At 37.1% G+C, this 72,089-nt stretch overlaps 3 protein-coding genes across 5 annotated transcripts; all 3 read left to right on the top strand.

Moving 5' to 3' along the window:
- The first annotated feature begins 14,934 nt into the window (after positions 1–14,934).
- On the top strand, positions 14,935–31,396 carry LOC149835592 (uncharacterized). 2 transcript variants are annotated; one of them, XM_090008611.1, is made up of 3 exons: positions 14,935–15,047; positions 27,971–28,909; positions 30,969–31,396. In XM_090008611.1, exons 2-3 carry the CDS (start codon positions 28,020–28,022, stop codon positions 31,006–31,008), a joined length of 930 nt encoding a protein of 309 aa, XP_089864737.1. In that variant the 5' UTR covers positions 14,935–15,047; positions 27,971–28,019; the 3' UTR covers positions 31,009–31,396. The 2 variants fall into 2 exon arrangements, with proteins under 2 accessions (XP_089864737.1, XP_089864738.1); XM_090008612.1 differs by lacking the exon at positions 14,935–15,047 and having other exon boundaries at positions 28,119–28,248; positions 28,358–28,909.
- A 1,705-nt stretch (positions 31,397–33,101) lies between these two features.
- LOC149835591 (replication protein A 32 kDa subunit A-like) lies at positions 33,102–46,723 on the top strand. Its single transcript, XM_090008613.1, has 10 exons — positions 33,102–33,284; positions 33,423–33,536; positions 37,177–37,274; positions 37,392–37,433; positions 37,736–37,813; positions 45,822–45,900; positions 45,987–46,064; positions 46,158–46,240; positions 46,321–46,389; positions 46,470–46,723. The coding sequence occupies exons 1-10, from the start codon at positions 33,180–33,182 to the stop codon at positions 46,552–46,554; spliced, it is 831 nt and encodes a 276-aa protein (XP_089864739.1). The 5' UTR covers positions 33,102–33,179; the 3' UTR covers positions 46,555–46,723.
- A 12,734-nt stretch (positions 46,724–59,457) lies between these two features.
- Positions 59,458–64,914, top strand: LOC149835590 (putative receptor-like serine/threonine-protein kinase At5g57670). 2 transcript variants are annotated; one of them, XM_090008609.1, is made up of 7 exons: positions 59,458–59,991; positions 60,165–60,422; positions 60,522–60,679; positions 61,513–61,592; positions 61,701–61,836; positions 62,481–62,630; positions 64,560–64,914. In XM_090008609.1, the coding sequence occupies exons 1-7, from the start codon at positions 59,775–59,777 to the stop codon at positions 64,707–64,709; spliced, it is 1,149 nt and encodes a 382-aa protein (XP_089864735.1). In that variant the 5' UTR covers positions 59,458–59,774; the 3' UTR covers positions 64,710–64,914. The 2 variants fall into 2 exon arrangements, with proteins under 2 accessions (XP_089864735.1, XP_089864736.1); XM_090008610.1 differs by having other exon boundaries at positions 59,647–59,991; positions 60,165–60,419.
- The last annotated feature ends 7,175 nt before the right edge of the window (positions 64,915–72,089 follow it).

Below are 72,089 nucleotides of genomic sequence, written 5' to 3'. Positions count from 1 at the left end.
GAGAACAAGGTCTTTGTCTTCATTCGGTTGATGTGAGAGGAAAGATAAAGGATTTTTTTGACATAGATGTTTCGAAAAGGAAATTGCAGCTGGTCATGTGGTTTGGTATATATATATATATATGAGCCATATTTTTCTGAGTTATTTATAGGAACAAATGTCTTTTTTATTTATTGGTTGTTTTTCATAAAACTAACCTTACATATGTGATGTGCATGTTTTACTAAATGAGAATCAACTCTTAGATTGTCTAATTATGACATATAGGCAAGTTCCCAAATGGTTTAAAAAATCAACTGCCTACAATGTGAAGTAGTTTTATAGGTCATAAAATCATGCTTTTTCATTGAAAAACATTATTAAAAAGCCAACCCCTACTATTTTGGACATTTTGAATCCGTCTATGAGATCTGATTATATCAAACAATCTATGACATGGTAACCTAGAGGGGCTTGTACACAAACTTTTATAGCAAATATTTTTCCCACATCAACTTGTTTATCCAAAAAAAAAACATACAAAAAAATTCAGCACCATTAAATAGTAGAAATCTTCAGATCAAAATAAGTATTCTTCTGGAAATGAATGCCAAATGGAAATATTTTAGACAAACTCAGTAAAACAATATAATATTTGTTATGTAAAAGTATACAAGCCAAAAACTTAACAAACATGATAGAACAAATCACACAATAGAAGCTTTAGCAAAAGGATAAAATCTCTAGCACTCATGGTGCAACATACCTTTGGGTTTCCCTGTTCAACCTAGGATAGAAAAAAGGAAGTTAAGGTATTGATAAGATGTGGTGCAAAATCTTTTAAAAGATTACCATGTCTTATACTCAATCATATAACCTTAAGATATGTCGGGAAGAAAACTAGGCAAGTTAGACATTGAAAGTGTAACCTTTTTAAAGTAATGATAGATGAGTTTGCTAGTTAGATGGCATATGCACTCAAAATGCATGCAAAGCATTCAAAATGAGGATACTAAATTCATTGACAAATTCTATCAAACAAAATTTTGCAATCTTCAGGTTCAATTTGATTGAAGAAAACAAAATTGCAATTTATTACAGGACACAACAGAGTTGGGATATTAGTGTCACACTTAAGTTCTATATGGAAATACAAAGTTGGAGTAGAGGGGGTTCATATCAGTAAGCATTTAGGCATGCGCTTGGATGACCCTGGCCATAAGCCAAACACACACACAGTAGTACCGGATACATCCTAAAAATATCCAAGTTGTATCCATTGTATGTGTAATCTAACTGAAAAATTATAGGTACAAGATGTATTCATTCAATCTGACCTCCTAGATGTGTTCATCATAGATTGTTTGCTAGAGATCACATTTTGATTCATCTTTTTTTTATATGAAATTATGTTTTTTTTGAATCATGAAGTTTTGATACATGTAGGCCATTGATTTTTTAAGCCCTTGGAAAATCAACTTGCATGTTGCAAAAACATGATCGAATGCATGTTTTCTACTAAAAAAAACTATGTAAATCACCTATATATGGTTAGATTTATAAAATTACAAAAAAATAAAAATAATGTGAGAAAATAGTGTGCAAGTTATAACAACTCAATGTTACTGCATAGATTCATTCAACATGGTTTGTTTGCTAAGGATCAGGCCTTGGGTTATGTTTTTAGTGGTACTTTTATTATAAACTTGTAATTCTGACCCACCATAACTTATAATATATGCACTTGATTTATGTAGATTTAATATCCAAAGCAAAAACTAACTTTTTAAGATTTAGCATGTTCTATTTACAATTTTGTGTGCTAAAGTATATGATATTTTAGATCATTTTTTAGTGATTTTCATCTTCACGAGTAGTAAGCCATCAATTTGTCACCATCTCAAAAAATATAGCAAAAAAAAAGTTCAATTTCTGGATTGGTATCCAAACAAACTCTAGCATTCATGATTTACCAATAGTAGTGTGTTTAATATATAGATTTTTCTATGACATGGTGATGTGTCCTATAGTTGTTTGGATCTATCCGAGCATTCTAAACCTAATGTGTGGTTTAATTTGACCCATGTATAAGATAAGACTGTAAAATGTATTTAATAAAAGATATAGTTGATGGCATGTCAATCATCATAATCTATTTGTGTTTTTTTTTTTATTTTTACCGTATAGATTTTGCCAAAAAGTCATAATTGGTTAGACTCATGGCTAGACCTAGAAATTGATGTAAGTGCAATTGAACATCTATCTATTGAAGAGTTGACAACATACCTAGGGTCACAAAGAAAGTATAATATAAGTGCCTTTGTGTTCTTTTTTTTCTTTAAAACAAGTTGAGAAATATATATGGCGCTTGTTTATATTTCATAATCGTGTGCTATCTTAACTCCATGATCTTGTCGTTGTCGTTCATTTGATTTAATGTTGTTCTTGTATAATAGTGAATATTCTTGTCTGATTCAATTCTATATAGTGTAGTTTGAGCTAATATTGTTTGCATGAAATTAACAGATGTCGATGTATCGTTCACGACAAGGAGGTGGCCATTCTTCCTCGCAGTGGATTAGTTCACTACCCGCAAGCCAAGGTAAACACCTAGACAGAATCAACTTCATATCACATGTGAGTGATACTTCAATGGAGGAAGAGGAGATCCCCTACACACCACATACCACTACAGCTTTAGAACCGTCCACGACGACTTTAGGTAAATATTAATTCAGTATTTCTTTAGTACACTTAAAAATTTATTACTGTCATTCCCATTAATATTTATTTCTTACAATAAATTAGCAACTACAAAATCTTCTCAGTGCAAACATGGGAATGACAAATGTATAGTTCACCAAAGGCAAATCAAGCAACAAAATGCTTCAGTAACTATCAAGCCTGAGATGCAAGGAATCGTGGGTGAGGGCACTTACGTATTCTCTAGGAGGCTTTCTTGCATCGTCAAGGAGTGGGCCAACATCATTCACAAGTCATAGATAAAGGTGCCAAAGGACGAGAAGATGGTGTTGTGTGAGACAGTTTATGTAAGTAGATTAAAATTTTTAATTTATAAAAAAATATTACTAACTATATTTTGATAATTTGATGCATGTCGAGTTTAATTTAGACAAGGATATAGTTGAACATCATGTTGTCGTAGATAAACTGCTTCAGCTATCATACTCAAGTATGTGAGAAGGTTTTTATAAGCATTATAAGATGTTTGAAACCCATGACGAAGCAACAAAATATGCACTACTGAAGGAGTCGACTTTGATGTGTGGAAAGGGATTTGCAACTTTTTCACCAGAAACTATTGAATGGTAAATATTGGATATATATTTATAAGTAAATAAATGTTTACTTTTTTAGAGTTTGTGACCTAATTGATCTTCCTTTGATTAACAATGGACGTCGAAGAAAATTCTATGAATAGTGCAAAACAAACATTTTAACATACCAGTGGATCATCTTCGTACATCAAAAAGTTTTATATGAGGGTAAGTTTCTTATTCCCTAAGTTTTTCTTTATATTGCAGTATAATGTTAAATATGTTTAATTTAATAGATTATAAATTTGTTATTTGCAGACTGAAATGAAAGAGCACGAACCAACAATGAGTGTGTTCTATAAAGAGACGTATACACATTCAAATCGTACGACATTCATCTGTAGTAAAGTAGAAGACACCTTTGTAAATAACTCACACTTTATAGGAGTGAATCATAAGTCATATTCATTCTACTTTTGTATATTATCATTAGTTACTGATAATCAAATATTAACATCATGCAGAACAAGTTGCACTCTATGCCGATTAAAAGTGATAAAACATGTTCTTCACAAGGAGGCCTAAAGAAGTCACAACGAGATGTCTTTGCCAAAGCCCTCGGCGAGCAGTCTCGACATGTGAAAGGGATGAATGCATTTGTCATTCCATCCAAAGGCAAAGTATGTGTTTCAAAGCTATCTTCTCAGTGGGAGGCGATACAGTCGAAGCTAAAACAATTAAGAGAAGAATAAATGATAGATCGAGTTTAATGGGAGCGAGAGAGAGAAGAACAAGAGTGACTCCTTTAACAATTGAAGCGAGAGAGAGAAAACCAAAAGTGTAAGAGAGAAGAAACTTGGAAGCTCAGAGAGCAGATGTAGACCTTTATAAATTCCCTTAGACAGAACCCCCAATCCTAGATCTATCTTATTTTCTCATGGATAAGACTGCTAGATGTCCATTTATTGGATGAGCATGTTGTATTTTTTATGTCATGTTATGTTCTAATTTACATCTTTTTTTATTTGACCTGTATAATTTTTTATCATAATAAAATATTATAGTTAGTGTGCAACTAATTATATATATATAAACTAATTTTAAATATATATAGACTGATATATATATAGAATTGAAGTTGATATCCACTTGAATGTGAAAAAATGTTTTGTTAGTGTTATCTATACTTTTTCAGATTCTCATGAAAGTGCAGGAAAAGGCAAAAGCATTATTGAGCCTTCAATCGTAATGTGATTAAAATATTTGTAAGTTATGAAATTAAATTCTCATACTGCTATCATCATCATTAACATTGTCCTAATTATTTATTTTTATATTTTTTTTAAATTGTGAGATTGTACTCATTCTTGAAGTGTATTTGTTCAAGGTTTGGAGAGGATGTAGGGGAGGGAGTTAGAGAGGATATATGTTTGTTTATTGAATTGTGTTTATTTTTGAATTGTATGTTTATATTTGAATATATGTTTGAAGTTTAATATTTGAGGAGGTTAGAGAAATGTATGTTTATATTTAAATATATGTTTCTGGATGTATAAACACTAATGCATTTTTATATTTGAATTGATATTTGAAGTGTATGTTTATATTTGAATTGATGAATGTTTGAGGTGGTCGGAGAGGATGAATGTTTGAGGAGGTTGGAGGAGCATATGTTTATATTTGAATGTATGTTTCAGGATGTATAAACACATGTTTATATTTAAATTAATATTTAAAGTATATGCTTATATTTAAATTGATGTATTTAAGAATGTTTGAAGTGTATATTTGAATTGTATTTGTTATTTTGTTTAATGTAATGTAAAAATAAATAAATAAATAAAAAATAAAAAATAATTTTATAGCTTTAAGGCTTATAACAGTGACATTCCTGTGTCACTATTATAGGTATGTCGTCATCATAGGATGGGTCGTCGTTATTGGTGTTCTCAGTTTTGATGAGATTCTTTGTCGATGTTAAGTCACACATTAATGACTTATAAATGTCATCATTATTACTCAAATGAGGTAAAAATTTAATGATCATTTTTTATCGTTATTATAGACCTATAGTGGCAATAAATATTGCTATTAACCTTAAACCTTGTCATCAAATTGGTTTCACTCATCCCCAAAGTCATTCCTATCCTCTACCCCTTCTTAAGATCTCATTGATGCAAGTTGTTTTGATCAAATCATATTCCTTAGATTTAATCTATATCATTCATTTAGTGAAGATAGATTACTGAAATACGAGTGTACATGATTTTTGTCTTTTCATAGTTAGTGTATTTCAAAAAACTTTACAAAATGTACAATGAATTAATGGGGGGCCCATGTGGTTCGTTGGAGCTGTCAGTGTATGTCAGTGGTATGTTGAATAATAACTCGTAACCCCAGCTTGCCTTTCAAAAAAAAAGTGTCACAAAACAGGAGGATTTCAGTCGGGAGGCTGGCCCTTCCAATGGATATCCTTTTCAGCATGCATCCAAAACTGCAAGGGTTCTAGCAATTCTATTTTAAAGCTTCAAAATGATCAACACCCGAACCTGATCAACTTGAAGCATAATATCTTTTAATTGCTCCAGAGCAGGGGTGGATCCTCTGTGCAGATGTTTTGGCGATTCAAAAATCAATAGTTGACAAAACATAAAATTTTGTGATTTAAAAAACATGTTTTTTTGTCAAAAAAATACAATCCAATGGTCGAATATCATGTTATTGAACATGTTGGATCCATCTATAAAGTCAGATTTGATCAAACAACTTGCATCATATCATTTAAGAAGGGTATGAAGATGGAGGATGAGTGGAACCGAACTGCCCATTCATAGCACAACAATATGTGGGTCTTTTCACATCATTACCATATAGTTACATAATTAATAGGACATGGTTTGGATGCATTGTAGACCATTGAATTTGAAGCCCTTAAATTATCTACTTATATAATTCGACTGGATGATGTATAACTTGCTTTTGACTCAACACATATAACCATTGCCATGCGACTTGATCCAAAAAAAGAGAGAGGAGAAAATGTGAAGAAATGAAATGTTTTGACTAGAGGGTATAGTACAGTCGAGGGTCACCAGTATGTATGTGTATATATATGGGTTAATATTTTCATGAAACATTTTCAAACATGTTTTTTTCCTTTTAGAAAGGAGCAAACATATCCATCGTATTAATGGCCCTTTTTTTAAATAGTTTTCCATTTTTTAAGGTGAAGCGTGAACCATAATATAAAGTATCATTATCATATTGAACAAGAATAAGAGGGTGTTTGTTTGATGCCCTTACTATGAAAGAGGTTCTCTTTCATAATAAATAAGGTTTCTTTTCTACAAAGAGTGAAACAAACATGTCTATGAGAAATATATAGTGGAACCCATACCTTCGAGAGAGGATGAGATCCAAGAAGGCACCTGAATGTTGTTCATCATGAAAATGAATGACATCCCCAACACCGATCAAAAGCACCTTGTTTTGGATGATTCTCAACCGTCCATGTATCTGCCACTTATGTATTCATCCGAAAAGTGAACAACATTAAATTTTGTTGTGAAGCCCATTTATGTAAAAAACTGACCTTTGGATGTGTTTTGGGTGTCATTCAACTCCATGATGGACTACATCAAGGATAGGATGCTCTGGAATGTCCGCGCATGTCCGTGAACAGGACAGGATCATTGTTCTGCCCTATCGATGCACTACAAAAAAAAAGATTTTTTTTGTTCGAGAGTGTCTGCTCTCCACTATTATGTACCCCTACATAACTGTGTGTGGAACACACCAATATTGCATCTGTGCATCCCACGTTTGCATGGGTGTGAGGATGCACATGGGGCCCAACAAACTGGCACGAATGGCGACTCAATGTGCCCTTAGAAAACAAATGGGCTTCTCTCCCTCACTCAATAGGAAACGGAAGGGCTTCTCCCTCCCCTCTCTCTCCTAGAATATGCCCAAAATCCCTCCTCGTTCCTTTCCCATTGCTAGAAAAACAAAAAACTCAAGCAAAAGAAGAAGGAACCATGTCAATGTCCTAGTCCTCCATTGAAGTGGTGGAGGATGTGTCCATCATCATTGGCTTGATCGCTACCCAGCCAATCTATGGATCATTTACAGTGTTCAGGGGTGAGCTTGTGGCCATGGGCCTCAACCTTTGTTCTTTGTCATCTTTGGTAACCTTGTCATTGCTATCTTGCTCTCCCCATTTGCATTCTTCATAGAGGCACACTTTTTTTTCTTTAATTTCTCATTTTCTTTTCCTATTTTGTTTAGTTTAGCATAAACAAATCTGGTTAATTAGTTTGAACCAAACTCTAGAACCAAGTTCAAATGGGTTTTGATTTGAGTCAACAGATAGTCATAATTCTTTAGTTGTCTAGATGAGAGGCTAATTTATGAGTAAATCTACAAGCCTAGATTGGGTCAGGTCCTAACATGAATCAATGACTATTACAGGACTTTGTTGGGTTGACCGACCTAGGTCCAAATGCTACCTAACTCAATTGGGTCCTCAAGTTGATCAGGTCAAACATGAATAAACTTGTTTTCATAACTTGACTGATCAGAACTACGTCCAGGATCACATGAGAGTCACTTCAAATGTGAATTCAAATCATATTCCTTTCCTTATTTGCATGATATTCCAAATCACATGTTTGGTCATTCTCTCATTTGCATGAGATTCCAAATTACATGTTTTTGTTAGTTGTGCAAATGAGATTTATTCTCTCATTTGCATGAGATTTTAAATCACATTTAATTTAATATACTCAAAATAAACAAAAAAAAGTAAGCTACCAGAAACACACACCATATCCTTTTTTAATAGAATTAAAGCATTTGATATTCAAGAAACCTGTTTGAGTTGGATTCATGTCAAAAGTTTTCATCTAATGGTTGATTTTGTTTTTCCTACTATGCTATTGACAAATCTCTTGGTTGCAACTGTTGTTAATGATATGGTTGTTTCCCATGGAGATGACGATCAGTCTGTTTTGCCAGCTCAAGATAATGTGCAAGATTCTGCTACCAACGTTATGTCAGCATCACACAATGAGGAGTGTTTATGCAATAGCATAAATCAAGGGAATCACAACAACAAGTTTACAAACTCAACACCAAATTTGGTTATTGAAGAATCCATCAAATCTGCTTCAAATGAAAAAATTATCTGCAGGCCTATAATTAAGGAACATCCTTCCTTTCCCAACAACCAGATTCCTGTAATCAAGAGACAGTCTCTAGTAACAGATATGAGACCTTCCTTATCTGCTGTAACTTGAAAATCTATTTAAGTTAGTGAAAACTCTCACAAAACATATATGAGAGAACCCTCTCGTGGTTGTAGAAGATTCACCTCCGAACCACATTATATCTTTGCCTCATTCCTGTTTACATGGTATCAGAGCTTTAGACTCTGGGATTTTTCTCTATGGCTACCAATACTCCCATTGCATCCATTAAGTATCCCTATCCTTTTAATCTTAATGTTGCCAACTTTGTTACCCTTAAACTCACCCATTCAAATTTCCTACTATGGAAAACTCAAATCCGGGGACCGATTGAGAGCCAGGATATGGCTGGGTTTCTTGATGGAGAATACTCTGCTCCTTCGACAACAATTGAATCAAACAAAGTTACTGTTACCAATCCAGATTTTACAGCATGGCGCAGATCTGATTGTCTTCTTCAAGGCTAGATAACTAACACTTTATCAGAAGAAATCCTTGGCATCGTAGTAGGTTTGCAAACATCAAAAGAGGTATGACTTGCTCTTTTGAACTCTTTTGCTCATGAATCACAAGAAAGAGAATTTTTGTTGATTCAAAAATTACAACTGCACTGCAAAAAGGATATATTCATTGTTGAATACATTAGAGAGTTTAAGACATATTGTGATGAGTTGGTTGCTATAGGAAAGCCAGTGGAAGACCACAATCATGTTTTCTGGCTTCTCAATGGTCTTGGTAGTGGTTACGAGGCATTTGTAACCACTATGCTAAAACCCCCAACCCCTGCATACACAGAAGTTGTAGCACTTCTGCAAAGCCATGAGATCTTGAGGACTCTAAACCATTATAACAGTATGAACTACAACACTACCTTTTATGAACAGAAACAAGGACCACCACATCAATTCAAGAATTTCAGAATGAATCAGTTTAACTCTAATGGTCGAGGATTCTTACCTGCTGACCAACCTGCCAACAAAAATGTTATGAATTTTGTAGGAACACCAAAACAACCAAATGACTCCAGATTGTCATCAACACGATCTCTGAACAAAGGAGTTATCTGCCAGATCTGCAATAAACCAAACCACTGTGGCATTAATTGTTGGCATCATTTTAATCAGTTCTGTCAGGATGATGATGCTCCACAAGCATTAGCTGCTTTAAGGATTGCTGATTCATAAGACTCAAGCTGGTTCCCTAACATAGGGGCTTCACATCACATCACTTCATCACCAGGTAATCTTGTTAATGTCTTACCTTATTATGGTTCAGAAACTATTATGGTTGGCAATGACAAACATTTTCCTATTACACATATTGGCTCAGGCAAAGTCAAAATCGGATAAACCGCATTGCCTCTTAAGAATGTTCTGGTTGTTCCACAAATCTGTAAAAATCTTGTTCCAGTTAGTCAACTTACCTCAGATTTACCTCTTGTGTTTGAATTTTCTTCATCTGGGTTTGTGATAAAGGACAAGGTGACCAGCAAGAAAATGGCGACGGGCAGTAGAGTTGGGGATCTATATGGCTTCAATAATGAGTCACCACAAGTCATGTTCTCTAATTATAGATCTCAAGGAGCCAATCAGGATATTTGGCATCACCGTCTTGGACATGCTCATTTTCAAATCATTGATTTTCTGCAGAGAAATAATGTCATTTATGTTTTTCCTTCAATAAAAACTTCTTCTATTTATGCGAGCTGCCAAATGGGTAAGATATACAGACTCCCTTTTGTTTCACTTGATGCTCGAAGCAATGAACCTCTAGAACGAATTCATTGTGATTTGTGGGGACCAGCCCCTATAACGTCTAAAAAAAAATTAGATTTTATGCAATATTTATGGATGTCTGTACTCGCTATATTTGGTTTTATCCACTTCAACACAAATCTGATCTTTTTCTCAAATTTGTAGAATTTCATAAGATGGTGCAAACTTAGTTTCAAAAACCTATTAAAGTGTTTCAAACAGACGAAGGGGGTGAATTTAATAGTTTTCATCTACGGGATTACTTATGTAATCATAGCATTCATCATGCCAAAGCTTGTCCCAAGACACCTGCCCAAAATGGTTTTGCTGAACACCATCATCGTCATATAACAGAGTTAGGCCTCACCATGCTTTTTCATGGTCATGTTCCAACAAAATTTTGGGTCAAAGTTTTTTCCTCTGCTACCTGTATTATTAATTGGATCCCGTCACCAAAGTTGAACATGGAAGCTCCCTTCTATCGTCTTACAGGCAAAAAGTCTGACTATTCATGCTTGCGCACATTTGGTTGCCGTTGTTTTTCCTATTTAAAGGATTATACTACACATAAGTTTCAATGAAAGTCATTACCCTACGTGTTTTTGGGTTACAATGATCATCATAAGGGTTATCGATGTCTTTATCCACCTACAAGAAAAGTTTATATATCAAGGAATGTAGTGTTTGATGAATTTCTGCTTCCTTATGCCAAGCCAACTGAACTTTTTTCTCCCCTTCATGAGCAACATGAGCTTTTGGCTTTTTCAGAAGCCAATGACTTGTTCTATTTTCCTCTACCACCTTCTTCTTCTTCTTCTCAATCACAAATCCCTCAATCAGAAGTTGCTCATGATCTGGCTTGTATGACCACGTTAGATGAACCATCCACTCTCATTAAATCATCACCAGTGGAAGCCAGAAACATCACAGAAGAAGAATCATTTGTTGCTCGATCAGAGGCTCACGCATACTGTCCTATTACTACCTCCTCTGCCACACCCTTCTCCCATTCTATGATCATTCGCTCTCAGCATGGCATTGTGAAACCTAACCCAAAGTATTTTCTTGGCCTAGCTATTTCGATGGAACCTCGTACCCTTAAAAGTGCTCTTAAACATTCAAGATGGCTTCAAGCAATGCAAGATGAACTTCAAGCTCTTCGTCAAAATGATACATGGGAGTTGGTACCTCACACCAACCATATGCAAGTCATCGGCACCAAGTGGGTTTATAAAACCAAGTTAAAAAGCGATGGAAGCCTTGAACGATTAAAAGTTCGCTTAGTGGCTAAAGACTTTGCTCAGATTCCTGGGCCAGATTTTCTTGAAACCTTCTCTACAGTTATCAAACCAGCCACTATTTGCATTGTGCTTACGCTTGCAGTTATGGAAAATTGGCAAATTCAAAAACTTGATGTTAAGAATGCTTTCCTCCATGGGCACTTATCTGAGACAATTTTTATTGAGCAACCACCCGGTTTCACTGACCCTTCTAATTCGAACTATGTTTGTCGCCTCAAGCGTGCTCTTTATGGTCTTAAGCAGGCTCCCAGAGCCTGGTATGATCGTTTTGGTGATTTTCTCCTTACACAGGGCTTTACTACTAGCACATCAGACTCTTTCTTGTTTATTTGCCACCGTGACAATCATATTCTCATTTTGTTACTTTATGTAGATGATATCATATTGACAGACAACAGTTCATCTCTCATCCAACAGTTTATTCTCTCAGTTACAAAAGGATTTTCTCTGACAGATCTGGGCACCTTACATTATTTTCTAGGCATCGAGGTCAACTCAATTCATGCATGACTATTGCTGACTAAAAAATGATATGCTTTTGGACTTCTATCTCGCGCTAGCATGACTGACGTTAAACCGGTTGCTACACCCATGCCATCTAATCTTTGCATGACTACCGACGGAGTGGCGACTTTTCATGATCCTACCCTCTATCGCAGTCTTGTCGGGGGTTTGCAATGTTTAACTATCACTCGGCCTGATATCTCTTTTCCTATCAACTATGTCAGTCAATTTATGCAGCGTCCGACTAAATTTCATTTTCAACTTGTGAAGAGGATTCTTTGTTACATTCATGGCACTATTGATTATGGTTTACAGGTTCTTCACCAAACTACATTGCAATTATATGCATTCTCTGATTTCGATTGGGCAGGATGCCCTTTGACTTGCCGATCTACCACAAGATTTGCTACTTTTTTGGGAGCTAATTGCCTCTCATGGAGTGCTAAAAAGCAACATACAGTTGCTCACTCTAGTACCGAGGCTGAATATAAGGCTATGGCATCCGCTACAGCAGAATTAACTTGGATTTTGTTCATCCTTCGAGATCTTGGGGTCTATGTCTCCACTCCTCCGATTTTGTTTTGTGACAATCTCTCGGACTATTAAGCCTATTTTTTCACTCCCGTATGAAACATGAAGAAATTGATTATCACTTTGTCTGAAAAAAGGTGGCTCAAGGGGCGCTCACTACTAAGTATGTTCGCTAAGAACATCAGATTGCAGACATTTTCACCAAACCTCTGCCTAAACAAGCCTTTACTTTTCTCCGAACCAAACTTAGCCTCTGGTTCTCCCCCACGCCCAGATTGCGGGGGCATGTTAATGATATGGCCGTTTCCCATGGAGATGACGATCAGTCTATTTTGCCAGCTCAAGTCTATTTTGCCAGCTCAAGATAATGTGCAAGATTCTGCTACCAACGTTATGACAGCATCACACAATGAGGAATGTTTATGCAATAGCATAAATCAAGGGAATCACAGCAACAAGTTTACAAACTCAGCTCCAAATTCGGTTATTGAAGAACCCATCGAATCTGCTTCAAATGAAAAGATTATATGCAGGCCTATAATTAAGGAACATCATTCCTTTCTCAACAACCAGATTCCTGTAATCAAGGAACAGTCTCTAGTAACAGATACGAAACCTTCCTTATCTGCTGTAACTTGAAAATCTATTTAAGTTAGTGAAAACTCTCACAAAACATATGTGAGAGAACCCTCTCGTGGATGTAGGAGATTCACCTCCCAACCAAGTTATATATTTGCCTCATTCCTGTTTACAACTGCTACTATGTAAGTTGATTTTGTTTATGCAAAATTGGATGCTCAGTAATGGTAAATTATAATTAGCACAGATTTGAAGTCATTTTATTGATTATGTTTTTCTAGACATTCTCATTTCAATGAAGGAGAATAATAAATCTTTATGTCTATATTTTTTTTGACAGCGGAATACTTTATTAGATCTCTTTTGATGAGTAATATTAAGATTGCGAAATGAATGTAATTTGTGTGACTGTTTATTTCAAGATAAATGTTATTTGCATGAGATACTCAATAAAATGCTCTTTTTGTTTATTTATCTTTATTTCATCGACTGTCTCTTGTTATTGTATTTCAATATTAAACTTTTATTTATGTATGTTATATATCTAATTTTCTTATCAATGCCACTAGTACATCCTTAAAGGATAAAGGTGCATCACAGATCCTAGCGTTGGGACTAGATCCTAATGCATATGGGTGCAACTGAGTCGGGTCTGGGTCATATCTTATCAGACCTTAAAACAGTGTAAGGACAGGTTGTGGCTTTGAACTGGTTATAATAGTGGGTTGGGTCTCAACATGTCTAGGTTTGGGTGGGTTCAGGTGCAAAATGAGTTCGGATTCGGGTTCAGGTTGTGTTGAGGTATAGATTTTCTGGAACCATTTGGATCTAGTATAAAAACAGGCCAGATCTAAACGGGTTTGAGTCTATATTCACCATACCCAAGAACCAACTCATATTTTCAAGAGGTCTACATTTTGGACCCTACACGAACCCATAGGTCTACCAAAATCGGGTCAGGTCGGGCATAATCAGTTTAGGATGTCAGGTTGGGTCGGGTATACCTGACCCAGTTACACCCCTACTAATGCCTTCGAGTACTGAGTCTAATTAGAATCTGGATCCACCCAGATTCAGCTTTTTATTAATCTCAATATAAAACGTTTTTTTTTTTCAACTTTTCAATGATCTTTCTCTTTTTTCTTAATTTCAAAAATAAAGAAAAACATACTGCTGGATGTAACAGCTGAATGTTGGGCAAATTTTTGTGGATAATTAGTAAATTAAGTGGCCTTTTATGATTCACTAAAAAATTGTGAAAAACAATGGTGCACAAAAATGGTTGATCTTGATCACAGATTTCTAGAATCAATGGCCAAAAGTAAATCTCAAATTCTGGACCTTTGTTCTTTAATTAATTCCGGACCCTTTGACAAAATTTTAAGCATCCGAGCTTATGCATCTTTTGTGAGTCCCATCTCATCCACTCAACCCGGAAAACGAACAATACAACTTAGCAGTTAACCGACCCATTTCACCATGCGATAAAAATAGCTTTCTGAGATCCGGACCGCAAGATTTTACAGATGGACGGTCAAAGTAATCCCTCATCCGAAAAAAATGGACCCGTATCGTATCCTGTTATCGTTTTTTTTTTGGCTCTTTGAAGCAGAAGGGTATTTTGGTCGTTTCGAAGCTGGGAGAGAGTTGATGGATGGCTATTTTGTAAAATTTAGGCTTATTCAGTCTCAAAAGTTAGTCGTTAAAACAAGAGGAACAATAAGCGTCCCGGGAACTTAGATGTGCTCGTCAAACTATATATAAATAAGGTTCGCTCCGTAACGATCCCCGTCTCTCTCTCTCTCTCTCTCTGAGCAGGTAGAATCGTTTTGGATTCTCCATTTCATAGTTTTGTAGATAGCAAAGATTCGAAGGGTACGATTTAGAACTTCCTCTTTTATTTTTTTGTAATTTTTGATCGATTTATTCTATTATTTTCTTCCATTTCTTTGATGATTTTGTTATTTGGTTCTCTTCTAGAAATTGTGTTTTGTTTGTAGGAATTTTTTATGTTGGTTTCGATGATTTTTTGTGGTAATAACTTGAAGGGTTGATGATAGAATCAGAGATTGGCGATTTCTGTTCTTATCTTCATCGCATGCCAATTTGTGGTATTTCGATTTCTTTTCTGTTGAAAATATTGAGTTTAATCAAGGTTTGTTTTAGAATTTTGGTGGCTTATTTTGTGGTTGTTGGATGTTTGGAATCTTAGTTCTTTAGAATGGAAACTCGACCTCGTTTTGATTTACTCTGATTGTGGTTTTCTCCGTTGTTTCCTGTGACCTCATAATATTGGATTCGTGTTCTATAGAAAGAGCTTTTTGGGTCATTTGTCTGGTTTATGAAATGGGATCATGATTGCTCTTTTCAGTTTTCATTGAGTCGACTTGTTGGGATTCTCATGCAGTAGGATTTTTGTCGACGCCGTTGATCGTGGAATCAATTCGGTTTGTGATTGTTTTGGATATATCTAAATATTTTGAACTTTGCGTTTGGAAGGTGCGCTCTGGTGGCTGATTCAACCTGAAAATTAAAGTCAGCTGGTTGACGTTTTCTTCATTTTCTGCAAATTCTTCCTGTTAGGATGCTTCTGCTCTAAAGGAGCATGAATGCTTGGTTTAATTTCAAATGGAGAAGACGAGATTCACCTTTTGATTGTTTCCTAACCTTGTTTTGTAGAAAAGGAAATTTAGATCAATTGCAGGATTGGACTTAACAGATTGGGTTGTCTTTGGTTCCTTGCTTCTATGATGTTGTAACTTGAGTTATCGTTCTTTTATCCCTTGTGTGACATTTTGTATAATTGATTACATTGAAGAACTGGTTTACCATGATTGACCATATCAAAGAACTGATTTATCATGATTATTTTATCTTATATGCCCATCACGCTGCACTTTCCTTGATCAGATATCTGAGTGAAAGATAAGATTTTATCTTGCAAAATTCTAGGTCATCCATGTTGATAATTTTATGGAAAGTGATGTTAATGAGTATTAGACAATGCTATAACACCATGTTGACATCCACAAAAAAATTATGTCGCTGTGTTGTGGTACAAAGAATCACACTTTTTCACTTGCCACTAAAGAATTGAGGTTCAAAGAGATGATGATTTTTTTGCAAAGACTGGGTGGCACGATATGTAAAGAATAATACAACGATATGAGCCTAATACTGCACTAATCTCAAAGGACACAATTCAACTACATGTTTCCTCTTAGAAATTATACATCTGTTCCTAGAAATTCATGTTTAAAAGTTTGACGCAGCTAAATTAAGGTTCTTAAGGTCCCATATGGTGTTATCATAGGCATTTTAAGTTATTTGGTTTCAAGGCTTTACAATATAGTTTGCTCTTATTCATTAAAGTCCCGCCTAGGTGCAAGTCTACTGCCTAGGAGTGCTTAGGCAGGGGGGCATCAAGGTTGGTATCTTAACTTTATCATTGTATAATGTTTAAAACATTATAATCATGTATTGGTTGTGTATTTTTAAAAAGTTTAAATTTTCTCAGTTTTTTCTTAGTTTTATGATTATTTATATTTTTAATTTAAATACTTATACTTTTGTGGGTCTCTAGGTGATGCCTAGGTGCTCAACTGGGCACTGCCTAGTGTTTAAAGGGGTAAATGCCTAGGTGCCACTTAGCGCTTCATGTAGTTCTTTCCCTCCCTTCTTCTTAGCTTAGGGCACATAGGTTTAATATGTCCCGGTTCATGACACCAATGACAAATGACTTCTTTTGTCATATTCATTTCTTTGTCTCCCAAAGTGAGGTGGTTTATAAGTACGAGAGTAGGTTTCCAGCCTAGAGACAGCCAAAACGGAATCATCTTCATTCTTGGAAATATGTTTCTTAAATTCTTTAGAAGATTTTCTTCCATACTTAATTTCTTAATGATATTTACAATAAAGAGAACCTGTCTCCCAAAGTTTGCTCTTATTCGTTAAAGTCATGCCTAGGTGCAAGTCTACTGCCTCGGAGTGCTTAGGCAGGGGGCATCAAGGTTGGTATCTTAACTTTATTCTTGTATAATGTTTAAAACATTATAATCATGTATTGGTTGTGTATTTTTAAAATATTTAAGTTTGCTTAGTTTTTTTCTTAGTTTTATGATTATTCATATTTTTAATTTAAATAATTATACTTTTGTGGGTCTCTAGGTGATGCCTAGGTGCTCAACTGGGCACCGGCTAGTGTTTAAGGGGGTAAATGCCTAGGTGCCACCTAGCACTTCATGTAGTTCTTGCTCTCTCTTCTTAGCTTAGGGAACATCGGTTTAATATGTTCTGGTTCATGACACCAATGACAAATGACTTCTTTTGTCATATTTATTTCCTTGTCTCCCAAAGTAAGGTGGTCTATAAGTACGAGAGTAGGTTCCCGGCCTAGAGACGAACAAAATGGAATCATCTTCATTCTTGGAGATATGTTTCTTTAGAAGATTTTCTTCCATACTTAATTTCTTAATGGTATCTACAATAGAGAAAACTTTTTCCCTACGAACGAGAGTCGATTTGGTTGATTCAAATTTGGGTCTCAAGCTATTAATAAATTGATAGAAATGCTATGCATCTGTTTGCTTTTGGCGAAGCTCAATATTTTCATGACAATGCTACTTAGGCTCTAGAAGAGCTAACTCTTCCCATAGTTTCGGACAAGTCATTATAATGTTCCCTAATGTTTTTGTCCCCTTGCGTTGATACAAACTTTATCTTGTAAATTGCACACATGTACAATATCTTTAAGGGAATACATATAAATGGTCAACCACAAGATGCAACACTTAAGAGTAGAAGACAAAGTATTTATCCGCGTTGTACGTGGAGTTTAATGGGCATGTCAATGGAACTTAGAATTTTGATGCGGTGTTTGAGCTGCAATTCTTCTTGGTTGTGCTTCTGTGTATAGTTTTCTTGTGGTTGTAGTTCCTAATGCATATCCATGTTTTTATTGCTTTCTACCATTGTTCTCAGTTAAGATCAATGAAAGCTGAAATCTCTGTTTCGTCGTGTTGACATCCCATATTTATTCATATATTTGATCCTTTTGTATGATCAGGTTTGTCTCACCTAGGAGACTGCCTGGTTAGTTTTACTGGAAGCACTGGAATTGCAGGTTGTGGGTCTATTTGTGGGTACTCTAGGATGTGATTATGGTCACTTATCTTGTTTAAAAAAAATGGCCTTATTAACTATAGTTTGCACAGAAATAACTATGAGACATTATATTCTTAATGTGAGGCTTAGTCTCACCAGTTGCCTGATTAAGTAAGTTTGTTTGAGCAGGAAATATAAAACTGTATCCTCACTGATAGCCACTCCAAAGAGATAAAATGTGGAATGACTAGTATCTTGTACATTCACCAAAATGTAGTTATAGAATATACATAAATTCAGCTTAATGTTGGTAAGTTGCCAAGCAACCTTTAATTATATTCAAGGCTATTGCAATAGTATCAAACTAAGAAAACTGAGCAAAGTAAAAGGAGAAATTTGTCATAGATAGGGAAAATTTTCATGATCTTTAAAAGAACCTTAGTATGGCTATACAATGATAATGATCTTGTTTTTGAGATATTCTCTTTGATAATTTCTTTAGTTTTTTGGAGAGGGAACTCGAGATAATTTATGGCTCTTTGACAATTTCTTTAGTTTTTTAGAGAGGGAACTCAAGATAATCTATGGCTTGTCTGGCCATGAAAAAACTTAACTGGATTCTTGGATCCTAAACGTGAAATGTAGCCTTTGATGAGATCTCCATCTGGGGTGAAAACCCAAATATTTTACCTGTTAAGTCCCAGCATCTCACAAGTCTTTCCTTTCCATGTAGAAGATATTATGGGTTGGTTCCTAAGTTGTCTCACCATGTTAATGGGCCATGAAGGTTCCACAATGCATTTTTGGTTGCAGATAGATAGTTGCTTTGCAAGACCCTCCATTGGGAACACGCTCGATAAGCTAAGAGAGGACTAGAGGGCGGTCCCCATCCAATCTGGTGGGGCGTAGTCCTTCCCTTCATCTGCTTTGAACTGGTGTTCCTTTTACTTGGCCTATTAACCACAAATGATGCCTTGTAATCCAGAATTCCTGTGTTTTTTCATAGAAACCTGAAGGCTACTTGTGATGCTTTGACTTGATGACCATCAGCCTAGTCCACCTGATCAATGCCCAACATAAGACTGCCTGATATGTGGGGGGCCCTCCATCTGGATCCTAGCACAGCACATTCTATGTATGAATGCAATATGGAAGCCATTTTGCTTGTACTTGTTTATTGCAAGCTCAGTCAAAAGAACCAATGTGTGTGACTGCAATTCTTGGTTGCAAGCACTACAGGTCATTCTAGATGCCTTGTTCAATTTGGGCCATCAGGCCATTGAAGCAAAAGTCGCTTGTATCGTTCAAGATAATTTCTCGCCACGGGTTTTTCTCAAAGAGATTTTAAAAGTTGGGTTTTTTTCGGAAAATCTCAGGAGTTTAAAAAATTGAAAAAATATAATAATAATAATAAAAATATAAGAAAATAATAAGTCTTGCATTATTTTTCTTGCAAAAATATAAAGAAAAAAAGTTTTAAAAAATAAAATAAACAAATAAAAAATGCAAGCTTAAAGTATAAAAAATGAGTTTTTTTTTCCAAAAATATTGTGCATTATTTTTCTTGCAAAAATATAAAGAACAAAGTTTTAAAAAATAAAATAAACTAATAAAAATGCAAGCTTAAAGTATAAAAGATGAGTTTTTTTCCGCCAAAAATATTGTGATGTTATCGCGATATTTTGAGTTTTGCCGATATTTTGAAAATATTGCGATATATTGCTGGTACTATCCGCTGGCCTTAAACCACCGAGATTATCACAATATTTTCAAAATATCGACGATATCAGCGACCCTGAGTGAAACAGTTCCAAATGTGCTGTTGTAGTTTACAGTTGCTTTCTCTTATAATATTTAGCTATATACAGTTTTAGCCTACATAGATGCATCTGTATTACCTGAATCTTGTAAATGTGACCTAGTATCATCATCTGTGACTTCTACCACGCATGCATGTGTATATACTTGGTGAATCTTAATAGGTGACTTCCACCACGCATGCATGTGTATATACTTGGTGAATCTTAATAGGAAAGGCTGGTATGCTAGGCCTGCAGTTGATTTCATATGCACTATCCAGATCGCAACATGTATTATTTCTGGTAAGTTTATTGCGACCTATATTATTTCCTGAATTTTAGATGATTGAACAAGCTAGGGGGCTCTGATTTTCCCATGTTGAAGCACAAGACAAAGTTCTCTTGTTTATATACATACATATATATATATATATATATATATATATATATATATATATATATATATATATATATTGAAATGAAGATCTTCTCACAAATCACAAACCCAAATATGGGTTCTAACAAAAATAGCCACTAAGGGTCAAGAGAACACACATAAAAATAATGGCTTTATTATGTAAAAAATGCACACAAAATGCCTTAAAGGGCACCATAGCCCCATATTTACACAAAAAACTAGCTGTTGGGGAGCTCCCAACAGCTAGATTTCTATCTATTGGGGAGCTCCCCAATGGTCATATTGTCAAGGACAAAAACGCCTTTGATAATACCAACAAAATGCAAAAATAAGAAAAAAACAGAAATAAGAAAATACAAAAAATAAAGACATAAGGGGAGAGTTCTTCCCCTAATAGGCAGATACTATTACAAGGTCAAATGACCAAAATACCCCTAAAGGGTATTACCTATTACAAACACCTAAAATACCTTATATATATATATATACACAACATTACAATCTTTTAACCCCCCCCCCTCAAACTCACGATGTCACAATCGAGAGTTTGCCAAGAAGGAAGTCGAATCTTGGAGACAAAAGCGCTTTGGTAAAGAAGTATGCCAGTTGATACTTCAATGATACATATGGCAATATAATGACCTTCTTCAAGAATTTTTCTCTAACATAGTGACAATCCATTTCGATATGTTTGGTTCGCTCATGGAATGTGTGATTGCGTACTATCTAGACCATGCTTTTGTTGTCACAAGACAATCTTGAAGATTCCGTTATGTGAACACCTATGTCACATGGGTGCGGGTGCGGGTGCGGGTGCGGGGATTCGGCACTTCCAAAAAACCCGGGTGCGGGGGTGCGGCAGGGGCAAAAATGTCAATATATATATATATATAGGGGGTCGGGGTTCCCCTCGATTTTTTTTTTAAAAAAGCAGTTGTCTGCTGCTTTTTTTTTTTAAAAATAGAGCAGCTGTCAGCCAGCTGACAGAGTTGCTTTTTAAAAAAAAGAATCCAGCTGCTGTCAGCCAGCTGACAAAGCTGCTTTTAAAAAAAAAGAATAGCAACTGACAGCTGCTGTCACAGCTGACAGCTGCTGTCACAGCTGACAGCTGCTGTCACAGCTGACAGACAACAGCTTACAGACAGCTGCTGTCAGCTGCTGTCAACAGTTTCTTTTTAAAAAAAAAAATTGCAGCATAGGTGATAGGGCAAATTTTTAAAAAAAAAAAAATCCAAAAAAAAAATGGACTTAAATGATCCTGGGTGCGGTCAACGCACCCAGGATCATTTGACCGCACCCGGTACCGCACCCGCACTCGCACCCGCGTCGACTCGCGTCGACGCGGGTGCGGCACCCTGCTAGCCGAATCCCTGTGACATAGGTGAACACCAAAGTCTTCTAGCAATTGTCTCAACCACACCAACTTAGAAGTCGTAGTGGTCATGGCACAATATTAAGCTTTTGTAGATGATAAGGATACCTTTTGTTGCTTCTTGTACTTTCAATATATTAAGGAGTCTCCTATAAAAACACAAAATCCGGTGATTGAGCATCATTCGTTTATAACTCCTCCCTAATCAGAATCGGAATATACAAAACTTCTAATGAGGAGAAAAATGATAAAAATAAACTATGATTAATAGTTTTTCTAAATGATCTAACTATCCTCATTACAATACTCATATGTACTATAGTAGAAGCATTCATTACAATACTCATATGTACTGTAGTGGGAGCATGTTTAAATTAACTAGCAGAATGAATACCATGTGCTATATTACGAATAATAAAAAGATAAGTTAAAGTTTCAATCATTTGTCTATATGGAGTTGGATCTCTCTGAGATTACCCATCATCTTTCTTTATTTTTGCATTGATAATCTTTGGCGTGTCAACTCGCTTTTCATCAGTAAGCCCCAATCTTTCGATTATCTCAGTTGCATATTTAGTTTGTGATAAAAAGTACTTACAAAATGAGTATGTAACTTCAATTCCAAGAAAATAACGAAGAAAACCAAGATTTGTCATATCAAAGTTTGCCTTGAGGACATCTTTGATATGATTAACTCTTTGATTATCACCTCTTGTGATAATCATGTCATCCACATAGAGAAGTAAAATGACTATACTTGCATCAACAGACTTGACAAAAAATACAATATCAGTATAACAAGACTTAAAACCCAGTTAAATCATCACACTGCTAAAATGATCATACCTAGCTTTAGGGGCTTCTTTTAGACCATACATGGCTTTGCGTAGACGAAGGACCTTTGCGTATGCCAATCTTAATCCAGGAAGAGGTTTCATATAAACTTCCTCATTAGAATTACCATTAATAAAATATTTTTAACATCAATTTAAAAAGTAATACATTTTCTAATAGATGTTTTAGCAATAAGAGTCCTAACTCTAGTCATTCTATCTACTGGGGCAAAGGTTTTTTCGTAATCTATTTCATATTCTTGACTATAATTCTTAACCACTAACCTAGCTTTGTATCTTTCTAAAGTATCAACACTTTTAGTCTTAATTTAGTAGACCTATCTACATCTTATTATTTTCTTTCCTTAGGTAAAGATTGAATTTTCAATGTTTTTGTTTTTCCTAGGGCTTCTAATTCATTATTCATAGCTTGAATCTATTCTTGATGATTTTTAACCTCGTTGTAGGAGGATAGTTCTACATATGAATGAATGACCATATGACATTCTCTATACTTGGGTTCAAATGATTCATAGGATACAAATCTACTAGGTGCTTTAGAGATCCCAATGGATCTTCTAACACTAGGTTGATCTAGTACTTGATCTTAAGAGTATTTTTCAAAGGCACATGTGGGATGGTTTTCGGTACGACGAGTATAGACTTGCATTTCATTGTGTGGTTCAACTACATCATTTTGACTATCATTCTCATGTGCATCATAAGTGTCATCATTGTTACTTTCATGTACATTTTGAACATTAACATTGTCACTCTCATGAATATCAACATCTTTATTATGTTGACTAACTAAATAAAAAAAAACTCATAATCTTTCTTAGGCTCAATCTTATTAAATTCATTTTCTTTTTCAAAAAAGATGACATTTATTGAAACATAAAGTTTGTATTTTTCAATTTAATATCACTTATACCACTTTTGATTTTCATCATATCCTAAAAAAGCACAAGGAATGGCTTTTGTGGAGAGCTTATTATTTTTGTTGGTAAGAATAAAACATTTATAACAATTTTTTTTTAATCTTTTATAATCAAGAAGAGTTTTAAACAAATTTTCTATAAGAAAAATGTTTTCAAGAATAGTTGAAGGTATTCTATTATTTAAATAAACTGTCGTAAAAGCAGCTTTGACCCAAAAATTTTTAGGAATATTTTTTGAAATGAGTAATGTTCTAGTGGTTTCAACTATGTCACATAGGTGCGGGTGCACAACACTTTAAAAAAACTTGGGTGGGGGGTGCCGGATGGTATATATATATATAATTTTTAAGTTTTTAACAGTTAACAACAGTAACACTAGATTCTTGGCTGATTTAGATAATTTCCATTTTTTAAAATAAAATCTCTCAATCTCTCGCTAATTACTTGCTTATCCATTCCTTCGTTCGGAATATCATGAGGATCAATGCATGGTCATGTCATAATGAGTTTTTTTTCTTGTATTTGTTCGTGTTTATAAAAGTAGAATGCGTATCAAGTCAGAACAAACATCTGACGGGTTATCGTCAGAAGTCCAATGGATGTCGTTCATCCATGTGATGAACGACATCCAAAACACCATGGTTGGCTCAATGGTTTCAACGGTTCATTTTGGAAGCCTTTGATGCCATGCATCTAAGGCATCAACGACCCTGAAAAAAAAAAGTGCGATCCATCACGAGCGACTGATGCCATCCATCGCATGGATGAATGGCATCCAGATCCAGGTGACTTCTAACGGGAACATAATATTTATAGGAGCTGTTTTGCAATTTCGAAGAGGCATGGAAAAATATAAAAAAAATACAAACAAAAGAAAAAGAGGTACTAGAGAGGGTTTAGTCGAGATTAAGAGAGAGAGAGAGGTACATAGAGGGGAAAGGGATTGAGAAAGAGAGGTACACAAAGGGCTTAGCCGAGAAGAGCCAGAGAGACGAGGGGAGAAAGATTGAGAGAGAGAGAATGGAGATATACCTGCCGGAATCGTCACAACGGAATCTGGGTTGGAGACGGAGAAGAGGCGTTGCCGCGTTAGGGTGTTGGAGACGGAGAAGAGGCATCTCCGCGTCGGGGTCAGGAGGAGAGGGCAAAAAGTTTTTGCCCTAATCTCTCTCCCAACCCATTTCATCAGGATTTTTTTAAGTCCAAAAATTGGATATTTATGACCCCAGGTGTCGGTTTGACCGCATCGGGTGCCGCACCCACATGTGCACCTGTGTCGCGTCATGTCGACGCAAGTGCGACACCTGGCTGGCCGAATCCCTGTGACATAGGGTTTCAATAATGTGTCTATGTTTTCTTTCTGCTAAACCATTTTTTTTTGAAGTGTTGGGGCATGATCTTTGATGTAGAATTTCATGATGATTAAGATTGTTTTTTAAAACATTTGACAAGAATTCTCTTCTGGAATTGGGTCTAAAAATCTTAATGGTTGATTTAAATTGATTTTTGAAATAGTTATAATTTTTTTTAAAACAATCAAATACTTCGGATTTGAGTCTAAGAAATTATATTCATGTATGTCTATTACAATCATCCACAATTATAACATAGTATGATATGCCTCCTTTAGACATAACCGTTACTGGTCCTCGTACATCTGAATGTATTAACTCAAATGGTTCTTTAGAAACATAATGACTAGCTCTAAAAGGTAATGATTTCATTTTACCAAGGATGCAATCTTCACAAACCAAATCATTTTCATTACAATTTTCAAGAAATGAAAATAAATATAATTTTGCCATACTAGATTGTCCTAATCTCCTATGCCAATTTTCATGTCTTTTCAACGAAATTACAAAAAGTTTGATTTGATAACTCTAGATTGTTCATGAAGTAGAGATCTCCACTTTTATGGCCTAACCCAATCGATCTCTCAGACTGGAGATCCTGCACCAGGCAACCACTAAATAAAAAAAATATCCTACATCCATGATCAGTTATTTGTTAAACAGCTAGGAGATTCAAATTTAATTTTGGTACTACTCTAATATTTGGTACATAAAAGTTTTGAGATTTTTTATAAAAAATCTTTTAAGATTCCAAAGCCTTTGATTTTTAAAGATGTTTCATCGATGGAGTCATATGGAAGGATACAACAAAATCAAGAATCCAAGAAGACTTACCGGGTTCAACACATATGAAAATGATCGTACCAGAGAGGGAAGAAGATTGATTCTTGATTAGTGGTTGAAGTGCCTCTATTAGTTGAGCAAGTAACATAGATCCAAGACTTTTGGAGCTTTCATCTCCACCACTTTTTCAAAAGATGTCTCACCGAAGTTACCTTCCTTCTCTTCTTTCTTTTTTTCTTTTTTTTTTGGGCAAAAAGGCTTGATGTGGCGTAGTTCATTGCAAAAGTGGCAAATGATCTTCTTAGGTTCATAATTGTTGGTGCTTCTTCAAAAATAAGGAGGCTTGTAGGTCTGTATAATTTTCGAGCCTAGACATAGCAAGAATTGAGTTTTCATCTTTGGAAAAGGTGAGCCTTTTTAGCCTATTTTTCTCCATAATTAATTCTTCTAGAGTTTCAATTGTAGGAGAAACACCTCCTCTGTAAAGAAGAGTAAACTTAGTACCCTCAAATTTGAATCTAAGGCCATTAACAAATTGATAAAAATGCTTTGTTTTGATTTGTTTTTCACGGAGCTCTTTGTCCATAGGACAATGTCATTTAGTTTATAAGAGGCTAACTTATCTCAAAAAAGAGATAGAGCATTATAATATTCTTGGTTTTAACTTTATTTTGGAGATTACAAACATGAACAATGTTCTTCAATGAGTATATATCTTGGAGATATTTTCATGCATCGTTAGCAAATTCAAATTTTGCTAAGCTAAAACACTTTTTAATATCCAACTATTAATGACCCATCTCATAATCTTGGAATGACCAATTCTCCATTCATTTCATCTTTTCTCGTAATCGACAACGGATTTAGTCATGTCATCTCCTTGAAGCGCCACTTCTTTTTCATTATCATTCTTTGTGGGTACAAGTTTTGGCTCTTTCTCGGTGTCATCCACCAAACCCCATACATTCTTACCCCAAATTTAATGTTTCACGATTGACGCCCACATTACATAATTGGTGTCGTTGAGTCTCACGGGAATGGTGACAATGGTCTCTCGTTCCTCCTCCATAGCAAGAGAGAGAGAGAGAGAGAGAGAGAGAGAGAGAGAGCAACATTCTTTTGGACACCATGAGCCTACGATCAACGAACTCACGTCCACACAAGCAATGTTCCAAAGCTTTGATACATGTAATAAAACAAAGATCTTAATCACAAACCCAAATATGGGTTCAAACAAAAATAGCCACTAAGGGCCAAGAGAATACATAAAAATAATGGCTTTATTATGTAAAGAATGTACAAAAAATGCATTGCTTACAAGGGGGCTATAGCCCCATATTTATACAAAAAAGCTAGCTGTTGGAGAGCTCCCAACAGCTAGATTTCTAGCCATTGGGGAGCCCTTCAATCAATGGTCATATTGTCAAGAACAAAAATACCCTTGACAATACCAACAAAATACAAAAAGAAGAATAAAACAGAAATAAGAAAATACAAAAATTAAAAAGACATAAGAGGACAGTTCTGCCCCTAATGGGCAGATCCTATTACAAGGTCAAATGACCAAAATACCCCTAAGAGTGTTACCTATTACAAACACCTAAAATACACATATATATGTGTACAACATTACAATCTTTTAATAATATATATATATAAGTATTTATTACTATAGGAAAAGATCTTATAAGTTTAAAAGGCGAAAAAGCCTTAGGCCCCACATCCCATAACTAGGTTATTGAACTGGTTGACCAGTCGATGGTTGGTGGCCAACACAGTTAAAAAAATGTGTGCACAGGCATGTGTTTTCATGGGGTGTGGGGGTAGGGGAGAGGCATAAGGTATTACGAGAATAGCCTATCAGATGTTTGGCAAGCCTTCATTTAAAGAATGAAAATTATACTCCTAAATCTGTCATGAGATATTTGGTAAAGCCTATGCAGTTAAAAGAAGGCCCACCTCTCTTGAAACTCCCAGCGCTTCAGGACTCTATTATCTTCCCACAGTACGTCCGGCTATAAACAAATAAAAGAAGCCCTTCTCTCACCATTATCAACTAGCTAAAAGTGCTTCTGCTCTACCATCTTGCTGCTTGATTTGTTTAATTAAATCTAGTGCCAGAATCTGAAACTCTGTCTATATCTTGCTTCCATCCTTAAGATCTCTTCTAACATATTGTGAATGTGTATGGGGGCAGGTGCTTGTTTCCTTCCACGATTGTGATTGTCGTGTGATACAGAATTACCATGGCTCCGAGAACCTTTCAGGAGTTGGGGCCTCTGAACTGCTCCTTAAATTTAAAAGATGTTATGCTTGATAAGGATTGGGAGCATGTACAGTGCCCCATATGCTTAGACTTTCCGCATAACAGTGTTCTTCTTTGCTGCTCCTCTTATGACAAAGGCTGTCGACCTTTCATCTGTGACACTGACTGTGCTCACTCTAACTGTTTTGATAGATTTAGGAGTGCATATGGTATGTCTGAAGCTTCCAGGGTTTTAGATGCTTTAGGTGGAACCTCTGGTGAAGGTTCACGTTCTGTAACTCCAAGAACTTATGACTTGCCCTTGTGTCCACTATGTAGAGGTGAAGTTATGGGGTGGATTGTTATTAATGAGGTGCGTGTCCATTTGGATGCAAAGAAACGCTTTTGTTCAGAGGGAAATTGTGCATATTCTGGGAGCTATGAAGAACTTGAAAAACACATGGTTCGATATCATCCACTTGCTCGCCCATCAGAAGTAGATCCTGCACGAAAGCTAGAGTGGGAGAACTTTCAACGATCATCCGAGTTAATAGATGTTCTGAATACCATTCATTCAGAAATTCCTAATGGAGTGGTTCTCGGGGACTATGTGATCGAGTATGCAGAAAATGACACTGAAGATGAGTATGATGATTACCGTGGCAATGAACGCAATCGATGGATTTCTTGCTTTGCACATCATCCATTATTCAATTGTAGGGGAAGGAACAGACAGAGGTCTGGAGGGAGGGGCATGAGATCACGCCAACCGCAATGGAGAGATGCTTCATATCCACCTGAAAGTGCTACTGATGCTGCTGGATATAGTTTTAGAGTTGGTGATGACTTTGTAGTAATGGACACTTCTGCAAGGAGTGCAGGTCACAGAAGGTTAGTATCTCTCTCTCTCTCTCTCTCTCTATATATATATATATATATATATATTCCATGGATTCCATGTTACATACTCCTAGAGCTGTGTCAGGGTCTCTTCTTGTGATGAACTAGCATGGGAGCTAGCCCAAGCTGAGCCTGTCCCAGAACCTGTTTAGGGCCAATGATATGTGTTCCATGTTGATTTTGCCTTGCCACTAGCTTGTCCTTCTGCCCTGCCTGTGCTGATGTCATTTGATTGTAAGGATTCCATTCTTTCAATTAAGATGATCTTACCAGCCAAAGTATGTGTTTGTTCAGATGAAAAGATGAAAAACTTTTGAAAAATGGCATGGATAGACATTCTTTTTGGGAATCTTGTTTGCTGTAGTATTTTTTTTTAATGCAAACGCTGGAGACTGCTCCAAATTCTTTTAATAAAGAATCACAAGATACAATTGATCATCCCAAAGGGTGGAGTCAATCCGGTGGCTTATCTTTCCAATACAGAGAATTAACATTTCGTAAAATAAGAAAAAAATAGCCCATGGCCATAAATGGCTCCTTAGAGGAAATGGATCTAATATCAAAGGAAGAAGATAGCAATCTAGCAGCTAAAGAATTCCCTCTGCCCTCCACAACTTAATGAGGGCATTTCATTATTCAATGCAATAACAACCTGCGTTCCAAGCGCAATGCTCTTTGTAAATAAATGACAACATTCAACTTCTAATTGATGGCATTTAGTAGGACATCTCATAGTGCCTATCAAGAAGATTTGCTGCATATTGTACGCATAAACAATCACGACATGCTGTCTAAATGATGAAACTGCAAAACTGAACACAACCTGCCATTGAAGAGTGACATGACCAATTTTCATTACAATGTTGGGCACATACTGCCTTCTTGTTTCAGAGATTCTCTATCTAACATCTTCAATTTGTCAGTGATAGGGGGGTGCACATGCGCAAGAGTTCTAGTCGAGCCAAGGCTGTTTGAATTCATTTCTCTCAGAAACACCTCTGTTTAAGCTCGGCTCGAGCTCAGAGCCGAGTGGAACATACTTGTCCAGACTCGGCTCAATTCCAAGCTCGGACTGAGCCGAGCTTGACCTGAGTTTCAAAAAAAAAATTTATTGTCTACTTTTCCAGAGGTGGGATTCGATCCTCAACCTCTCCAAAGAATGGATGAATGCTTCACCATTACGCCAGGCTGGCTTTTTGTGTGTTGTAACTAGAAAAAGTTACATTCTAAAAGAAATGGCTAGATTATTGTAAAATGTGAAAAGTTTTTAAAGGTGGGAGATTCGAACTTAACTCTTTTTGAGGATGAGACAAACTTCCTAGCCATTAGGGAAACACCAGCTTTTATTTCTGTTTAGTCAAACATATTTTATATATAATATTTCTGCAAGCTTTATCGAGTTTAGTGGCATTATCAAGCTCGGCTCATTTATGTTGATCGAGCCTGAACTTGTGTACAAGCTCGGCTTATTTACTTTCACGGACAGGCACGAGTCGAGCTCAAGCTAGCTTGGCTCTTTGTTCACTCCTAGTCAGTGAGACAATGTTCTGCTGCTTTTGCTATGATGGCAACCTTGATATGTTTATTTTAAAAAGGATGATATGATCAAATGGTTGTTTTGCCTGGTGACTTTATCACAAACAAGGGAGCTTACTTTTAAACGTCTGAGTGTTAATCACCTCAGGAAGCCATGCAGTGGTGTGAATAACAAAGATGAATATGCACAACACTGGTGTAGCTGTATGCATGCTATCTTGCACGCATGCAATGATCACCCTGGTTGAATGCTATTCATCATACCAGCTAGCTTCCTGTTGGTTGATGAAGACTGGATATTAGATTTTCATGTTCTCAACCCCCTCCCCTGTATGCATGATATTCTGCATACATGCAATGATCACCTTGGTTGAGTGCTATTCGTCTTACCAGCTAGCTTCCTGTTGGTTGATAGAGATTGGATATTAGGTTTTCTTCTTCACAACCCCCGACTTCTTTTCTTCTGGTATCTTGCCTGTGTACATGAGCTGTTTTCTTTTCATGTTTTTGACAGGTCCATAGGTCGGCACCATTCTCTTTTCCAAGACCATTAGCAACTGTGGACAGCAACTTCTGGCTATTCCGTAGATAGCCGTGTTAGCTTCAGCCCTGTAAATGATCTCCATATGCCTGTACATTTTCCCAGATATTTTAGTTTTCTTGAAATTTCATGTCCAAGACAACCATTGCTCTGTGCAGCCATGAAATTCATATAGTGAACAGGTTCAATTTGATAGCTGGAGAACCTTTGCCTACCCTTTTGGTCAGTCTGATAACGCCATGGAGTCTTCCAGGTTTAACAAAATCATGTAAATATGTCTGATTCTATTCAGAATAGATCTGTCTAGCACATGCATGCTCTCTGTTGGTGTTATTTGTTTGATTAGAATCATGAATAAGAATTAGTAGTGCCTGGATTGGTGTGCTGCATTCTCTTCTGTATATTAAGTGTTTCTATCTTGAGACCTTTTCCCCCTCAGTGAACATGTCATTCAGCATATGTGTCGTCATTTATGCATTTCCAAAATGGAATTTGGGTTCGTCAGGTTGTGTTATGGTGAAGTGCCACCAACAAGATTTTTCTAGTGCATGATTGAAGCTTTGTTCTAACGTTGCCAACTAATGCACTCTCAACGGCCACAATGTTGAAGTTTCATGGACTTGGTCATGTTTGTGCCAACGGTCATGCTCCAAGTGATGATCTCAGATCTCAGGTTCGTCAGGTTGTGTTATGGTAAAGTGTTCCTTGGGGTGCATTTGAATTGCCTTGATCTCAGATCTGGGTGCGATCCTTGTTTTTCTGGTCCCAGCGATGAGTCCATCATGCCATTCAATCAAATGCACCCTTGGGGGCATGTTTGATGCGCTGGACACACCCGTGCAGGGACAGACCAGTTCCTGCTTGGGCACTGTCCCGTGTTTGATGCATGCAGTGTTTGGCGTCCAGGACAGAACAAAGCACGTCCCGTGTGATGCTTTATAAAACGTCTGCATCTGCACAAGACACGGCAAGTCCAGGGCAAACACCACGTTTTTTTTCGCTCGGTTCCTTGTAGCATTGGAAGAGGCAATGTCTTTCTTTCATGCGCATCTCTGTGACACACCGATCCCAAATGGTTGGCCCAACTGTTGTTTTGGGTGGATCGGATCGTCGGTAACTGGTTTCCCATGTCAAAACCAGTAACGTATTTGAAAAGCAAAGGGTTGTCCAACTTTCCTCAAATCAGATTGATCCGGTCCCTGATTTGATCGTTGACTGCCCATTCGAAGCCTTCCTTGAGAAAGGGTTTAGTTTCTCATGAGCCACCCAGACTGACGGCCTCTTGTTTTGCTAACAGCTCTCTTTCTCCAACCATTCCCCTTCCAATCTCTCCTACACGATGAGGAAGACATGAAAATTTATATCTAGTCTTTCTATGGTTTCTACTAGTGGACTGAAATAAGTGCGATAAGAAGTCCCACTTAGACAGCCTCTGCTTTAGCATTTGTTATAAGTCTGCATCCAATAGTTATGATTCCTGGATTGGGAAAACTGAATTAAGTTTACCAACCAAATATGTTTGCTGGTATGAATTGAGATTTTCAGTTTTTTTGCGAATCTAGATGCATTCATTTGCTAGGAATAGATTGTTGGATTATGGTAATTGAATAAAAAAATGTGTTTTTAATGTTTGAATATTTATGAAAATTGTAAGTCACTGATTTTCAACCATTAAAAGATTCTTCTTACACATCATAATTGGATGATTCAAGAGTATGTTTCTATAAAACCAAGCATCTTGATCACATTCTTATGGTAAAATTTTCAAAAAAACTTAAAAAAACCCTATGAAAATCTTGGTTCATACCAGTATAACATATTTGGTTGGTAAACATATTTTAATTACGGATAGACTCTATTGTCCACAATATTATAATATATAATTTGGATTCGGGTTCAACCTTACCTCATCGGATCTGGATTCGGATCTACTTTTTACACTTCGGATCGAATTGGGATCCGAAAAGATCCGTCCCGATCCAACCCGTTTGCAACCTAATTGGCGGGAACCGGGAAGGTAGCCTCTCGTGCGCCGCGCGCGTGTGGGAAGGACACCAAAGCGATCAAAATCTAGGGTTCGCATCTGCAGCGCGGGAAAAAAGGAAGGGGAGAGAAAGAGCAGAGGGAAAAACCCTTCCCTTCGCATCTCCTCTCCGCTCTTTCCTTGTCCTTCTCGCCGGAGCCATGTTTTCCAGCCAGTATGACGGGAATGCCCTCTTCTCAGGCGGCGGATTCATGCCGTCTCAGTCGACGCCGGGCTCCTTGGACTCCGGCTTCTCCGCCTCCAAGGTGAGTCGGGAGCTCCCTCTCGCCTGATTCCTCCTCCGCTCGATAATTTTTCTCTTCCTCTTTTTTCCTCCCTTTTCGCCTCTTCCGCTCGCGTTTCAATCGAGATTCTTACGCCTCGCTCCATCTTCTTCCTTGCAGAAGAGGGGGAACGGAGGTGTCATCCCGTTGACGGTGAAGCAGCTCAGCCAGGCCTTGCAGAACATATCCGACGACATCTCCAATATCATCGTCGACGGGTGCGAGATCAATAACGTAGGTCTTTTTCCCGCCGAGACGATGGTTTCTTCTCTTCTTTTGCCCTGCTTTTGTAGCCCTAATTTCCCGTAGCTGCTTTTGGCTCCTTCTGGTATTTCCTCTGTTTCGTGAAACCCTGATTGTCTATGGTTTGTTCGTTACCTTGTTGTTCTGCAATATTTTATTTTATTTTATTTTATTGTTATTGTTCGTGTTTCTTGGCTTTCTTGCATGTGTTTTGCTTGGAGCCCTCAAATTAGTGTTTTGTTATGTTTGAACCGCGATGAGTTGTGGAATGGATCTACTTGTAGACATTGTCAACAGTTTTGGATAAGTTCCTTGCCCGTAAGACGGTGCAAAGATATTCTGGTGAAAGAACTAAAGTGTTGCAAAGGTATTTGGTGAAAGAACTCTCCTCTATATCGTGCTTTTGATTGGTAGATAGCTGTGTATATTTACGGCCAAGTTTACATCTTTATTTTGAGGAGATTTTGTTTATCTCCTGTCTACAAATGTTAAGAGTGCCAGATGGGGTTCCGGAAACTCAAGATAAGAGTGGAGCTGGCGCAGTTTCAAACGATGATCCAAAACACTCTAGATGATAGGGATGAAGCTAGAGCATGAAGACTGGAAGCACGCAGTCTCAGTAAGTGCAGCAAATATGGCTGTTTTAGTCTCTTGTTAATCCTTGATTATAGGAAGTTGTAATAAGAGATAAGAAGAATCTCCTCAAGATAGGCATGTACGCATAGCCATATATAATATTTTAAAATCTCTTAAAACATATGCGAGAGAGGGGATGACCTAAATAACATTGCACCATTTTATGGAATCAGAGCACTCACCACTAAAAAATGGAGTGATCTGCTGCATCGACTCCATCGGCATAAGGCGATAGCTTGGAATCTTGGATATCTCTTTACCGCCTTCAATCATGCCACCAACATCAAACCTTCAATATGTTCTTGCTGCAAAGTTATTGGTAGATAACTACCTGTTCTGGTAGTCTATATTTCTCTCTACTTTGAAAACGTATGACCTTTTGGGACTGGTTGATGGATCCAAGCAATGACCATCAAAACTTAAATTAGGACCGATTGATATTGATCTGATTATATTCAGTGGCAAAAACAGGACCAACTCCTATTGAGTTGGCTCATATCCTCTCTGATGTAAGCTGTTCACGCTCAGGTAGCAGGCCTTGCGGGTTTGAAGTTGTTTTTAAGCAGTCCTATGCTGCACACCCAAGATGAAGAGTTATGTGGTTGAAATATCATCTAAAAGATAAAAGAAACTAATTTCTCACTAGTTAGCTGTGGCATCAAAACTGGTTGTAGAAGATTTCATTCTGCAATTTATTAAAGGTTTACCTTCATAATATGCTGCGTTTAGAGCGTTCATCACTACTAAGATGGACCTGATAACTTTAAATGAGTTTCATGGCTTGTTATCGATTGAAAATACCTAACTAAATGAAAAGAAGGCAGTTGGTATTTATCAAACTCAAGTGCAAACAGGTATATAACCAAAATCAGTGTAATCAATCATTTTATCAAAACAACAGAGCCAAAGGATTTAAAGAAGGATATTAGTCATGTGACTCACGTCCAAGAGGAAGAGGATCTGATTACTGTCAAAATTAATCATCCTTTCATACTAATTTTGACACAAACCAATGTCAGTGAGTGACGTCTTAGGGGACCAAAGTCATGTGTAAGGCTTGTGATACACCAGGCCATTTGGCTTGTCCATGTTTTTGGTGGTAATAGTTGGATCTGGACTTGGGTGCTATGAACCACATAATGAATGAGTTGAGCAACTTATCAATGCATTCTGAATACCAAGGATGTGACACAGTGAAACTGGGCAATGAAACAGGTTTGAGAATTGAACACATTGGATCATCTAGAATTTCATAGTTCTAATTTCTTTTTTCATTTAAAGAATATCCTGCATGTTCTCACATTACGAGAGATTTATTTTTTCGTGAATAAATTTTCATGGGATAATAATGTATTTTCTTTGAATGTTGCCTTGACTACTATTGTGAAGGATTGACAAATGGGGAACCTTCTCATCAAAGGGCTGAGTGAGCATGATTATATCACCTTTCCTTTTATTCAGCAAATAAAGAATCTTTTCTTGGAGAATGTGCCACCCTGGATCAATGGCATCAATAACTTGGGCGCCATCCATTTATATTCTCAAATAATTGTTAATAAATTTAACCTATCTTGTGAAAATTTTATATATGAATCATGCTAGAAAGGAAAGAGCCATAAACTTCACTTATCTAGCCCTTTTAATAATGTTTCAGACCTCTTAATATTGTTTATTTAGATGTCTGGAAACCATACTAACATCTGTTACTGGGTTCAAATATTATGCTCATTTGGTTGATGTTCACTCCAGGTACACATGATTTTTTTTGTTGACTAAAAAATATGAGGTTTTGACTATTTTCAAATGTATGTTGAAAATATAGTGGGCCAAACAATCAAGTTTTTACATCTTGATTGGGGCCACGAATATAGGTCTACATCCAAGTACTTGGACTCATGGGGTATGGGACTCCGCATTTCATGTCCATATACCATGGGCAAAATGGATCAGTAGAGTAGAATCCCTGCCATGTTGGAGGCACTGGTTTATTATTGTTGGTTCATGCATGGTTGCCTTTGCATTACTGGTCATATGCTTTTTGTATTGTAGTATATTTAATCAATGGACTTGTTGGTAAAATGCCAATGGAGAAACACTTAATATCCAATCAGATTATACCTTTCTTAAAAGTTAAAACCCTTGGCGGTGCTTGTTACCCTTGCTTACATCCATATAGATCCCATAAACTAGAATATAGAACTGAATCCTGCATCTTCCTAAGCTATAGTAATCGTCATAAGGGCTCCTATTGTTTTCACTCAAAAACTACAAGTGCTTATCTCTTGACATGTATTTTACAAATTCTGTTTTCCTTTTAAACAAAGTCCAACCAAATCTAAATATGTTTCCCTATCCTCACCTGTTACAATTGCAACCCCATCCTTACCTCAAACCTTTGCTAACTCATCCTCCTCATCACTCCATCATTCCACTCTAAAACCATCTTCACCACCTAAATTAAAGTTAAACCTAGCCATGCTACCCACATCCTCTCCTACCACCAGTTATCCAGTTATCCTGTGTCTGGATCTAGATCTGAATTCAGAAATATGTTTGGACTTCGATCCATCTCTTGACCTGTTATCCCCAAACTCACAACAGAGCTTACTCGAACCCATTGAATGATTACTTGATTTCAGGATGGAATCCTTAAACTGAAAACTTCTTTTAGTATCAAGTACTATTTCATATGCCTTTCTCACTGAACTCACTTGAAAATCAGAACCAACTTCCTTCTTCTTGCTCAGTTAGATTGCTTTTAGTTATGAGCATTGAACTTTGATGCCAAACCTTGTGGCATTTACACTGTAGGATCACCAATGGTTACATGGCTTTGAAATTTACTTTTCCAGGCGCCAGGGTAAAAAATTTGCATCACAATTGGTTTGAGATCTTTAATTACCTGTGTTACACATGTGCATTTTACTTTTCTGGTCTGGGTCTCAATTGTTTAATGTTTTACTGATTTAGTTATTCAAATACTTTGTTTTGGAAGGTCACATTGGTGGGAATGGTGATGAACAAACTTGAAAAGGTTACTGATGTTTCCTTCACCCTTGATGATGGAACAGGAAGGATTGATGTCACTAGATGGTAAGCTATGACAATAGCAAGCTTTACCTTGAACTCTTTATTCTTTTTTTAATACTTTTGAGTCTTTGATGGTGAAAGTCTATAAGAAAGTTACTGATCTTCAATCAAATTTCTTAGGGTCAATGACACTTCGGAGTCAAATGAAATGGCTTTGGTGGAGTAAGTCCTGTCTTGACAACTTGTTATTTAATTTCTTGTATTTCTATTTCCTTTCTAGGTCTTCACAGAAAGCAACATGAAGTAATGCTAGCACAAGAATTTGAATTCCATTAATTTTTTTTCTAAATTGTCTGGTTGAGCTAAAATCTAAGGGCTTTTATGTAAGTGCATTGATGGGATTTCTCCCATAGATCAAGTGCATAAGTTATTGCCCTGTGAATTTCTTTTTGCTTGATTTTGTTTTTGCTTTTTTTTTAACTATTACGGCTGTTTTCTTCTAAAGGTTAGTACGTCCAATGCAGGAATGGCTCATATGTTCGTGTTCATGGGCATTTGAAAACTTTTCAGGGCAAAAGATCTATTAACTCGTTTGGTGTAAGGTATGTATCATGCCTTTGTCCCTTGTGTTTCTTCAAGTCTTATTGATATTGCCAATAATTTGGTTTAGGTTCATGGTGTGCCATCTCTTTCAATCAAATTATATTATAGTTTGTCTTCTATTATATGAATTTATGTCAGTGGTGATTGCTTGGCGTGCCATCTCTTTCAATCAAATTATATTATAGTTTGTCTTCTATTATATGAATTTATGTCCATGGTGATTGCTTGGAGTCTACTTGATATTTGTCATTTGAGTGTCTACATCAAATTATGACCGTGCTTTCTTGGTCACTTTGATGTTCATGTTTCTTGATCAATGTTATATCATATTGTATCATACTATTTGGTGCAGTGCACAAGCCCCTAGGCCAATACAATTTAAACATAGATTATCAGGTTGTATCAACATCATATAATAAAATCCTGTGTCAGACTACTTTGTAAGATATGTGCAAGTCATCAATTGCTGAGAGTTTAAGGAGGTATTTGCATCATGGGATGTGGGCCGCCCAGACACACCTCTGGGGCACAAGAGTCAGACCTCCCCCCTCCGACTCTTGCATCCCAGGTTTTTAGGACAAAACTTATGGAGGACACATTTTTGTTCCCGCCCCATGCATCCTGTGTCTGCAAGGCAGAGGGGAGTAAGACACACTTGTCCATGGATGAGTGCATTCGTACTTTCAAATAACCCCTGAAGTTCTCAGTGGTCAGAGCGCCCAGCCACTTTTGGATGGGGTTTTAGCTTAAAAGGGGTTGCTTTGACCTCATTTTCACATCCATAAACACAATATAACGTTTCATTTTGTGTTTTTGAGTTTGAAGGTTGGAACCACTTCTGGACACCATGTCAGGAATTGTATTTGGTTCATATGCTTATGCTGTAAATTGATCCACATAATTTGTTCAAAATGGTTAACATAACTATGCTGGTGAACTTAAACTACTAGACCTTTTTCAAATTTTCCTCTTCCTTTTCGTGGTGTTCCAAATTTTGTTGAAATCTGGGAACTAAACTGGCAGTATGTAAAACAGTTTATTTTTTCTTTCTTTTGGATTTGAACAATTTCAACACACTAAAGAGGCCAAGGTCCAAATAAGATATCAACTCAAGGTGATGCTCTTTAATTTTCTTTTGAACATCAGCTCGATGTGATTTATCTTAACAGAAAATGGTTGAAGAGGAACATTGAGAAAGAACTTGGGAAAAAATAGAAACAAAAAGATCGCCCTTTGTGTGTGCTGCATGCACTTATCTACGATGCAAGTTATATGTTCCCCCCGGGAACACGCAGATGCGTGTTTCAGGGTCTGAATGAGCGTCATGTATGTAAGCACGTGGGGCTCGTTTCACGTATGTGTCGGCATCACTTAGCATTAGAGTCTGGTTTGTTTGAAAAGACTTAAGTACCCTTTCTCGCCATTAGTGCCATGAAACGACGTTTCGAGTCAAGGACAAAAATGTCCTCCCGCCAGAAAGGGTTAATCTCATCATCGTTTTCGCTTTAAGGAGTAAACTCCTTTGCTTTAACAGGAGGTCCTTGCGATACATCACCCTAAACGTTCTGGCTCACCCTTTGACAATGCACCATCTGCTGTAACATGAGCTCCCTTTGACGACACAACCTTTGACGTCGTCTGCTGCTGCGGGATCACCCTTTGTCGTTGTCTGCTGCTGTCGAAGCACCCCTTTTCGTCGTCTACTGCCGCCGGAGCACCCCTTTTCGTCTTCTACTGCTGTCAGAGCGTAGTTGGAGCATCGTTGCCCCCATCGGCTGCATCTACCTTCTAGGTGTTTCTCCTCCACTATTCGATTAGCAAAACTTGTGTCCTTTCAGTGAGTTTTGTGTAAGGTTTCGTTATGTAAACAAATCGATTTTCGTTATGTAAATCTGAATGCTAAATCTTACAACTGGTCATACTGTTCATGCTAAATAATACTTATTTTCATACTGAAATAAATCGATTTGTACCTATCCACCTTCTGGGCGTCGAAAAACATTTAGCACGATTTGTTCTTATGAAGGCCAAACATTACAACGATATGTAAGTATGAGTCAGTGTTGTTAAAAGCGTTGAGGCGTAGCGAGGCGCTCCACCAAAATCTGAGGTGAGGCGTAAGCCTCAAAATTTATTTTTTTAAACTTAAAAAAAACTATAAAAATGATCTAAAATTATAAATAAATAAGAAATGCTTTATTGATGAAGCGCCAACCAACACGAAATAAAAAATCTCAAATAAATACGAAAAAAATATGAGATTAACATGTAAAAGTAGCATTAATTCAACAACTTGATCTATATAAGTATCTAATTGCATAAATATGAGTATTCATTCAATAAAAAACTAAATCAATGCATGCTTAAACAATTCAGGACATCACATATTTGATTGCACACCAAGAAATCATCATCGCTACAGTTATATGGACAAAAAAGGAAAACAAGGGACCGCAGTTATATGGACAAAAAATGGCTACAATTATTAATAAAAATCTATTTCATATGGACAAATCAAACTATTTGCTGCAGTCAGGGCTGGGCTAGGACTGGGCTGAGCTACAAAAATGGATAAAAATCTATTTCATATGGAATCAGGGTTGGGGTAAGACTGGGCTTTTTAAAAAAAAAAATTTAACTGTTTCGGGAGGCAGGACTGGGCTACAACCTAGTCCTGCCCCCCCTAGCTACGCCCCTGGTTAATAAAAAAAAACGAAAAAGCCATACCTGAAGGAAAACGATGATCTGCGACGGGTGGTGGCCGGCGGCGAGTGGTGGCCGGCGACAGCAGTGGCGGCGGCGAGTGGTCGCACGGCGAGTGGTCGCACTGCGAGTGATCCCTTCTCAGCAGAGGCGGTGATCGGCGAGTGGTGGTCGGCGACGAGTGGTGGCCGGCGGCGAGCAGTGGCGGTGGACGAAAGGGGACGGAGTGGAGAGAGAAGGGACGAGGGCTTTCCCTCGCCCCGAAGCGCCTGTGTCTTTTTTAAAGACACAGGTTCTCGATCTTTCGAGAATACGGGCCCGGATCCGAGTCGAACTCGGGTCCGGGCCATCCGATGTTTAATGCGCGCTTCACTTTGAGGCGCGCCTCGCCTCAAGGCGTACGCCTCAAGGCGCATGAGGCGTACGCCTTGAGGCTGTTGCGCTTTTTACGTGCGCCTCAAGGCGAAAAGGGCCTAGCCTCGAGGCGAGGCGCGCTTTTTGCGCCTTGAGGTGCGCTTTTAACAACACTGGTATGAGTGCTAAATTTCTACAATGATTTGTAAGTTTGAATTTAACAATGATTTATACATTTAATGCAGTAGCGATTTGTTCGATGCAACGATTTATATGTTTCAAGTAGTAGCGATTTATGATATATGATTTATACATTTAAAGCAACCACAATTTATACATTTAATGCAGTAGAGATTTATGATTTATAACAATATGTACTTATGAAGGGTTAAATTTATGTGTTGTGTAGGTTAGCAATGACTAAAATTCGTAAGACAAGAAAGCCTTCGTCGTTGGAGGGGATGACTCTTGGAGAAATCATCCGCCAATCCGACATATATGAGGGTTATGTAAAGTACCAAAATATAATGAACATTGATCATGAAAAAGATAGGAACAAATTGTTGGATATTTATTATGCGGAGCTTGATCCATCAGCTTTTGAATATGAAAAGCAAACGAAGAAAGCTGAGGAAGAATTAAGGATGAAGAAGAAGAAGAAGGATGACGAAGAGAAGGAGGAGGAGAATGAAAACTATGCGCACTTATGAGGCAAAATGATTTCTTCTTGCCGACCATGCAAAATTAAATCTACATGCACATCATTCTTCATGTTATCTGTCATGATCCGCAGTTGTATCGCACTATATTATGCATCGAGTTGTTATTTACCGTCCCAATTAAAGAAACGACTTATCATATATGTGTGTTGACGATAGCGATTCACGTGACAACGATTTAATGACAGCTACGACATTGTGAAGCGATTTCAATCTTAATTGTTAAATGAACAGCAATTTGAATACACAAATCACCACCGCTATCACGCAACAATGTAAATGCCGCACGCACACGTTTCAATATCATAATACAAATATCATACAAATCGACACTAGCAAACACATAATATGTTACAAAGCGATATACATATCACATAATATATTATACATCGATAAAAAAATTCAGCATAATAGCTTACAAATCGCAATTTGCGTTATACTATTCCAATATTTTCTATACAAAGGCAAATCGTTGTTGCCGACATACACGTCATTGCGTAAATCGCATAAATCGTCAACCAGAATTCAGGTCTTACAACGCATATCGATTTTTGACAACGAGCGAGATGTGGAATGACACTTACTGTTGAATCCCAAACGTTACAACGATATGTACTTATGAAAGGTGCGATTTCTACATCGATTTGTACGTTTGAAGCAATGATTTGTACGTTAAAAGTAGGAACAATTTATACGTTTGATGAAATAGCGATGTATACTTGTTGACGATAGCGATTCATGTGACGGTTATTTAATTATAGGTACGAAGCTTTGAAGCGATTTTCATAGAAATCGCTAAATCAGCAACGATTTGAACACACAAATGGATAACTTATGTCACTACAATGTAAATTCCTCACGCACAGTTTTCAATTATATACTACAATTTCTAACAAATCGACACTAGAAAACACTTAGTATTTTACAAATCGGTACATATATTCCATAATATATTACTATACCTAACCATATACCCTAAAACCTAAACCCTTAATATCTTAGTAAACCTTAACCCTAAACCCATAATATATTACTAAACCGTATACCCTAATGCCTGAACCCTAACCCTAACCCTAACCCTAACCCTAACCCTAACCCTAACCCTAACCCTAACCCTGAACGCTGAACGCTGAACCCTTCAACCGTAAACCCTTTAACCCTAAACTAAACTAAACCCTAAACTAAACTAAACCCTAAACCCTAAACCCTAAACCTAAAACCTAAACCCTAAACCCTAAACCTAAATCCTAAACCCTAAACCCTAAACCTAAATCCTAAACCCTAAACCCTAAACCCTAAAACCTTAAAACCTTAAAACCTGAACCTTAAACCTTAAAAACCCTAAACACTAAACCCTAACCCTAACCCTAAACCCTTAAGATATTGTTTTGATTCTTAATATCGATTTAAGATATTGTTTTGCTTCTAAATATCGATTTTTAAGATATCAATACGAATTTCCAAATCGATTTAAGATATTATTCTGAATCTTAATATCGATTTCTATGCTGATTCTTAATATTGATTTAAGATATTGTTTTGATTCCTAATATCGATTTAAGATATTGTATTGTTTCTAAATATCGATTTTTAAGATATCAATAGGAATTTTCATATCGATTTAACATGTTTGATTCTTAATATCGATTTAAGATATTTTTTTATTCTAAATATCGATTTTTAAGATATCAATACAAATTTCCAAATCGATTTAAGATATTGTTTTGATTCTTAATATCGATTTAAGATATTGTTTTGATTCTAAATATCGATTTTTAAGATATCAATAGGAATTTTCATATCGATTTAAGATGTTGTTTTGATTCTTAATATCGATTTAAGATATTGTTCTGATTTTAAATATCGATTTTAAAGATCAATACGAATTTCCAAATCAATTTAAGATATTGTTCTGAATCTTAATATCGATTTAAGATATTGTTTTGATTCTAAATATCGATTTTTAAGATATCAATAAGAATTTTCATATTGATTTAAGATGTTTTGATTCTTAAAATCGATTTAAGATATTGTTTTGATTCTAAATATTGATTTTTAAGATATCAATAGGAATTTTCATATCATGTAGACTTGAGGTGCCTCCACCTTTGTCAAGTGCACTGTCATTATCCTCTACCTCATTATCGAATTGCATTTCGTCTGCTGGAATATTCAAGTTAAGAGTGAATCCAATGTCTGCACCCTGCTTATCATGTGCATCATTAGTGGACATATTCAATTCTTCAGGTGCGTCGATAGTATGAATGTCTATTGCTCCATGACTTACTAATGATTGAGATACATCATCTTCACTGCAACTAGTTGATATGCTCAACACTGTCATGAGCAAAATATCAATTTGCGTTAACCAGCGCATACATTTACTACGATTTATTCAAGATGCATATAACAACGACTACCGATTAGTTAAGCAAGTCAAAGAAACGATTGAATGAATCACAGTATCAAAGATTCAACATAATAGCTTACAAATCGATATTAACAAACAAAACCATATCTCACAAATCGACACTATAAAACACATAATATCTTACAAATCGATATACGACAATTCAGCATAATATATTATAAATCGGTATACGGCAATTCATCATAATATCTTACAAATCGATATACGACAATTCAACATAATATCTTACAAATCGATATTAACAAACAAAACAATATCTTACAAATCGATATACGACAATTCAGCACAATATATTACAAATCGATATTAACAAATCAAAACAATATCTCACAAATCGATACTAGAAAACACATAATATCTTACAAATCGATATACGGCAATTCAACATAATATATTACAAATCGATATCAACAAACAAAACAATATCTCACAAATTGACATTAGAAAACACATAATATCTTACAAATCGCTATACGACAATTCAGCATAATATATTACAAATCGATATTAACAAACAAAACAATATCTCACAAATCAATATACATGTTACTACAACCACGATTTGGTTACATTGCATATACTGAGTGAATGGACGATACTGGATGGGGTAGCGGCCTTTGCTCGCAACTTTAACCAAGCATTCTTGTCAGGAATTTCCACCGCCTTACAAATATCTTCAAGTTTCCAACCGTCGAAACGATAAAATCTACTTACAATAACAAAACAATGCCTTAATGACACTCACGACGGCATACGTTCTTCAACAATAGCATGATGACATGGAAATGTACTCACCACGCTTTAATGGCACTTGTTGGAATGTTTGTGCGTTATTGTTTTTTTCCATACTGCCTAACGAAAACGAAGAGAAGACTGTAAAAAGAGATGGCCGACAAATCACCCTTTGACGCCCACCAATGATCGAACCAGTCATTCGATTTATAGTTATCTCCACGAGGTAGGAATGAACCCAACAAAGTTTTTTATCTAAAACAAGGCTGGAACGAGAAAGCGGCCATGTGTTGTAGCACAAGCTAAAAACAAATGCAGAACGTGCAAATCTATATACGTGGAGCGGGATGACATTTCGTCTAATGCATATCTATCTTACGGGAGGACATTTTCGTCAAAAGCATATCTACCTTTTTTATATGTTATTTTATTATAAAGACATTATGGGCAACATTGGCATATGAATTATCGTGGGTCCCAAGATATTCCTCCATACACACCGGAACACGCGAATTTGTGTTCCGGGGAGAACACACAACACCCTCCCGCTTATCTGTGCGTGGAAGATCAATTGTTCAAGATGGATAATAATAATAATAATAATTAGTGAGTTGGGTTTGTGTGGCTCAAGTCTTGTGAAACCCACACCTGCCTAATGTTTTGATTTAAACTTTAAATTCAGCACTTTATGTGTTTGCTAAATTGTCATATCTGTTATATTTTGAGTAAAATCCTGGTATCCTGCATCCATTGGTATTTTTCTAATCTATCAGATAATCATCAGCTCCATTGAGATGGCCATAAAGGAAAAAGTATCAACTATATGTTATTGAAATGACTGAGTAGGATCAAGCCCTAGGTTAACTGGGGCTGGTTCTCTGCTGTATTTAGCAACTCGTACAAGTATTTTGGGACCAGGCTGATATTCATCTATCCATATACCATCTAAACCTATATTTCAGGGACTGGATCTAGTTTCTTTTTTTCAAAATTTCAGTTGTAGTTTTTGCTCATGATCCTCTAATAGCTTGAGTTTACTTAACTGACTAATATTCTTGTACTTCCAAGGCTAATCACTGATTTTGATGAGCTCACTTTCCACTATATTGAATGTATTGCTGTACATGTGGATAACAACAAAAGACGGGTATGTTCTTTTTATGAATCTTTTTCGCCGCATAATATTGGTTCTTAATGCCGAGCTATTTGATTTGAGTGTTATGAAAAGTGCAGTCTGGAAGTGTGGGTCAACCACAGCCAAGCTCAGTATCTTCAAGTGGTACACTGGGAAATCAATCCGTCACCAATCAAGTATGGAGTTCTTATTTCTTCGATTTGTCTTGTTTTTCATCCTCAGTGAGTATTATCACGTATGAAAACCTGCCTATTTTGCTTCCGTATCAGTATTCTGCACGGCCATCATCTGTTGGATCAGATCAAGATATCAACACTAGAGTCCAGAGGATATTTGAGGAACCTGTCAGTCTGTGAGTTACTTTCCATAGCAGAGACCTTCTTTCCTTGACGTCACCTTGATTTGATGACAGACTGTTTCTTGCTTCAACAGTGCTATAGAACAAGGGTTGCATGTGGATGAAGTTGTCAGGCGACTGGGATTACCCAAAAAGCGCATTTTGTCTCTCTCTCTCTCTATCTATCTATATATATGTGTGTGTGTTGTGTGTCTTACGAGTCGGTATGTATTCTTCATGGCAGGGAGGCTATTGAGTTCTTGGCAAGTGAAGGATTTATCTACTCAACTATCGATGATGACCATTACAAATCAACTACTAATGGCTAAGACAGTTCTCTTACTGGTTTGGGCAAAACGAGAGGTGACTGCCTGTGTTATTCTATTTGGTGATTATTGTGTTATTTCATATTCTTACAGGGATTTCATCTTTGTCTGGAGCTTTGAGCTTTTCACTTTATTGATGTATATGTGAAGTATTAGAGGGTCTGTTTTTTTTCATTAGTTTTTATTTTAGTTGCATATACTTCTAGCCAATGTTAAAATTAGTTCACTAGGTGAATCGGTTTCTTTAAAAAACCAAAGAATCAAACTGAATGGTTTTTTTAATTGGAATATTTTTTATTCAAAATTAAGAAAAAACAGAATTTATTCAATTCTAAACCGATTTTGCTTCAAATCAACCGTTCTTGGTTGATTCAGCCAATTTGAGCCAAATTTGGTCGATTTTGGAAGGGGGCCTATTCAGACCTGTTTTGACAACATTGCTTCTAGCTGTGGAAATATTCATTTAAACCAATTCAGACACAAACAGAAATATATACATCCATTCACATCTATACCTTGAGTAGATTAATCCCTAGGTATCAATTGGTCGGGTTTGACTTGGACCTGACCCACACGGTACCCTATGGGGTCAGGGTTTGGTGATAAAGTTGACCGTTTAAAATATGGGTCAGAACCAAAGGGTTCAATTAGTATATGGAGTTGGGTGAGCTATCCGACTAACGAAGGACAAAAAGCAATTTCATTTCTTCAAAATGTTATTTGAGAAATAAGAAATAAAAATTGTGTTTTGATGATTTGTGTGATTTTCTTTTCCTGTGCTACAACAAACAACAACAACAACTACGCCTTCATCCCAAAACAATTGGGGTCAGCGATATGAACCAAAAAAGAAATTCATTTTGGGTCTTCCACATGAATCCTTTTCCTCCAATCATTTCTATCCAACGCCATGTCCTCGGTGAGGTTCAAAGCATTCATATCCTTTCCTATCATCTCCATCCAAGTCTTCCTAGGCCTACCCCGACCTCTTTTAACTAATATATTTTCCCATTTCTCCAACCTTCTAACTGGAGCATCATTAGGCCTTCGCCGAATATGTCCAAACCACCGTAAACGATTCTCTCGCATCTTATTTTCAATGGGTGCAACACCTACCTTCTTACGTATCTCTTCGTTCCGAATCTTATCTTTTATTGTATTTCCACACATCCATTTAAGCATCCGCATCTCAGCTACACTCATTTTTTGAATATGATGTCTCTTGGCAGCCCATATTGTAAAGCGGGTCTAATAGTCGTCCTATAAAACTTTCCCTTCAACCGCAATGGCATTCTACGATCGCACAACACTCCAGAAGCACTTTTCCATTTCATCCACCCAACCTTTATCCTATGATTTACATCTCCATCAATTTCTCCATACTTTTGAATGATGGATCCCAAATATTTGAAATAATCATTCACCGGTATATCTTGCTCACCAAGCTTCACTACACTCCCATCACTACTTCGTTGCTTACTAAACCGACATTCCATATATTCAGTCTTACTCTTACTCAACTTAAAACCTCTAGCTTCCAATGTCAGTCTCCATAATTCTAACTTAGCATTAACCCCAGCTCTAGACTCATCAATCAAAACAATATCATCATCAAACAACATACACCACGGTACATCATGGTGCCATTTTGGATAGCCTACATGAGATATGCCCACAAGGACTTTGCACATCTGAATAGGTGGGTCTGCTTAACGTGTTCGATACCTTAATGTGCATCCCTTTCCTTAGGCCGAAACAGCAGGCTTCTGAGGGTGGGCCATATGCTTGGTGTCAATGTCCTCGCTACTTGAATCTAGTTTTCCTCTTGCTAAATATTAAAAAAAGAAAGAAAAAAAAACTGAGTTTTGAGTGCGTGACTGTTGTTAATGATAGTGTGACTTGGGCTATGTTTGGGAACCTTGCAATGGGACATGATGTTGAGAGATGGAGTTGCCAAACACATCTTCTCATACAAGGTGTTGAAATGTGGTGTTGGGGCTGCCAATGTCATTACCAATTCCTTGTTTCAGCAACGCACTGCTCTTAAAGAGCAAGAGTATGAGAGCATGGTGAAAACCACAACACAACCTCCGATTCAAGGTTCCCAATCATAATCTTAACTATACAGTTATCTCATTCATTCGACATCTGATTTTGAGGATTTGAATCCGTGACCCTTCAGTAATGGATATGGTGACCTAATTATCCATCTATCTCATTCAGCTCCAGATTTTGGAAAAAGTACTGTTCTAAAGAACCGTTTTTTCCTAATAAATTCTTGTGTCACTTTTGAATTCTACATATGCCTTGAGAAGTTTGATTATTCTCCAGATAGACGAAAACATGAAAATGGATTATACACAGCTCTTCTAAGTTCTGAAGGTGGAGTCGATACATTCATTTTATGAGCAGAAGTACAAGGTACAAGGGCTGTGGGGAGTTAAAATTTTATATCAAGCTGCTCGATGCCACTATCTATAATTTTATTGAGGCTGTTCATGGCCACTGATGTCTTTTTATTGCCCACTGGATTTATGAAGGTTTTCCTCGTGAAATTGGTCAAAATTACTCAATTGATGATATTAACTAAGCATGCAAATAATCCTGACCTAGGCCTGGCCGGATCTGGCTCACATTGTCAAATTCGGATAGCTTGTACCAAAAAATTGGTTGGATTTGGAATATGGTTGGGTTAGCTATATTTGGGTCGGAATTGGGTAAAGATATATAGTCTGATCTGGGTTGGAATTTATTTTCAGTGGATCCAGTACTATAAGGGTATGTTTGATAGCTTGTTCAGGGTTGGACGAAATGAACAAAAAGAACGGAACAGAACATTGGTTTTGTTTGTACCGTACTCAAATGCTATGTTCCAAATGTCGGTTGTTTGATGATGATGTGCGGATAACTTGGATAATTATGGATAATGAGTTGAATTACTTCATTTTAGATCGTATGACTCGATCCATCCACCATTTTACATGTTTTAACAAGTTTATTATGGGTTTTTTCCCCGGATATGGATCCAATTATGAAATTATAACTAAAATCATGATTTTTTTGCCATGAATATGAATTTGAAATTGAATTTTTGCCCCAAATATGGATTTTTGCCCCGAATATAGATTTTTGCTCTAAAAATTCCACAACCCTTACCAAGAAAACAAATAGCATACAGTTTCCACCAACCGATCATTCAGCATATAACTAATCCTTGTGCCTGGACCAGGAGAAAGTAGTCTCATTATGGTAGTTCTAGGCACATTTTTCCTTTGAGTCAGCAATCACATTTATCTAGATGACAAAACCAAGACCTAAAGAAGGCAGTTTTAATCTGCTTTTCAACAACAGAATTATCTCATTTTCATATAGATATGCAGCAGAGGCAGCAATTAAGACAAAGCTTACCTTGTTGTCCAAGCACTATAACAGAAAACATTTCCAGCTATGGATCATTCAGTCTGAACCAATAATCTTTCAACCAGAGAAATTTAACCGGCAAATGCTTGCATTCTTCAAAACAACCACAAAGATGAAGCACATTGCTTTTATCAGAACAATGAGATCAGCTTGCTCAATTGCTTAAGTCAATGAAATTGGATAAAATTACTTGCAAAACTCTCTGAATCGACCAAGGAAGAAAATATTTAAGCTGCCCCTCCAATCAATGCCATTAATAACATCAGTAGGCTACCTCACTCAACATGACCACAAGCTAGTTAGTAAAGATGCAACCTACCACCAACCAAAGTCTTTCTTCTCCATCATCATCAATTGTAGCCATCCAAGAAACCAACTAACATACCCAGATAAGTTTTCTTATCTCTCAAGTAACCCCCAAGCCAATTGCCAATTAATGTTCAATACATATGTCAATATTTCCAATTTACTCTCACAAAAGTAATTAAATACCATTTTACTTTCAACAGTTAATGCATTCTTGTCATGACTTTCTTCATCTCAAACAACAAAGCCCACCAACAAATAAAAACCTTGTCTTAATCTGGTAATCTTCATCATTCAACAACAATGAACAATTGGTATGTCTTAAAGCTAAAAAAAGAATTTTATATTGAGCATAAAAAGAGAAAATTGAACACATGTTTCCATGAGAGAAAATACAGTAATTTAAACTCCATCATCAACGTTAACCCACACATTAACCCAACATTAAATTAATAAACTAAAGATGGCAACGATAAGGGGTATGCAATTAATGCAGGCAAAAGTTTGAGGACCACAAGAAAAATGTGAAACTATGACAGATAATCAATCTTGATATGAAGTTTGGTGAATATTTGAAAAAAAAAATTACAATATGCATAGTTTTGCATCAGCTTAGGACATGATAGTTATCTTACCAGGTATTTCCCTCTTTTAAGTGTGCCAAGGTTTCGCTGAAAAGCATAAGCCCTGCTCAAGACACACAAGCTTAATGCTTAACAAGGCTACAAAGATGGCCATACTAAAGCTCCACGTTTATAATTGTATGACTACGACTCTACCATCCAATGTGTTTCACAAACATAGAGACACACTCACAACATTCTTTGCAGTCAACTCCATTCCTAAACTATAGATTTCAAGCACAACTCCAATTTCTTAAATTATAAGCAAATCACAAGGGTACAACTATTCCCATGAAATTTTTCGTTACTAGTACCATTTAATAAATGGGTTGGATCGGGTAAACGGGTTTTCAGGTTCGCGGGTCAGGTTGGCGGGTCGGGTTGGCGGGTTGACGGATCGGGTTGGCAGGTTGGTGGGTCGGGTTGACGGGTTGACCCACCCGCCTAACCCGTTTATTAAACGGGTCAGCCGGGTTGGCATACCCCCAACCCGAACCCGACCTGTTTAATAAACGGGTTACACGGGTCGACCCGTTTATTAAACGGGTTGGCTTAAGCCCAACCCGAACCCGCCTAAGAGGCGGGTTGGCGGGTCGTGTCAGAAATTGCCACCCCTAGTACCATGTAAGGGGCTATGGTATGAGAGTAAAAGTGGAGTACCCATGTGACATAGATCAAAACCAAACAATTTCATACTACTAGGAAAAGCTTTCAAAAGGAATCACCAATCAATCACTCTTCCCGCAATTATTTGTCAAGCAACACTTGCAGCTTGCTTCCTAAAAGTCTCAAGATTATTGACCAACGTCCCAAATGCTACTTATTCATTATCGATCAATAGTGATCTTGGCCAATTAGATTAAATTAACCATCAAAAGCCTTCAGAATCATGATCAAACCATGTTTGAAATAATTGAGCTTAGTAATACAAATAGAGTGAAGAAAAAAGTTAATTCTAATTGCAATAGCAACCAGTGACATTAGTCTAATATGCAATCAATGCAAAACAACCATTCATGCAGTGAAATTAATAGCAGGAACGCTAAGCAAAAGACACTTCCAAAACTAAAACACTAACCCCATAAAATACGACGTCTTAACAGAACGTGAAAGTCTCGAAATTAAAATCCATTGCAAAAATTTGATAATCCTAACATAATCAATGACTCAAATAACCTGCCTACCTTCATATTTTGTCCATAAATGTAAAGAGAAACACAAAAAAAAAGAAATACGAATTGAGAATAGCATCACAGATTTTTGCTATTTCATAAACAAAATCGATCCACTTTAAGACGATGCCACGTTTTTCCTCTTCCTTGGTTCTGCTTGAGTTCCTAAATCAACAAACGACAGTAGAATCAAATCAGAAAATTTGCATTTCTCATGTAAAAACACAAAACAACAACAATTCAGATGACACAATAGAGTTTATCTTCTCTGAAATTGCTCTTGAACCGATGAGGCATGTGGCGCAGGTAACACATACGGCCCATCTCGGTAGTCTTCCTCCCAATCGCCTTCATGCTCTAATTATCTACCCAACACAACACAACAAATTCCACATAGAATCCCAAAACCTCAAGACCCCAAAAACTTATCAGCTACTCGGAGCCACCACCACCGCCCAGCGCCGATGATGAACCGCCACAGCCATCGTGGCCTTCGCCCCTCCTCTTGTTCGACAGAAGGAGGGTCGGGCGTGCCCGTCGAGAAAGTTTTTTTTTTTTTTAATATGTTCCTCTCATCCTTGTTATTTTCGCTTTTACGGATGGTGTTTCGTGCATCCGTCGCGTCCAATATTTGCTAAAAAATGTGGTCTTTTTGGCCTTTTCGTCCTACGCAATGCGCGGGACGTGCCATCAAACATACCGTAAGGACTCACATCTCAATTGATGAGACTGCACTGTGAAATATGAGTTGGATCTGGATCTAGAATTGGACTCACTCTTTAAAAGTCGAATACAGTGCTGGGGTGAAGCGTGATCCTACTGATATCTGACTAGGTTTTCATTCCTAAGATTAACTATGGTGGATCGCTTGACACTGAAATGGGCTCACTGACCCATCAGCCTGTTGTGCGGCGGGGCTGGATGCTGTCATTCAATGGATCACAATCCCCGATCCTAGGGCCTGCACTATGCTTGATGCTCGCCTGTTTTTCGGACCAACCATCTAGACTTATGAGTCAGGTGTAGACCTTAGTGGACTTGGGTATAGTGGCCCAGCGTGAGCCCAGACTGTGTCTTGGCCCCTACCTTGGGTGGTACTGTTATGTGCTATACACATACGACCACTAAGTATATTCCTGGCCTCGGCAGATCAGGTTATGCTTTGCCTCTACATCTCCCAAATGCTGTTTCAGAAGCTCCACCATGGCTTTGTCTAGAAATCACACCCCTCAATCGTATTGACAAAGGTTTAAGACAGGAAAAATGATGCCAACCTTTTTCTCACGTTTTTATCAGCAATAATAGTATAATCTAAAATAAAAACAAATTCTTGGGAAAAAAAGGAAAGGATAATTTCTAATGATGTTTAATGCTTTTATCAACCAGTAAAATATCAAAAAATTGTTTTTTTTTTCTTAAAAAACCAACGCTAATCTTTTTCGCCATGCTCTCGATATGGACTGTGGGTTATAAGTCCTACACTGCATGATTGAGGGTCGTCTTGCACTGTCTAATCGTTGATGTGCAAGTGTAGGACTTGAGGGTTCATGTCAATGAACTCAGAGAGCTAGATGTTTTTTTTTTCCCTAATTTCTACCCACACTAGTTTTTTTTTTTGAGGGTTGGGGATTGAGAATACCATAATGGCACTTAATTAAAAAAAACCATAAAGAAGGTAGAGAAGAAATACTCTGTCTTTTCCACTTCAATCTTCGTGTAATGTATTGATGAGGAGAAATCTCAGATATTCTGAAAGATCTAGTTTTCCCCATTGGATATATATATATATATATAAAACCCTACCCGTTGACAGCCCTAGATTGACCTCTATTCTTAGGCAAGTTCTTGGTCATTAAAAAAATAATTATAATAATAACAAAGAAATAAGATTTTGAACTCTAAACATGTTGCTTGTAGGTCAAGCACTTCAGCCATTTATTGTACACCACTATTTGAAGCAAAATATATCTGAAGTGTATTGATTACAACTTAACAAACCTATATATAAGGTTTGCCAAACCAAATACCTAATAGTGAGCCTATTTTACAAGTTTAAACGAGCTCTTTGAAAGCTAAGCATGAGCAGAATATTTTACAAGTTTATTTTCCAGGCCTAGCTAAATGCAAGTGTAGACATGTCATAAAGAAAGTTGTAATCTGGGTGCAAATAGATCAGATATAGTCGGTCGGGTATCCAATCTGATTCTAACATGATATTTTTTTTATTCAGATCCTTAAATTAAGATAAGAATATGCATTTCAAATTTTCAATCATATTCAAATTTGCTTAATCGGATTATTTGTGGATTTTGATCAGATTCAAATTGGTATCTTAGGTTGGATTTAATTCAGATTCATATCAAAATCTTCTCTAGTTGCATTTTTACATGTAAAAGAGTTTTTTTAACAAATCTAATACTATATATCACGTATATTTTAGATCTAGATTAAACCATACCTCATTGAATATAATTCAGAACCAGAATCCTATTTGGATTTACTGTTAGCATTTAGAATTTGGATTATTTGGATTCAGATTTGAAATTATATGGCCCATATCTTATCAATTCGCACCCCTACCTTATGTCACAAAGAGGGTGCCCACATCGGAAACTTTAACTTAGGGTAAGGGGGATATCTCCTTGTCCACACGCCCAACATCAGGCTTACACCTCGACCCCATAGAGTCACCAAGCTTAGGCTTACAAAGGAGGGTTGCGCCCATGAGATTTGAACCTAGACTTCCTGTCAAACGGTCTAAGCCCTATCCCACTTCGCCAAACCCCTTGAACTGGGCAATTTGACACGTAAAGCAAGCTCAAACCCAATTGTTAAGGACAATTCCGCACCTCAAAGCATTTTATCAACTGAAGGCCAGACAATGTGTGGTGGATGATGTTGGGGAAGGGGAGGGCTCACCTTAGATTATCCCAAAAATGGTCAACTAATCAAGGAGTGGAAATCAAGCAAGCACCCACGTTGGAGACTGTCGCTATTGAGTCTATCAGTAGATAACACAAAAATATCAGAGAAAAATCATTTAGGGGTCAACATTTTGCCCTTAATTATACAAAAAGGCCTCAATTTTTCTGATTTTTCTGACATGAACCACAAGCTTCCTGAAAACTGCCAAATAGGGACCTTGACGTGGTAACAGTGGGCATTTGTTTGGCAGTTTCCAAAGAACCTGAGGCTCATATCAGGGAATTCAGAAATGAGAGCAATTTTAAAATTACGGGCTAAAGGTTGGCCCTAAATGGATTTTCCCAAAATATTATGCTGTTTACAGAAAAGATTATCATCCATTTATCAATAACTGCTACTATTTGCTTATTGCATTCAACCGCACCATATATAATTGCATAAGGTATAAAATCTCTTTTGTTTTTTTTATTATCATTTGTTGAGAAAATAACTGAGTGTTTCTTTTCTTTCTAAAGTAATAAATTTGAGGGTATTTTTAGTTATTTTATTTGGAAAAAAAGCGGTATAGACGCAGCACATATTTGATATTTGTATAAAAAAATAAAAACAAAATAAAGCAAGTTGTCAAAGGTAATGAACAACAAAAGGCAGTTTCTTGTAAAACTGACAAGTTGGGCAACTTTCTGCAACTTAGATAAAATTACCACAAAAAGATAAATAAAACTTGTTATATCCTAAGGTCGGCAATCGTGTGCTACTACTTTGAAGCCCTCTATTGGACTTCCATCTTAAACTGCATCGTTTCCTTGTAATAAAGAAAAAAAAAATTTGGCTGCTAGGTTTAAAATTCTAGGCCCAACTAGAGGCCATGATGATATTTTCAATAATTTAAAAAAAAAGGTTTAACTTTTCTGCTATATACAAATTAAGCCTGCCCAAGATTATAGTTATTACATTGGATTTTCTCCAAATTGGTCCCTGCCTTATAGCTGATTTACAAAATAGTTCCTGCCTTAAGCCATTTTGCAAATCAGTCCCTGCATTTTCATTAACCCTTTCAAATCAGTCCTTGAGGTTAACAGCTGTTAGCTTTCTTGATGATAACTGTTAAAGGGTGGACAAATTGATGGTTCAGCCCTTACAAGAGGACCAACTTACAAATGTGAATAAGACAGGAAATAATTTGCAAAATGTTAACATGTTAACAACTATTTGATGAAGAGCATTTTGGTAACCAGTTAGCCACGGTCAAGCTATCAGCTGTTGACAGAAGGATCAGTTTGTAATAACGTGAGAAAAGTGAACACTGATTTGCAAAATTGCATAAGACGGGAACTATTTTGCAAATCGGCTATATGGAAAGCACCATTTTGCCAAAAAACCGTATTACATTCAAGTCCTTTACTTTTTATCTAAATTGTACTTTGCAAAACTTTGTTTAAGGCACGTCTTTTGCAGTAAAACTTTGAAAATAAAAAACACAAATGAAACAGCATCCTTTTTAAAGAAAAATGTGCCAAATAACTTGTTATCTTGAGAAAAATGCTTAAAATACCATTTTTTTTTTAGAAAAATAGTTTTCAAAAACTTGCATATGAATCCTATAACTCCTAGAGCTTGACTTGATTTTCAATGAAAAATCCATATACATGTCCATTTCTTTTATCTGATTTTATCAAGTTAAAAGCCAAATTAAACCTATATTTGTTTAGAGGAAATTAAAGCCTATATTTATTATTTATCCCAATTCTTTATAACTCATCATTTATATTGTTTTTTCATTCATCTTTTTTGAACTGAAATCTCTTTAAACATGTATTCATCCTTTAATGAATTTTTTTCATTTCATGTATTGATGACTATGATCTGAATCATAGTCACAAATATTGCTAATATTTTGAAAATATTATGATTTTATTGTGACAATTTCAAATTTTAATATTATATTTTTTGATAAATAATTTTTTATATTATATTTTAAAACATGATAATTTATGATACTTTAAAAATATCATGTGTTTCTAATATAAATTTCAATATTATCTCTCTCTCTCTCTCTCTCTCTCTATATATATATATATATATATATATATATATATATTCAAGAACTGAACATATTAGGCCCTATTTTCTCATTTTGCTCCCTTAGGCCCTATAGTTTGAAGTGTTTTATGATGGATATGAACCGTTAGATATGTTTATCATGCTCGATTTAGTAGGAATCAACACTTGAATCATGTTCTTTTGATGAAAAAAATATTTTTTATGAGCCAGAAAAATTGATGACTTCTAGCCATTGATTTTGGTTTGGATTACCATAAAAACTTGTATACAGGTCAGATTCCGGTGATCTAAAAGCTGGTTCCCACTAAATAAAACCTTTAGATCACATCTCTCGTGTTAGATATGAGAAAAAAATATTAAAAACTACCATTTTTGAAGGAACCTAACGGGGCAGAATAAGCACATTACTCTCTCTCTCTCTCTCTCTCTCTCTCTCTCTCTCTCTCTCTCTCTCTCTATATATATATATATATATATATATATATATATATCACCCGTCCCAACTAAACCAGAATTCTTGAGTATGGGCATGCAAAACACTGACCTGAGCAATATGCGAGCTGGATTTGGGTCATGATTTTTGCCGGGTACCTGACCTGACCCTAATATTTTACATATATTTTGATTTTTTTTTAAATTATGCAGGTCCGGGTTTGGGATTCCATTTTTGCAACCCGAAAAAGCCCGAACCCAATTATTAATTATATGGGCAATTCCGGGTGACCCTAACCCGTTGACAGCCGTCAATCTAATTGACTTTAGCTTTCAAAACGATATATTTTTCTATAAATGAGCTAACTTGAGATCAGTTCAGTTGGTTTAGAGTCAAATGTTATTACTTCCAGCCTAGACACAATATATTTTCTAAAGGAGCTCCAGCTCGTCTTGCTCAATCTTGACATCAGCTCGAGCTCGGCTTAGCTCGCCACAAGCATAAGCAAAGTTTCAACACTTCAAACTAGGCTCCTTTAGCAGCCTGACATTCAGCACCGGTATGAAATCGTGCCACCAATACTTCTTATTGAAAGATGGGGGATTTGTTGGGAGTCTTGTCATAAATTTGCATAATATTAAACAATCCTCTTCTAGAAGCACATGTGAGAGAGATTTCCATTCTTTAACAAGAAACCATGTGAACCCTTGATTCATGTCATGGCTGGTTAAAAGATGAAGTCTGATCAGGAATGAGTCCAGGTTATTTAATTTTTTTATAATTTTAAATTTAAATAAAAGGTGTTTCTTGAGGTGCATGCCTGTGAGCTGTGATAGCCATTTTCCTCACGCACCACTTGGTCTTTTAAATGTCAGATATAGATGGTGCACCTGCTGTTTCTGCAATCTCCCTTTACTGCCCCTGCCTTCCATAAATCAAGTTGCTAGGTGATTGCAATTTGCAAGCTAAAGCAAGTGGTGAGCTTTGTCATCGTGGCATTGAAAACTTTAACTGCTAGGCAAAATGCTCTTCATTTGTGCAATGTTTGGATTGGATTTTTTTTTTTTCATGAAGGATGGGGAAACCACTCTCAGAGTCAGAGACCTTAGTGGGGTAAAAACCCGGCGGGTGCACCCCTTGACCCGAGGGAGCCACCAGCTTTGGCTTGTGCAAGGGGATAACCTCGCAAAAGAATCGAACCCCGACTGCTAGTCTGACAGCGGAGGCCGGTTCCAACTAGGATAACTCCTTGGGTCTGTTTGGATTGGATGTTAACTATCAAGTATGTAACATTACCCCCATGTACAGATTCGTTCAGTTGGGAATTCATATGATGTCTTTCTCTTTCTAGATTTATGATGATACATCCATCCACTGAAAACCCCATTTACATCCAACGCACTGAGAAAAGGTCATCCCCAAAATTTCTCTCTTCTCACTAGTCAAAGGACATTCTTACAAAGCAATCACATCCCTCCATGACATTAATCTAAATCCTAAATGAGCCCCTCAAATAAAGGGATATGATTGGCAATTTTTTATACATCCTTCTAGTTAAAGTGAATCGTGTCAAATCACATACAAGCCAAGTAACATTGGTTTTGGTCATATCAAACAATGGAAAGAGGGGAAAGGGATTCCAGCACTAACTAGTTTGTGGTTATTGCTTTCTCTATTTTTGGTTGGCAATGTATGATATTTTAGTTTCTTATATTATTATTATTGAACAGTCTGCGTTCACGAGTGCTGAGGGAAATGCAGTGACATTTTTTACTAGTGGATAAACTTTTGTTTAATCTTTTTGTCTGTCAAATTTTCAGTTGCCCGTTTAACCCACCTGGTAGATTTTGAGGCAGGCTAGGGAAACACTGAACTTCATCTTCAGTAACATTTGCTTTTAAAAATCAGAAAACCAGTCACCTAACCACATTAAAAGCAGGGTTACAAACCATTGCCAAACGGTCACACGTTTATGATCATGCATGAAAAAGGAAAATCCTCTCACAAGGGGACCCTGAATAATCTTAACCCTTAAAAGGGGTTCTTTATAATCTCATAATTTCATCCACTCATATTGTCACCAACTCATACTTTGTTTCTTCTTCCTGGATTCTTATATATCACCTCATCATTTGTCCAATAATCTTCCTCTCTTGCTTCTTTGCTATAGTTTATGTTAGTACAGAATGGGAGCATGAAAATGAGGAGGAGCTCAGCGTCACCCATCTAATCTCCTCTCTTGCACAAGCAAAAAACTATCATTTCCAAGGAGCAAAACAAATGAGGTCACTTCATATCAGGAAGAACAGTCTGAAGAGATTGTTCTCCTTCAGGGGCCGCGGTTCAGTTGATGAAATCCCAGATGGAGATGGCTCCCCTGAACCTCAGGCCTTAAAAGCCATGGAGTTGTTCCCCCTCACAGAACCCTTGAAGAAACCAACATGGAGGTGCTTCTCTTATGAAGAAATCTTTGAGGCCACAAATGGGTTCCACTCTGGTTCGTCTGAAAAGCTCCCCTCCATGGCTTCTATCCTTACTGAGTGCTGCTTTTTCTCAACAATTTTTCTTTTGATTTGGGTTTCATGGGTATCATATAATCTGGGTGTTCTTCTGAATAGTGCCCTTTTTGCAATGCAATTATTTCTCTTAATTCGGTCTTGTGGGTGTCAGATAATCTGGTGGGACAAGGAGGGTATGCAGAGGTATACAAAGGAGTTCTGAGAGAAGGGCAGGTCATAGCTGTGAAGAAGCTATCCAGAGCTGCAACGGATGAGCAGAGAGAGAGGGAGTTCTTGGCAGAGCTTGGGACCATTGCCCATGTTTGCCACCCAAATATTTCATGTCTAATTGGTTGCTGCATCGACAATGGCCTCCATTTGATACTTCAGTTCTCTGCTCATGGTTGTGTGGCTTCTCACCTACATGGTGGTAATTGGAAACCCCAAAAACTCCAACTTTCTGCTCCAAGAGAGATTATGTGACCTTCCTTATTTAAGTGTTTTTTGAGCATAGTTGGTGACATTGCAGATGAAGATTCTCCAACTATGGAGTGGAGAGTTAGGTACAAGATCGCCATGGGTACTGCTCGTGGACTTAACTATTTGCATAAAGGATGCCAGAGGAGGATAATCCACAGGGACATCAAGGCATCCAATGTACTTCTGACAGCAGACTTTGAGCCACAGGTTAATCATTGTGTCTTGGTTTTGCCATGCATAGATTTAAAAGGATGTGCTTATCCGTTCTTGTTTTATTTTCTTGGGGGTTTTCTATCTGATGGGTATGCTGGCATTTGCTGCTAGACAGCCAGTAATATATTAAATTAAAAACAGAGTTGCCAAGGATACTGTTCTCTTAGGGTGCCTGAACTGGAGTGGTTGCACCAGGATCTTAATCATATGATTCAAAACCATGCAGAAGAAATTGTTTTCTTTATATGGTACATTTGGAAGCAACTTTTCCATCCGTTCCATACAATAGAAAAAATTTCTATTGTTACCTGAATTTGACAGGAAAATTTTCTCCATCTCCGAGATGGTGAAAATGTTCTCATAAAAAGTTCACTTTTGGGGGCAGCCCTCACCCTAATCAAAACAGCCTTAACATTTTTCCAACCCAATTTTTTCATATCACATAAAGAAGAGAAAAATTTTCATAAAGAAAAGTTCTCATATGGGCACTAATTTTTTTTCCTATAAGATTTTTTCCCACTTAGTTTTCTTACTAAAAGATAAGACTTGGTCTGTAGTGGTTTGAATTGTCCATGCTGAAATTACCAATCTACTTACTCAATTCAGTACTCAGTATCCAGTACTTTTCCCTATAAGTGTTGATTCAAACGATTCTCATCCTTTTGAGTGGGCTGTGGATTGTGATGCAATCATTTAGAAGAAAATCGATTTTCTCTCTCCCTATCCTTTTCCTGCTAGAATGTTATGGGACCAATCCTGCTTTTTCTCTTTGTTGTTACTTTTCCTTTTCGAGGGGATTGGGACCAAGCCATCTTGTGGTTATGCAGATTTCTGACTTTGGGCTTGCAAAATGGCTACCAACTCAGTGGACCCATCACTCTGTTACTCCAATTGAAGGAACATTCGGGTTGGTGAATCAATTTCCTGTTTTTTTCCTTTCACGCATGTTAACCAATGCACAATTATTATCTGGCAATTAATTATCTAGATGCACAATTAACGACGAATTGATCAGGTATTTGGCACCTGAGTATTTCTCTAATGGTATTGTTGACGAGAAGACCGACGTGTTTGCATATGGTGTTCTTCTCTTGGAGCTCATCTCTGGTCGAGAACCTGTCGATGGATCTCACCAGAATTTACTTTCATGGGTAATCTCCACCTTTAATTGTTGATTTCTTCCTCATCTTAAGAGTTGATCTTACCATTGATGTACAGTTTTGGCCTGGCTCTGCTCAAGATTTAGTTAACTGACAATGACAAAGATAGATGGCACTCACTTTTGGCATCATTCCATGTTTTGGCGGAGACCTGACAAATCTGGCCAATTGATTTTCCCTTCAAATTTTACTTTTTTGTCGCCTGAAAAATTAGGCACCTTAGTTAAACCACTTGTCTAAGTTGCCTCCAAAAATCAGGTGCCATCGAAGTTGTCACGTAAAAAAATCAAGCACCATGATTTTGACCAAACAAGAGTGAAACTGTAAAAAAAAAAACAGTAAATTGATCATGTTTGTTATATTTTCTAGTTTCATGATCAATTTACTGTTTTTTTTTTTACAGTTTCACTCTTGTTTGGTCAAAATCATGGTGCTTTGTGCTCAGTTACCGTATTGTGCTAAAAATTAGTGTCATCTACATCATTTCATCATTGTCCATTTAGTTAATTATGTTCAAATTGTGTATTGGATCATCTTCTATGGTTTAAGATTCAATTAAACAAAACTGTAACACTATAAAGTGTATTGTGTGTGTGTGTTATAATAATCTTTTGGGTACATGTTAACTTTAATAGGCCAAGCCTCACTTGGAGCAAGGCTGTTATGATAAGGTAGCTGATCCAAGACTTAGAGGTCACTATGATGATCTACAACTACAAAGGCTAGCATTGGCTGCTTATCTATGCATCAGACCGTCTGCACTTTGGAGGCCTTCCATCAGCGAGGTATATCTCTGCTACTTGCTATTTTGGGAAACGAACCTAGAAAATACATGGGAAACGTTTAAGAAAAAGTAATATAATAAATTAATAAACCAAAAAGTAAAAAATGTGTATCCCACAAAAGGGAAGCACTTAAGAAATGCATGGGAAACAGTTTCTCATAGTGTAGGAAACACATTTCTCATGGTGTGAGAAACACGTTTCCCATGTTTTTTTTGGCGTTTCCCAAACGCTTTGGAAACGCAGAGTTTCCTGTTCCCGAAACGGTTTCCCGGAAACACATTTCCGGTAACCGTGGTTCGGAGACTCAAGGCTCATGGGGATTTGTATGCCAGAATGACACCCCTATGATTGTACTGGCCATAAGGACAAGTGGAGGTGTAATCCATTCTTAAAGTTGATTGGGACATGCTTCATTGATTATAAATTTTTATTTATTGTTTAACTATTTTTTAGCTTGCTCAAGTGAGTTAGCACCGTGGGACTTAAGTAAGCCTCGATTTCCCAACCACCTTGAAGACGTAATATCTAAAACATTAATTTCCATCTGGTTCAGTGTTCAGTATATATATATATATATATATATATATATATATATATATATATATATATAGAGAGAGAGAGAGAGAGAGAGAGAGAGTGTTGTACTCCCAAGTAGAAAGCAACAGGTTCCTTCACATTTTATTAGTTTTTCGGTGAATCAAACCCTATAGATATTATCTATATGGCTTGCTTTAAAATCGTCTGATCTTGTTGTATAATCTGATTTTTTTATGGGCTGCAAAATTCAACATTCTAAAATGCTTCAAAATTTCAATATTTAGAAAATCATGTTTTTGCATCAATGCCACCCAATCCAAAGTGCATTTCCTTGTAACTTAACTATGCTTAAGGCACTCATGGGATCAAATAGGCCAAATAAAGGTCTTGGCTATGAAATTCAGCTAAAGAGTACCGTACTATAGAGTGTAGCAAATATTTTCCTTTCTCTTATATATATATATATATATATATATATATATATATATATATATATATATATATATATATAAAACCCCGGACACCATGCAATTACGTGATCACGTACCAAAAAACTGTAAATATGAGTCATGTGATTGCAATGTAAGAAATTTTTTTAAGGGGGCCATAAATCAATGGTGCACAACATTATAAAATTCTACGACTTAAAAAAATATTATTTTACTTCAAAAAAGACGATCCAAGGCGTGATTGCTTGTATACAAGAACACATCTATGGAGACTGTGTTAGGAAAACCGCAAGCAAGAAACAACCAAAGGAAGCAATGAACCAAAACGATCAAACAAAATACAGGAAGAACACATAGATTTATGTGAAAAAACCTCTTCTCAAATCCGAGAGAGAGTAAAAAACCACGGCCACCCAAAGAGAAATCTTATTGCTCTTCTTCGACTTTTACAAGAGGGAGAAAGAAGAGAGAGAATATATACAAGGCAAGGGTGACAACCCTAACCTTAACCAAATCGGGTCTGATCTATAAGAAACCGGGTCTCAAACATAAGCCCTAAAAAAATTCTTCGGGGGGAGGGGGGGCACTGCCCTTTTGGGACCCACTCCAGGGGGAGCCCTCGGACTTCCCTTCCTGCAAGGGCAAAAACTATGAATCAGGTTCCACAACTCATCAAACTGATCGAGTGAAAAGAGGTTTTCGACTTGAGCATATATTCTTGCACACTATCAATAACTCAACAGAAAAAAATGTGTGTGTGCCCTTGATATTGAAATTTAATCCAACTTTCTTTCACCGATGTCTTGAATCCACATAGATGTAAAATCCAAGTCCCTGTTTCTTTACATATGATGTTGAATTTATCCTTAAATTTATCTCATCACAGTTTTTTTTACTTTTTTTCATTCATTTAATACATGATTTTTTTGTTATATACTTTCAGGTGCTAGAGTTGTTTGTGGATGGCCAAATTCCAGACTGTTGGGTGATGCCAGCACAGGGAGAAGAGGATGAATTGTGGGGATTTGATGATCTGAACTGTGATAGCCCCTTATTGACACCACCTCGCACATCAACCAGCAGCTTTGCTTAAACATAAAAAGGACAATCACCACAATCTCTTGTTTAAATTCTTGCTCACAGATCAAAACGATCATATTACACAAATGCAACGGTGTGGGCACGTAAGTTATATAACTCATAAGGATATGAAATCCCCACGAGGTGTTAGGGCACTTGGTAATAGAAACATTGGAGTTCATGAACCTGAATTTAAGAACCAAGAGCTTTTTCTGTGATTACTAGCTTTAATTATTTTCAGGATCTAAATAGCACACTCGGCGTGGTTGGTAGGAGATGTCAATGCACGTCTCCTTGTGGTGTGACGTTGCAGGTTCAAAACCCAATGGTGTTGAATAATAACTGGTGGGGTCTGCATAACCGCAGCTTGCTTTTCAAAAAAATAAAATAAAATAACACAAGCATGTGATTACCATAAAGATAGTTTTTTTTTTTTAAAGGCAAGCTGGGGTTAGGCTGACCCTTACCTTAACAACAGCTGCCCCATGTGACAGAGGGATTCGATCTTGGGCCTTAAATTTGACACAAGACCCCGCTTACCACATGGGATACTGCCTAGGTGGTATAACCATAAATATAGATGAAGGGCTCTGCTCATCTGGTAGGGGCAACTTATGAATGTCAGATAGTTTGAAGCTCATGGTTTCATTCACATAAGTCTCTTGCCACAAGGCCGAAGCTGAGTATACTCTTTAATTGGCAAAAGGAACCTATAATACTTTTACACCGATGAACTCGTGAGTGAGAGGTGCTTTTTCTAGATTAACTAAAAAATATCGTAAGGAAGACATGGGTGTTTAATTTTAAGTTGATTAGGAAAAAATCAATATCAAGTTAGGTTGATCGATCATTTCAGTATCTCAGCAATTAATGAAAAGAAATAGGCATTTATACATACATGATTGGCGACAGCATTTTCAAATCACGACAGCAAAAGCATGGCTCTCTTTGGAAACTGCTTCTTGGGGATGAAAAAGTGGATTTCATAATGGTCATGGATTTAGCAAATCCTTACATTCGTTTGGGGGGCACTCTTTAGAATCCATTAAGGATTCCCCACTTTCATGGTCATGTTTGAGATGCAGTTTTCACCCTCGTAGATGAATTGAGAAGGTCACCAGTGTAACCATCAGAAGTGTCACTGTAGCATTTGGTAGTTACCACCTCACCCTGATGGTAGTTGGCTGAAATGAGGAGTTGAAACAGGCAAAAGTCATGCCAGTTCCTACTTTTCTCCTTTTTTTCTGGCTTTCAAGCAAGTTTTTAAGTGGGGATTTCACACTTTCCAATCTGGTGACCTCCCATGGTCACTTTCCAAACAGATCCGTGATCACCATAAAAAAATGAATTGCACCATTTCAACCTCATGTGCAATAGAGATGGCCTGTAAAAGTTTGCTAGATGAATGATGCCTTAAAGTCTACATTATAAATGGCATTATCATAAATTTATTAGCAAGAGAGCATCTTGGGAAAATTTTCAATGTTTTTATCATTTCTCTTTCTCCCCTTAGGTGGGCATAGTGTCTTGGTCCTACTAGGGGTACTCTGTCAAAAAGATTAAAAGCACTAGCCTTGTTACCTCAATATTTTTTAAGACTTAATTAATTGAAGTCCCCTCATTTTTTCAACCATATTTGGCAATTATTATCTTGTGTGACCCACACAACCCATAATAGACTCAAACACATTATTTCACAACATAACTTTGTGGTCCAAATAAGCAACCCACTAGGCTTAGGGTTGGAGAAGGCTAAAACTTGTGAAAACACAAGAACTTGTATGTTTGCTCTATCTAGTGCCACTAGGAATCTTTTGCATGAGGTTGACAGCAACACATGCAGTTCACAATGAGCGGACATCTGTCCTTTATAATTGAACTTCACAAAAATGCCAGAAGATGGCGTTTGGATGCTTCCAATTATCAAAAAAAGGTGGGATACTGCATTACAGAAAAGCCATTTGTAGATTTCTTGTTTGGTTTTTGCTATTTCTTTCTAGAGAGCATATTTGGTACAATTCTGCTATACCATACTCTGTAGCAAAAAGTCATAGGTGCAAGCATTGTCTAATGAACCTGATGCCATGGACATGTTCAACATGTTTCTTTTTCTTTTAAATTGGGAATCAGACTTTGGATCAAGCAGTCTAGACATAAAAACATGATTTTTCTAATAGTGAAATTTCAGTGCATTGTGGTTTTTTTTTATTAATTTTGAAGCTCTTAAAAGAACAATTGCATACACAGTAGCATCCAACAATCCAAAACGTGCTTTATGCTTTTTTCACTGAACAATTTGTTGGGCTTGATTAAAATATTTTGAAAAATAAGTGGTTTCTACTAAAGGGTTCGCTATTTCCTTTTGTGGGCTTGTATAATAGCAGAACAGAACACCGATCAGGCTTGGAGCTCGATCAGTTTGTGTGAAGAGGTTTTCATACGAGACATATCAGGATTGACTTGTCCTGGATCTGTTAATAAAAATGTGCTTGTGCTTGACTTGGCAAAAATGTTATTTTTTTTTTGAGGACACTTTAGTGTGTGCTACATTTTGGATAGAGCAGAGTTAGCAAAACTATGGTTAAACGTAAATCACCTCTTTTTTTTTTAGAGAGAGAAAATGAAATATATTAATAATACTATCAATAGAAGATACATCAAAAGTACAAAGAAGGAGAGGAGTGATGAGATATCACTACCTCCAACTGTTAACACAGCGGAATGAAAGAGATTGAAAGAAAAACGTCAATCAAAATAAGGCAACCTGACACTTGAGGGTGGTGTGTGTTCGCCCCTAAACACAAATTCGGGTGTTCCTGTGTGTACCAAGGAATATCTTGGGACCCACGATAATTCATATGCCAATGTTACCCACGATGACTTTATAATAAAATAACATATAAAAAAGGTAGATATGCTTTTGATGGAAATGTCTTCGATAAGATAGATATGCATTGGATGAAAATGTTCTCCTTCTCCCCGTAAATAGATTTGCACGTTTCGCCTTTATTTTTAGCTTCTGTTACAACACATGGCTGCCTTCTCGTTCTTGCCTGATGAGTTGTGGAGCGTGATTCAAAGTTTTTGCTCTTGCAGGAAGGGGTCCGGGGGTTCCCCCGGTGCGGGTCCCGCTACATGGTCACTGGGCGGGGTTCAGGGAGGGCCGCCCTTGGTGGGGGGTCGTGGGGGGCAGCGCCCCTGAAAGAATTTTTTTTGGGCTTATGTTTGAGACTCAGTTTCTTATAGATCAAACCCAACTTGTTTAGGTTTAGGGTTGTCGCCCTTGCCTTGTATAAATTCTTTCTTTTCTTTCTCTCTTGTAACTGTTGAAAAGAGCAATAAGATTTCTCTCTGAGCGGCCGTGTTTTTTTTATTCTCTTTATTGAAAAAAGCGATTTACAGTAGAAATCAGATAAGAGAGTAGCGATTTACAGTAAAAATTAAATCAGAGAATAGCAATTTACAGTAGAAATCAAATAAGAGAGTAACGATTTACAGTAAAAATCAGATAAGAAAGTAGCAATTTACGATAAAAATCAAATCAGTGAGTAGCGATTTACAATAGAAATCAGATAAGAGAGTAGCGATTTATAATAAAAATCACATCAGAGAGTAGCAATTTACAATAGAAATCAGATTAGAGAGTAATGATTTACAGTAGAAATCTGATTTGTACTGTAAATCATTATTCTCTAATATGATTTCTACTGTAAATCACTACTCTCTGATCTGATTTCTGTTGTAAATCGTTACTCTTTGATCTAATTTCAACTGTAAATCGCTACTCTCTGATCCAATTTCTATTGTAAATCGCAACTGTCTGATCTGTTCTTTACTGTACATCGCTACTTTCTGATATGATTGCTACTATAAATCGTTACTCTCTGATTTGATTTCTATTGTAAATCGCTACTCTTTTATCTGATTTATACTGTAAATTGCTATTCTCTGATTTGATTTCTACTATAAATCGCTACTCTCTTATCTAATTTGTATTGTAATTGCTATTCTCTAATTTGATTTCTACTATAAATCGCTACTCTCCGATTTGATTTCTACTGTAAATCGCTACTCTCTGATTTGATTTCTACTATAAATTGCTACTGCCTGATCTGATTTCTACTATAAATCGCTACTCTTTGATTTGATTTTCATTGTAAATAGCTACTCTTTTATTTGATTTTTACTGTAAATCGCTACTCTCTGATTTGATTTCTACTATAAATCACTACTCTTTGATTTGATTTCTATTATAAATCGCTACTCTCTTATGTGATTTCTTTTATAAATCACTACTCTCTGATTTAATTTTTACTTTAAATCGCTACTCTCTTATCTGATTTCTATTGTAAATCACCACTCTACTCAGTTTGATGTTGTCATCATTATCTTTGCTGTAAATTGTTATTCTATGTTTACTCAGTTCGACGTTTCCACCCTCGTATCATGATAAACAGTAGACAGAATGCTGATTTTTCTGGTAGTTCAACTATTTCTCACGAACAGACGATGACAAAGGGTGCTTGTAAACACCTCATTTTTTTTTCAATGATCACAGTGCTCCAGTGATAATAGACGACAACAATGGTAAAGGGTGCTATGACGACAACAGATGATGACAAAGGGTGCTCCGACTACAGTATACGGCAACAAAGGGTGCTCTGACGATAGCAGACGACGACAAAGGGTGCATCATCAATCGAAGCTCCTGTTACAGCATATGGTGCATCGCCAAAGGGTGATCCAGAACATTAATAATGACATATTGCGAGGAGCTCTTGTTAAAGCAGAGAAGTTTACTTCTTAGGGCGAAAACGATGATGATTTTAACCCTTTCTGGTAGGAGGACATTTTTGTCCTTTACTCAAAACATCATTTTATGGCATTAATGGCAGGAAAGGGTACTTAAGTCTTTGCAAACACACCATACTCCGATGCCAAGTGATACTGACACACACGAAAAAATGAGCTCCGCGTGCTTACATACATGGCGCTCATTCAGACTCGAGAACACGTAGTGTTTGGGGGAGGGGGACATATAACCTTCTTGGCTCCCAGATCCAATCCGTGGGGAGGTGAGGCCATTTTAGTCTAATCTGCAGACCAATTTCCCAGCATAGGTGGTAGTAGATGCCCTTGATTTGCTGTGTAGTGTAATTACAACCTCTCTAGGGAATGATAAGCAGTCCCAACCCCTAAAGATGTCATTCTAAGTTTGGTGCAATAAAGTATGAAAGAATCAACAGTTCCAAAACAGGTGGATTGTAGACTCTTCCTCTCGCACAAGCATAGCAGGTGACTAGCAAGGAAGAAGCCTTGCTTCATGAAGAACCAGCCAGCCCATGAGAGAGGCTCGTGGTGGCAGCCGAGCTCCCAACAAGGCATGCTTGGGAAGCCAATATGTTGACAAGGCCCAAGAAAAGAGTAGAGAAAGACCCACCATTAGTAAGAGACCAAGAAGCCATGTCCTCTCGGTGTAAAAGAGAGAGTCCCCTTAGGAGACCATGAGAGTGCTTCATTGTTAAAATGCTAATTTCGAAGGATCTCTAGCTTTGCAATGATCCTTTGAGCGCTTCAACCACCCAACATGGGAGCTGAATTTCTTGCCCTCAATAGGATCCGCCCAGGCTCACATGTCATGAAGGTGATGTACATGTTAGAAGAAACCAGAAAATGGTTCTTGTAGGATTTCATTGTTGCAGGTTGTTTTCATCAAATATGACCCAATTTTCATCAAATTTGACCCAATGCTTTAATAAAGGTTGGTATGGACTGAGGCATCAAGGAAATGAGATGGAGGAAGATAATGACCATCTTGGCGCCCTGCAAACTCGTTTGTCTACAAACTCTAGCAAAATGGATCAACAAGTAGGCCTTCTGCACCGTGCCTTTAATTTGCCCCCTTTCAAGCTTTCTTCCTTCAGTTGGCAGAAAGATTATCCTCTTGCATCAATGAGGGATCTTTATTCATTTCAGATTCGGCAAAGTTTGTTCCCATGCTTTATCGAGAGACCATCCATTGTTTCAGAGTTTCGGCATCTTCCAGGGATCTTTTCTTCTCTCTTCTCCCCCCGAACATCGTGGATGGCAAGACTAAGATGTAGTCCAAAAGATCCTATCGTTATCGTCCATGTTTGCCTTCTCCATCTGTTTTCTTCCCTCTATCTTTTCCCCCTCCTTGTCTTCTTTTCTACTTCCCTTCTCTCCTCTCTGATTGCCTCTTCCCCGTGTTCGCCTTTGGTCATTGCGACTATGACAATGTCGCCTCCTCAACCTTCCAACCCCTCTCTCTCTCTCTGTGTGTCTCTGAGCCTTCCCTCGTCCCCCGCTCCCTCTCCCTCCTCTCCTCGGGTTGACCCTCCCTCATCTTGCCCCTCTGAATGTCACCAGAGCTTTCTGGGTTGTTCCCTTGATTCCACTCTCACCTCCCTGGGCATGTCCCTACCCTCACCTCTCAAGAGACCCATTCAGAACGATCTCTATTGTCGTACTCTCTTCGTCTCCTGCCCAGAAACTAGTCTGTGTAAGGTCAAGAGGATTGCTAGGCTCTTTGGGCGAAGCAGGTTATATGTCCCCCCCCCCCCCCCCCCCCAACAGGGCAGTTAGTTACATCTCATGTTCGGGGGTCCCAAAGAGCACCACGTATGTAAGCATGTGCGTCTCGTATCCCCATGTTTATCAGCATTAATTAGCGTTAGAGTTTGATGCGATTGCAAAGACTTAAGTACCCTCTCCTCCATTGGTGCAAAAAAAAATGACGATTCTTGAAAAGGAGTGGTTGTAAAAACTTAAGTGCCCCGAAGATGATTATTTAAGACTCAGTCTTTGCACTGCAGGATTATCTAAGAAAGAAATCTCCCCTGGAGGAGGCCATGAACATCAACCCTCTCACACTCTCTCTCCCTTCTATTTCTGCTTCTATGCACATCCAACAAAAGATCTTACATTGCTCCATCAAGCACCGCCTGACCTGCACATTGACTGTTGTGAAGCCTGATTCAGAGTTTTTACCCTTACAGGAGGAGGGTTTGGGGGCTCATCCCAGCGTGGGTAGCATCATTCAACTAAATGAGTTATAGATCCTGAATCAGAGTTTTTACCCTTACAGGAGAGAGGTCTGGGGGCTCCTCCCAACATGGGTAGTATCATTCAACTTGAAGAGTTGTGGAGTCTGATTCAAAGTTTTTACCCTTACAGAAAAGTGGGGTCTGAGGGCTCCTCCCAGCGTGGGTAGCATTATTCAACTTGAAGAGTTGTGGAGTCTGATTCAGAGTTTTTACCCTTACAAAAGGGGGGTCTGAGGGCTCCTCCAGCGTGGGTAGCATCATTCAACTTGATGAGTTGTGGAGTCTGATTTAAAGTTTTTACCCTTATAGGAGGAGGGTTTGGGGGC

The sequence above is a fragment of the Nuphar pumila genome, chromosome 6 (genome assembly GCF_984573655.1).
Source record: "Nuphar pumila chromosome 6, dmNupPumi1.hap1.1, whole genome shotgun sequence".
Lineage (NCBI taxonomy): Eukaryota > Viridiplantae > Streptophyta > Magnoliopsida > Nymphaeales > Nymphaeaceae > Nuphar > Nuphar pumila.
The sequence above is the reverse complement of the archived record's forward strand: the minus strand, read 5'-3'. Positions and strand labels throughout refer to the sequence as shown.

What these genes read in the sequence shown, in the direction of transcription:
- LOC149835592 (XM_090008611.1), top strand. Translation starts at nt 28,020, where the DNA reads ATGGCTCCGAGAACCTTTCAGGAGTTGGGGCCTCTGAACTGCTCCTTA. An exon ending in AGGAGTGCAGGTCACAGAAG is followed by an intron (nt 28,910 to 30,968) that starts GTTAGTATCTCT and finishes TGTTTTTGACAG; the next exon opens with GTCCATAGGTCGGCACCATT.
- LOC149835591 (XM_090008613.1), top strand. Translation starts at nt 33,180, where the DNA reads ATGTTTTCCAGCCAGTATGACGGGAATGCCCTCTTCTCAGGCGGCGGA. An exon ending in CCGGCTTCTCCGCCTCCAAG is followed by an intron (nt 33,285 to 33,422) that starts GTGAGTCGGGAG and finishes TCTTCCTTGCAG; the next exon opens with AAGAGGGGGAACGGAGGTGT. An exon ending in ATTAACTCGTTTGGTGTAAG is followed by an intron (nt 37,814 to 45,821) that starts GTATGTATCATG and finishes TGTACTTCCAAG; the next exon opens with GCTAATCACTGATTTTGATG.
- LOC149835590 (XM_090008609.1), top strand. Translation starts at nt 59,775, where the DNA reads ATGAGGTCACTTCATATCAGGAAGAACAGTCTGAAGAGATTGTTCTCC. An exon ending in GGCTTCTCACCTACATGGTG is followed by an intron (nt 60,423 to 60,521) that starts GTAATTGGAAAC and finishes GTGACATTGCAG; the next exon opens with ATGAAGATTCTCCAACTATG. An exon ending in GGAGGCCTTCCATCAGCGAG is followed by an intron (nt 62,631 to 64,559) that starts GTATATCTCTGC and finishes ATATACTTTCAG; the next exon opens with GTGCTAGAGTTGTTTGTGGA.